Source organism: Setaria viridis, chromosome 9 (genome assembly GCF_005286985.2).
Source record: "Setaria viridis chromosome 9, Setaria_viridis_v4.0, whole genome shotgun sequence".
In the NCBI taxonomy this organism is placed as follows: Eukaryota; Viridiplantae; Streptophyta; class Magnoliopsida; order Poales; family Poaceae; genus Setaria; species Setaria viridis.
In genome coordinates, this window is record NC_048271.2 from 44,981,705 (window position 1) to 45,051,286 (window position 69,582).

Sequence of the window (69,582 nt, forward strand, 5' to 3'; positions counted from 1 at the left end):
TGGGTAGTATGTTCCTGCACCCGCTTACTCGATGGGTAGATGACATTGCCCATTAGCAAGGGTAAAGATACGTTTCCATACCCGCCTTCTTATCGGGTAAAACTCCTCGGTTTCCCATTGCTATCTCTATGCATGGAAGATCTACATAATTTTTCAATGGCTGATAGGCATGGAGAGAATTATCTCTATTATCTATGAACGTGTTCTAAAACAAATTGTATCTGACAAGAAGATAGTTGGTATACACATTATAAATTTTGGTTATACGGTTTTTGGGTGGTGTGTGTGTGGGGGGGGGGCATATGCCCTAACCTTGCAAATTTGCGCATAAATCTATTCTTATAGTGTTTGAGGTACAATGACATGGTGTAATAAAATAAGTCAAACGCTACATTTTTCTCACATTTAGGTTGCACGAAAGATCTTAAGCATAGTTTGGTGACACATTGCACTATGTAGTAAATTCGGAATTAGCTAGCAATATAAAATACAAAAGCAATTTATTTCAAATAATATTTAATATAAAAGCATGCTAGGCTGGTATTACAATGCATTCGCAAGCCAGGTATTTGATAGTCCTACCATGAGATTATTATTATGGTAAATCGACTAATTTGTTGGATTCGGTAAAGTTTACTTGTACGTATTTCCATACAAACTCTTCGTACAAGCAAGTTTGAGATGTTTATTAAAACTTGAGACAATCTTATTTACATAATTTCATCAAATTAAACCCAAAAATTAAATTTTCATTGACTATAAATCCAACATTGTGGTTAGAATACTAATGGTTGAATGCCATGTTAGTAGGTTCAAAATGAAGAGCCGAGAAAAGATTATAATGAACTATATTGACCCCATATTATAAACTAAGAGGTATACAGATGGATCATATGGACTAAGTCTACTTTAGAACATCCTTCATCGCATCATGTGAATCCTTCAAATGCTATATTTTTCAATATATTTTTTTTATTCTAGATCTAGTTAATTCGCTCCCACAAAAAGTCGAACCTAGACCTATTGGATGCTACTCAGGTGCTCTAACCACTAGACTAGAGACCCTTTCACATTCAAATGCTACATTATCATATCTTATTCTTGAAATAATACTTTATATATTATGTAATGTCTTTAAAAGGAACAAGATACTTCATCTAGCCCTACGAAATGTCATTGTAGCCTTACTCAATGGTTGGTAAAACCCGTGTTTGGGATTTTAGGTGGAGTTTGGACTATTTTGCCGCTTGATTAATATGCATGCAGTTCAAATCCCAAAGCAGTAATAATTGGCATGCATCCTTTGTTTGTCTCATCTCACGCCTCTCTTCAGTGAACAAATGTTAGACGAGTTTGCCAAAACAAACTTCTCACTGATGTTGCATGCATTTCGTGTCTAGCACGTAATGAAGGAAAACTCTAATACACGGCCAAAAAAAAATACAAGACTTATGAATCATGGCTAGGATTTGACCTTGAAAGCTCAAATTCCTAACTTAAAAGTTAGGGAACTAACCATCCTAAACTATTGTATTTCATGACAAGGATAGAGCTCCCATGCATCTAATAAGGATAGAAAGAATATTATAATAATTCATTAATAGGAGATATAAAATATAGGTAGTCAAATATGACATAGTAAGTTTATTTGTGTTTTAATCAACCAACTAGGATTTGGGCTATCTTTCATAACAATAGTTTTCTTTGATTTTAGTTGTACAATTTACTTGTCATTATACATAAGAGTTTATTTTTCGAATAATGTACTAATAAGTTTAATTGGTCTAAAACTAATATTTGTCAAGTTAGGTATACACTATAAGAAAGGGAAAACAACAATTTCCATATGGATGTATACCTCTAACATTGTAGGGTGATTTTCACACATAATGAAGTGAACATTGATATCACTATCTTAGATTGCAAGGGGCATATGCCCCCTTGCCACTGTTGCAATTAATACGGGTATGGTAATGAGGGATATGGATACCCATAGGTCCCTACCGACCAGGATACTTGCCGAACCTGATAAGTGGGCCCGCTCGACCAGGACGTGCGGGCCGAGGACATGAATATACTTGGAGTACACGCCAAGGCAATTAGACAGTTCAAATCTACCCGGATATAGTGGAACACGTATTGTGGTCCGACTCAGATTACCTTCCATGTAACTACCGAGTAGATTAGATTCAAACCGACTTATAACTCTAGGTCGTCAGCCTATATAAGGCAGCCAAGGGCACCCCCGAGGGTAACCCGAGCAATCAAACCTCATACCAGCAATACAATCCACGCACACAGGACATAGGGTATTACTCTCCGGAGGCCCGAACTTGTCTAAAACCCTCATGTCCCCTTTGTGTTCTCGCGATCACCTTCGAGTTCTTGGTTTCAATCGCCCTCATCTACAAATCAACCACTTGGCTAACCCCTGGTGGACTGCCGGGCTAGTAAATCCAACAGGTAACACTTGGTGACATCTTATACTAAACCATGCAAATTTGTTGATAAGAAGACCACCACCTGACATGCCCATGTGATCGACTCTAGAGTTAGGAGTAGTGGATGGTGATAAGTATCCAATGAAATATTTAACATGGTTGATGTCAACTTACACAGAGAAACAACGTGGAACTTGTCTTGGTAAGATGATGTCATCCATAGATGTAAATAACCTATTTCCTTCTATTGTCTTAACCATAACGATCTGGGCCATTTTATCTATGGTTGCTACAGAGCTGATGTGTTGGTCATGAACTGAAATAAGCTAGCGAGAGCTAGGTTCCCTTTAATTTGAGTTTGAGGAAAGGTAAGTAACAGATCCAAACTTGAACATTTATGGATGCAATATAGGAAACACCTTTGCTACAATTCTAGAGTGTCTTATTAGGAACAACATAAAGTCTAACTTACTTATTCATGCTTATTTGTTGGACTCAAGCTTTATGCCCCCCCTTTATTTGGTGATTGCATTACCTTGTTTTAGAGTCACATTAGCCACAACCCTAATGAGAAGATGATGTGTGAATCGGATAATCTTGCTTAAGTCAACTTGTTTGCGCCTCTCCAATGCAAATCGATCTAGTCAAAGCCAGTTAGACTCCAGTGGTAATGTGTCAATGCATGGTGGAATTATTGAAGGCGATGTTGTGCTGATGCTATCCCCGCTACATGTGGATTCCAATGAAAAAGGAATCCATTCATTTTGTTTGACTGATAAGGCATTAGGAGTGCTGATAAGAGATCTCTCGAGCTGTTTGCAGCGAGAGAATACATCTTGTTGATGCTAAGGCTAGTCCCAGTGCAAGGTTTCATTGCACTATTTCCAAGGATGCCACATCATCCCATGAGGTGTATTCTCATGAATAAAACAGGGAGTCCCAGTGCACAGTTTTATCTCACGATTTCATAGGATGCCCATAACATTTAATTGTGAGGCATGTGATTGGCTATGGTTAGATGAAATGAAACTCTATAGCCCCCAATGCAAGTTTCAATAGGTTTCATATTCTTGGAAACAGTGTATACACAGTTTCATCCTGATGAAACTCCTTCCCTCTCTCACTTCATAACTACCATGCCATGTCATCACATATGCTGATGTGTCACCGTATTTAATGTGCATGAAACCTCTATGAAACTCCCACTGGGATTAGCCTAACAGCAGCCGCAGCATATAATCCAGGGGTGGTGCTAGGGAATGACACGTGGTACAGTTGCAAAACTTTTGGTTCCTCTTAAATGTAGAGCCACACAATCCTATCTAAAATGTGGATCCCATAGATAATAAAAAATTCCTCAAATAACTTTCATCTTTCTCCTTTCTCTCACTGACTTTCATACCCCACCACCCACTAATTTGTAGCACTTGGTGCAAAGTGTAGCATCCTAGCTAAGGGGTTGCTCGGGAGCACCCTCCTCCTCAGCGTGAAGTGTCCTAGGAATCTTTTTATCTCCCCTCAGAGCACCCTTTGAGTTAGACTCAAAGAGTTGTTCTCACTTGTCTTTCTAATCATCCGCCGGTGGGATATAGGTATTCCTAATATCAAATTAAATGAGGCCAATTCTGACTGTCAAACTACACAAGTTCTTTAGGGAAAATGGGTACAAGATGAGCTGATAGTAGCAGACCCAACATATAATGAATGTTGCTTGTGGATAAAGAAACTCTTTTGGGTTTTTTTTTGGAAAAATAAACTCTTTTGTGATCGGCGAGGAAGTGTAACACACGACCCATACCACCGAGGTCGTGCATTGGGCCGAGCCCATAATCCTACAAATGCTCCGCAAAGGACTAATGTATTCCCCATGGCCAATTGACTTCTACATAGCACAACATTTCAACGCTTACCTATTTCTGCTCCCAGAATAAATTTGAGTTTGCAACATCGAACAACGTTCGTGCATTTTAATATTTGGTTCCTATGCCGCTAGGGCAAAACACGATTAGTTCGTGTTCTACCTCGGTGACCACCTCACCGCCGACCAAATAAAACCTCTCACAACCCACCCAAACAAAAACAAAAGAAACAGGAAACATGCATGCCGAAAGATAACATCGCCAGATCCTTTTGTCCCCCATAATTTCGGGGATAACTCTTATTGCTAATGCTATACACACGGCTACCAGAAGGTTCACATTTTTCTCCTTGCCTAGGTTCCATAGCTAAGGATGGTCCAACTCAATAGACTTACGCATCATTAGTAATATCCAACACACGGACGGTACCAATTTTGACCAAGCAAGAGTGTTGAACAGCTATAATCTGAATACTGCAGCTGATGTCTTAACTATCTTGCAGTTTGCGACGCTTCTCTAGGGAGATCTTAGGTCCACCATCTGCAGCTGCTTCGGGATCAGAGTCGATTTCAGAAATTTTCTGTTTGACACCTAATTTGGTCGACCGTTCTCCCAGTTCAGCAGTTCCAGGCCTGTCTCCTATTCTGTTTCGGTCCATGGCTGCACTACTATCCTTGTTTGCAGAGTGGCTCGGATCAGATGATGGATTTGCTGATGTATCACCTGAGGATGGATCCTGGACCACCTCCGTGGTGGATTTACACTGCTTTTCAAACATCATCTGCAAATACTTTCCTTGTTCTTCAATCCGCAACTGCAATTTTCTCTGAATCTGCAACAGGAATATGTGGTGTTAGGATTTAGTGAATTTCATTCACATTAATGTTGAGCACATACTCCATCATGTTAACAGCAAAGCAAGTATGGGGGCTCGAATAATCCCATGCAGTTACAGCTGCAACTCCCAGTATGCAACAAAGAGCACATGCATGTTCCAATTTTTTTTAAACTCCAAGAGTGTAAAAAGTGTGGCATGCCATGCTTTCAAGGGCAGCATTTGGCGTAAAACCAATGGTCGACTATATTTATAACGAGTACCTCAAGCTGTTCATGAAGACGCTTCTGGACTTCCATCTGAAGGCGCAGCGCTTCAGTAAGATCCATGCTCCTATATAAGAAAACCAGCATCATGCAAGAATATTAATCATGAAGTGATCCACAAAGAAAGATGATGCACTCTCATATAGTAAAACCTCAAAATTAGAATTTATGCTTCAAAAGAAGTGAACGCACAATGGACTCAATATGCATAATGACAATTCCAGCACAAGGAGTTGGCAGTATATTTAGAGTATGATCTACACTCTTGAGTATTAACAACCCTTTTTCTTATCGATTGTTAGGTATGACAGATCATGATTGTAATAGTACTCTATCCATCCCAAATTGTAGGTCGTTTTGGCTTTTCTTAAGTAGAGATTTTGCTATGAATGTAGATGTACGCTATGTCTAGGTACATAGTAAAAACTATGTACATACAAAAGCAAAAGACCTATAATTTGGACTGAGAGAGTATTTCTTTTGGGTACACACATAAGCAAGGTTTCCAGAATAGATTTGAAACAGCTCGTAGGCAATTCTAGCCCTCAGAGTCCTTTACTGCATGGGACAGTACGCAAATTAATGGATGCAAATGTTATGGATCCATTCTGGTGGCAGTAAAACTTGAATGCCCAGACACACTTAATTATCATTATGGACAAAGGGCAAAAGCAAATTCCACAAATAACAATTGTCCAATTACACATGTATAAATTGGCCAGTTGATCTAAACAGTGCTATTGGCAAAGGATACTTTTTAATACTCTGCTATCTGTTAATGTACATAGAACAATCTTTTATATTCCATATTTCAGTGCTTCTTTACTTAGTGACAATCCTTTAGATTCCACAGTAAAAAATGCCTATAAGTGAATCCCAAACATATAGACAAAATCTTTTTCTAAGGCAATTGTGATTGTTAGTCAACACGACAAACTATGGTCCCAATTGTGAATAAACTCCTGATCTCAGCTTTGATGCATGTTGAATCACAGTAACATAATACCAGTTAACACCAAAGGAGACAAATAGTGCACCATACAGTGAAAACAAGGGGATATAGCGTTAGTATCGTTATTCACTGACGTTTTCAGGTCCAGGGACAGCTCTTCAGTGGTGGTCCTTTTTTCAGATGTACCTGCATAACGAGTTATGGAAATGTTACATTAATGATAATAATTCACACTGATTTTAATACAGTTACATGTATGCCTGCTATTTGCAACATAGTTCCTCACGACATGGTTATCATGCCACAAAAAAGATGAATGTTTCACAGCCCCTAAGACATCACCATGCGTCGTGTGAATGTACTCAACAACACAAAGGCAATTGGGAAGAGTCCAAGTGAGATAAACCTTCAGACAGGTCAGGTTTATAGCGGGCCGTGCGGTACTTCTGCAACACAAAGCAGTTAGAGTTAAAAAAAAGTGAGAATGTTTCCTTTGGGCAAGGATACTACTGATAAAGCTAAATAGCAAACCTGCAGATGACTTTTGACATGATATATTGTCAAACCATCAACTTTCATAAGCTTGAGCACACCCTTAGGAGTAGCTTCTGAATAGGCATAAGACAAGATAAATAAACACATGCACTAAATGATGTAATATAGGGCTTATAACTTAATCATTTGAGGGAATTTGGCAGCGGAACAGACATACTTTCGCTACCGCCAAGCTGATTTACAGCATCTACAAAACATTCATGAAGTTCTGGGGTCCATCTCATCCGTTGTTTAGCTGCAGAAGCATTACTGCTATTGGGAGGACTAGCAACAGGACAAATCTCCCCACTATGAGATGAAGCTGACTGGTTCACTGCAAGCAGTGATGCAATTGAGTTGGAAGGTTGCATCATGGCCTATAAAATAAGGAAAAATAACGATGAAAGAAACATAAGTCATTAGGACAAGTGTCACATATATGGGTCTACAACCATCTTAAAAGAACCTGGACCATGAAAGTCTATTTTGTACCAAAGAGGAGATGCAACAACATCAATTTGAACTTCCAGCAGTACATTTAGCATTAATAACACAAACAGTCCTTACGGTTCTAAAATGGTTACACAAGTGGTTAATCTGTAAAGATTCTAACATGGTAGCTCAAGTAGTCAATCTAACATGTATAGCACTATACAAAACAAGATACAGGGAATCATTCTGTTCTCTTTACCATCACTTCAACAAGATACCATAACAATTATAAACTGAAGAGTTAGACCTAATTACTAGCACAACCTTAAGTTCTCAACTTCTCATAAGGAAAGGGCAAGGGAACCCCCATTAACTGATGCATGTCACAGCAGTATCTACAATGTGAAAACAATCATTAAAATACATAATACATTCACACAGACATTTGCTGCCAGAAGGACTTAATATGTTATAGTAAAGATAGAGTATTTCTAAACTACCAGAACAGAAGATGGAGCTACAACTTCACTCATTATGGTATTGAAATTTGCGTACCTTTGACTGGGAATCAGTAGCAGTTGCATCTAAAATATCTTTCCAATCATCATTCATTATCTCTGCCCACCAATCATTTTGTTTAGCAACCTCGTCAGATGTCATAGCAGAACTGCCACTCTGGATCTGATTATCAGAAGCAGCAATATTATCTGTGTAAACTGGTAAAACATCCATAGAAGATGGGAACCAGGTTGCTTCAGCATGGGCTCCTGGGGTATTATCAGATAGAGACTGGAAAACGTCAACATTGGATGGCTGACAAATAAAGGGAGAAACCATAGACTGCGCCTCATGGTTAGAAACAGAATCAAGTGGATTAGCAGAGTAGCCTGAATATGATGCTCCGATAACACCAGTTCTGGGTTGCAAAGTATCAGATTGAGGTGTGCCATTATGCAAGGGCATAGAATCATCAGGCAACTGCCTTGACATTGGAATGTGCTGGGGGGTACAAGGCCTTGGGAAGCTCTCTTTCAAAGAATTTGGCAAAATAGGTAAAGAGGATGACATTGCTCCCAAAACTCTGCTGTTCTGAGACTGCCTTAGATTAAAATTCCTCATTTAGAACAGTGCACAAACTTTGTTTCTTTCCCATAAGCTGCTTTTGGTAACTTTCACCTCACTAAAAGCATTAGTCCATTACTCTGCAGGCAGAAAAAAAGAGAAGTTAAATTAAATAAGGGTAAAATAGTGAGAGGTCATGTGAAAATAAGGTAATAGCAACAAACATAGCTTAGGGTGCGTTTGGCAGAGCTCCCAGAGCTGATTCTCTAGCTGAATCCAGCAGGAGCTCTGCCAAACAGTTTTTCAGAGAGAAGTGATTCTCTGCTGATTCCGTGAAGTGATTCTCTGAAATGAACTACGAGGCTGGGAGCTGAAAAAAGTAGCTTCCCCTGATTCTGTGAAGTAATTCTCTATCCTGATTTTAAGTGTTTATGCTAGAGAATCAAAGAGAATCACTTTCAGCCACATAATCACTTCTCTCAGAGAATCAACTCCCATAGAGAATCAGAATTAGATGGAGCTCTACCAAACAGGCCCTTATAATCCGCAATTGAACTAGTGAGTAGTGACATGTGGGTCAAATATCCAGATAACAAGAAACGGTACAATTATGAATTGAATTAGCAACAGTCACAAAGTTGCAAGCTCTTTCACATGGGTAGTCAGCAATATACAATAGATCACTCCTTCAGCTCTCCTTTTCAGTTTTTCTTTAAACAAAATAAAATATGAAAATTGCCCACTCTGATGTAAATGGTAGAATACCATAAAATCGAATGGAATGGAATTGAGAAAAGTAGAAAACCATGGCATTGGTGATTGGTCACATGCAAGGCATAATTTGATCAATGCAGATTCAACAGCATTTCAATACTTTCTTCAAAGCTAGAAACTATCATCTTTTTTCACATGGCACACCCACATGCACAATCCTACTGTGATCATGATGCCATAATGGTGTACTGACGTTGTCGCACCAAACCCAACTCTCTTCCTACTAACAAGGCAAAGAAGGCAATAACATAACTTTTTTTTCCATCCAATTCTTATCCTCACAATCCCAAATTAAGGAGAAGGATGTTATTTAATACTATTATAGTATTATGTACAGACAATCTGTAAGACATTAGTAATACAGAGCAAGGAATGAAATTCCAATATGCATGTGCAATCACTTCACAGGACTAGCACATCTTGAGCTCTACAAGGGCATGATTGCTGGATTAAGACTAAATCCTTGGGGGCAAGCAAGTTGTTCCAAGGGGGTAGGACACGATATGGCGGATGATTGCAGCAGCTATCACAGTGCCTACCTAATAATTGCGCTGAAATGACGCCCCCCAGCGTAATCCTACCCCACCAGGTCTTACTCACATCGTTTTCTGTACGGCAATCACGCATTCACACTATCACAATCCACGAGCACGTGCACCAAAGCTGCTCCCCACCAAACTCGCACGCACGGAGCTTAAGCCCCGCGTCCCCTATCGCGATCAAAAACCCTAAGTAACCCCTCCGGCCTCCAGTCATGTTCCATCCGGCCGGCCGGAGTCCCGCGAATCCGGTCGGAATCGCGCCGGCGAGCCCGATCGCGCCGGACACGGGCTTGGCTGCGTCGGGCGATCGAGACGGCGCAGGCTGCACTGGACTGGACGGGGAGAGACGAGCGAATCGGAGGGGTTGGGGATAGGGCTCGTGCGGCGCGTACCTGGGGAGGAGGCGCGGAGCCCGGCAGGCCGCGGCGCGATCGGCGGCGCGATGCTAGGGCCGGCTGGCTTTCCGTTGGGGGAGGAGAGGGGCGCGTGGGATGGGGGAAAAATCTGGGTGGGGGGCGATCGCCTTTTGCCGTCGATCGCGGTGGGGGAGGAGAGAGAAGCTGCGGGGAGTGGGGGGAGGCGAGAACCTGGTGCGCAAAGAGGACGACGACGCCCACCAGTTGCTCGGCTCAAGGGGAGGCGCACCCAGCCCAGCCAGGACCATGGTGGGGTGGAGTTTTTTTTATAGGCCATGTAGTCTCGCCGTAGATGTACAGGGTATCGTCATCTCAAGACGACTTAACAGTCAATCCATATAATAGATTGTTTTATAAATTATTTGATAAAACTATATAATTCCTTAATTTGTGTATATGAAAAAGAAAAATATTATAAGTTGCATAGCAACAATAACTCGTACAATGGTTGTTGAGTTGTCTCGTAATCCTACAATTTAGCTCATGAGTCAATTGTTTCGCGAAACAACAATCTCTTTCTCTCTCCTCGCTCTCTCTCCTCCACGTCATCAAAAATTCTACGTGGCACTGCATGAGACAACCTATGAGACTGCTGACGTGTGGCAATGTACTTGCTCTTATGTGAAGATACATTCAGCTATATATGGAAAAAATAATCCATATTTGTACCAAATACTTGTTCTTCGACGAATGACGAACGAGTACCGAGGAGTTGAAAAAAACTTAAATCCCTGCGCTAAGTAAAGGTAGCCATGGTTTCCGTCTTATAATTGGCTTCTCTATATGCAAAGGCAATTTAGTTGTTTGCAAACTTTCTTGTTTTAACAAACATTTTTATGGTATCTTACAAATATTTATAGCAATATAATAAATATACGATAGCTATCTTATTAACCTATAAAAAAATTATAGCGCATGCACGATACAAAGAAATCAATTTGGAAATACATGAAATGAATAGAGAGGACTACTTATGTTTCCACCATTATAATAAAATCGAAGTTAACAAAAAGTTGGCATGTAAAATCTCGCATATTCCATGAATAGCCTATGAAAAATACAATTATCCATTTTTGTCAGTTTTATAACATAAGGTTTTATGAATTTTAGACAATCAATGCACAAATTAAATTGACATAGAAAATAATTTATCCAAAGAAAAAACAAAAGTTCAACTAAAATATTTTAGCTAGTAAACTTGACATAAAAAATAATTTTAAATAATTTAATATAGAAGTTATCCAATCTTGAAGCACAAATAACTTTGAGTAATGAAATTGAATAGCAACATGAGTATATCATAAATACACGCAACCTCCGATTATAAATAGATGACATCTTAGCTAAGAAAAGCAAGTCAACTTAGTTAATTTTATTTAGTTATATTGGCAGCATGCTACTGCGTTTTTCGAAACACTACACTTTTCTTGCATGCGGTAAGCCGATAACACACTCTATTCTTTTACGAGTTGAATGTACAAGTCTCAATGATTATCTCTATGTATGTAGTGATATGAAAAGCTGGTGATTCTCTGACATTGCAAATATATTCCACAACAACTAAACACTAAGAGTGATACGTAGATGCTAGTATTTTCCAGAGTGGCATTACACATTTGAATAATTGGTATAGTCATATCAATTTAGTAATTGGTATAAACATTCCACGCCGGAACAATGGATAGACATATTAATATTTTTTATTTTATTCAGAAAATTGTCTATTGTCTCTGATGTCCATATTATCATAATTACTCTAATATTCATTTTACCATCATCTTTCAGAAATCGGTCAATATCAAATTTCTTCTCATATTCTTTACTTGTTCAACGCGATATCTACCAATATATACAATTGAAGAGCCTAAGATTTATAGACAGGTAGACTATATAATTTTTTTTCAAAAGAATTTGAAGTTTAAATTTCTTTTTAAGCAGTCTTCCAAAGTCTCACTTGCAGATGGTTTTGCCAACATGGTTCGACTCGACGGCCAAACTAGAGCTAAGGAGAAAAAAACACCCGGACCAAACCAATTCCGAGATCCACAGAGACCAGAGAAGGTTGCCAATGGCGAAGCCGAAGAAACCCCGCGCGTCCGCCCCAGATCCGCCCGCAGCTGCTGCCCGCCTCCCATGGCACCCCCCAGCGCCGCCGGTCCCCACGGCCCTCCTCATCTCCCTCGCCGCCCTCCTCGTCCGCGTGCTCGTCTCCATGGGCCCCTACTCTGGCCAGGGCGCAGCGCCCAAGTTCGGCGACTACGAGGCGCAGCGGCACTGGATGGAGCTCACCCTCCACCTCCCGCCCTCCGACTGGTACCGCAACACCTCCGACAACGACCTTGCCTACTGGGGCCTCGACTACCCGCCCCTCTCTGCCTACCAGAGCCTCCTCCACGGCCGAATCATCAACGCCTCACTGCCCGACGCCGTCGCGCTCCGCTCCTCCCGCGGCTACGAGTCCCCGGAATCGTACGCATCCGCTTCAGTAGATTGTTTGCTGCTTCTTGCGTGCAGAACCTTGTGTTGTTAGCACCTGCTGTTCTTTTGGTTACAATAGGAAGTTGCTGATGCGGTGGACGGTGCTGTCGTCGGATCTTCTGGTGTTCTTTCCCGCAGCATTGTGGTTCGTGTGGGCGTACATCAAAGGTGGAATTGGTACTAGCGGGGAGGAGAAGCGGGAAGGGTGGTTGTGGCTGCTGGCCATGGTCCTGATCAGCCCCTGTTTGGTATTGATCGATCACGGCCATTTTCAGGTGAGTTGTTGTTGTACTAATGATCTGTGTGATTGAGGTGGGCAGTGGCGTAGACTGTTTTCCATTGTTCGTTTATTGATACCTAGCTGCGTTTTATTTCAGTATAACTGCATCAGCCTTGGACTTACGCTTGGAGCAATTGCTGGTGTTTTGTCAAGGAATGAACTTATTGCTGCAGCTCTCTTCACTCTTGCAATCAATCACAAGCAGGTCAGGCTCTGTCTAGAGAATCATATTCATTCGACCATTCATAAGCTCTGTTACCAACTTACCATGCATGTAAGGTCAACTTTCTAGAGAACACTTTATGTTTGCAAGCCCACGCCTTTAGGACAAGGTGGCATTGCATAACGGTAGTCTACTTAGCCCGAGAGGTTCTCAATTGTCATTGTAAATACAAAGCAGACCTTATAATCTAACTAAAAATTGTGTAAACAAACCAGTAAAATTGTTAGTTTTATTGTTTGCCTTGGGATGCTTGGATCCCAGTGAACAGTTATGAGACCTTAATTTATCCCTGTTAATACACTTGTTGGTCATACTTTCAAGTTATGATATCCCATTGTCTTCCTATGTATCTTACAAGATGATATGCTGCAGATGAGTCTGTACTTTGCACCAGCTTTTTTCAGCCATCTTCTGGGCAAGTGCCTCAAACGAAAATATCCTATTGTCGAAGTCATGAAACTTGCTTTTGTGGTCTTGGGAACTTTTGCTCTTGTCTGGTGGCCATTTTTGCGTTCTTTTGAAGCTGCCCTACAGGTGATGGCCAATCATACCCTCCTAGTTGCTTTGTGTTCAAAGTAAACCATGTTCTATTGCTGAATTACATCAATAAAATCTGTACATTTTTTTTGTTAAGCTGTACGTCATGTCCTTTGCGTGATACTTGTTTTATATTTTTATATGTATAGACCTAGTACACTGCTTGTCAGTCGATACTGAGCTTGTGACGTCTGTATTATCAGGTGATCTCTCGATTAGCTCCATTTGAGAGAGGTATATATGAGGATTATGTTGCAAATTTCTGGTGCAGCACTTCGGTTATTATCAAGTGGAAGATATTGTTTGCGATTAAACCACTGAAACTTATGAGTCTCTCTGCTACCGTACTGGCTTTCTTGCCTTCATTTGTTCAGCAAGTCAAGTCTCCAAGTAATCTTGGCTTCCTTTATTCTTTGATGAACAGCTCATTCTCTTTCTACCTGTTCTCATACCAAGGTATGTTTTACTGTTAAATTGGTAAGTTATCTTTTTGGTTGTAAGTATATAGTGCCTAATTAATTTCATGTCCCCACTTGTTTTCTATCTGCAGTTCATGAGAAATCAATTTTGCTTCCTCTTTTACCTGCAAGTCTTCTAGCACTAAAAGAACCTCAGATGTTCGGATGGTTTGTGTACTTTGCCCTTTTCTCAATGTACCCACTTATCTGCCGTGATCAGCTTCTTCTACAGTATATTGCTGTTCTTGGCCTGTTCTTTCTCATATACTACTCACCTGGTGGAAGCCACGGAAAGAGATTTAAAATCTCATGCGGGGCAAAGGTAGTACTTAGCTTGCCATTTTTATGCTCACTTTTACTTCACATTACCTACCTGCAAATAGAGCCTCCCAAGAGGTATCCCTTCCTCTTTGATGCGCTGATAGTGTTCGTCAGCTTTTCACAATTTGTCATCTTAACTTTGTACACCAATTATAAGCAATGGATGTTGGACACCCATTCTAGATCAGTAGGTGTGAAGAAGGATCTATGATTGGAAATTTTGACAGCTAATTTTACAGAGAAAGCCACTGCACCTCTGTAACCTTGTCTGTATTCCCTTGTAACATTGATTCATTTTTGTTGAATGAAATGGATGAGGTTTTGCTCATTGAGCAAATGTATACATTTCTATATAAAATTTGAGTAAAAATTGCCGTGTACAACTGTGATAGCTGGAAGTCACAATTTATAGGCAATGAAGATGAAGACTCAACACGATAGCTTTGAATTACTGATATCTTTTTAAGTGTCTGTGCCACTGAAATTGCCAATGCTAGTATCTTGTTTGGTGCAAGTGTGGAAACTGGAAACTGTTACCTCCAGTTACCTTGCCCAGATTGCCTCCCTCGCCAAAGCAAGGCAAGTTTCCCTAGGATTGTTTGCTTCACCTGTCCTCTGTTTCCTCCCTCCTACCAAAATGCCAAGACTGAGGCACTCCATTGGATGGAGCCCTGTTTGATTAGGGCAAGGGAAAGGGGTTGGCTCAGATGGTGAGTTGAGGTGCTCAGTTTGGGCGGAAAGGAGTCTGATTTCATAGGTCGAGCTCAATTTGGGTGGTGAGGTGCTTAATCTTTTCAGTCGCCATTTAGGTTGTCCCAGTATTGAAGCTCTGGAGCAGCAAACCTCAAGTAGCGAGAGCAACCAGATCAAGGCCACATTGCCATGCAGGAGTCAATCGGCCCTCCTGAACGAGCGAGGAAATTGCTGAGCAAAGCAGACTACCAATTAGTCAGTTATCAAATGCTAACCTTGTCGAACTTGGCGAGGTGAGGCCAACTGTCACCCAGGAACCAAACACACCTATGTTATGTTTTTGATGTCATCTTTGTTCTGTTACTGCTCTATTCCATAACCAACAGTTAGTAGCACTTAAGAGACAGATAGATTTGCTCTTGATGTTTCTTCTAATCATACATTAGAACAACACCATACAAAATCACTAGTCCCCAAAAGTATTAAAGTACAATAGAAAAAATTCTCCGTATCTCTACATATTCGTCAAGCCACTTGCTGGGGGATGAAGAAAAAGGGTCGTGCCAAGAGAACCCGAATCCAGAAAAATCAGCTACTGTGGTTCGACCCTGGACTGGAAAGAATACCCCCCACTGTAGTCAAACGAGTCGGTGCTCACGTCCTTGTCCTTCTTTGGGAGAGGATCATTGTAAGGATGGCGAGGAGCCCCCTTGGTGACGTCGAATTCGGTCGCGGACGTCGAGGCGGACGTGGAGGAGCTGCTGAGCCCCTCGCTCTGCAGCATCACCTCGATCTCCTTGACGACCTCGCTCATGGACGGCCGGGCCGTGGCCACCTCGTCGACGCACCGGAGTGCCAGCTGGAGGAACTTGCTGAACGCGGCGAGGTGGTTGGTGTTCATGATCCTGGCGTCGATCATGTCCTTGAGCCCGCAGAACTCGGCGTCGGAGGCGTCGAACATCCTCTTGGCCTCGCGGACGATGTACTTGCCCTTCTCGATCGGCTGCTTCGCGACGATGAGCTCGAGCATGACGACGCCGAAGCTGTACACGTCGCTCTTCTCGGTCAGCTGCTGGGACATGTAGTACTCAGGGTCCAGGTACCCCTGCAGGTGAAGCAATCAGTGCAAGGTCAGGATCACCGGAAGATCAGAGTCGTCCTCGTTGGCAGTAGCGGGTGCAGTGACAGAGCCTGATGAAAGAGTCGTCGGCTCGGCGTACCAGTGTGCCTTTCACTTGGGTGCTGACGTGCCCCCTCTCGCTGTCGGAGACCAGCTTGGAGAGGCCGAAGTCGGCGACCTTGGCCGTGAGGTGCTCGTCCATGAGGATGTTGCTGGACTTGACGTCCCGGTGGATGATGGGCGGGTCGGCGAGCTCGTGGAGGTAGGCCAGCCCGCGCGCCGCGCCCAGCGCCACCCGGAGCCGCTTCTTCCAGTCGAGGTGCAGGCCGCTCTTGCCGGAGAGGCTGTCGCGCAGCGTGCCGCCGGACATGAACTCATAGACGAGCATCTGCTCCCCCTGCTCGAAGCAGAAGCCGACGAGGCCGACGAGGTTCTTGTGGTGCACGCGGGAGAGCAGCTCGATCTCGGTCTTGAACTCGTGCCCGCCCTGCATCGACCCCTGCTGCGCCCTCTTGATGGCGATGAACTGCCCCGTCGGCAGCATGCCCCTGTACACCTTGCCGTAGCCCCCGTACCCGAGCTCGTTCGCCTCGGCGAAGTTGTTGGTGCTCCGCTTGAGCTCCTCGTAGGAGAACCACCTCGCGCCCTTGAGCCGCGGCGCGCCGCCCCTCTCCTCGCTCCGAGCCCACGACGCTGCCGCAGAGGAGATGACACGGCTCATTCTCAGTGTGGGCGCGGCATTGCCAGACGGACATGGCCAAGAAGGAACGAGTACGTACCGAAAGGGCCGCCGAGCTCCTCCTTGGCCTTCTGCACTCGCCGCCTCTGCACGAACGCGTAGACGGCCGCCGCGGCGAGAGCCACGAACAGGACGCCGCAGCCGACCGCTATCCCGATGATCACGCCCTTGCTCTTCGACGACGAGCCGCCCTCTGCGATCAATGTGGAATCCGTGTCAGTGTGTCGTAACAAAATTAATCCCATCAGTCTGCAAACAGCATGAACGATCGGCTGAACTTGACCTGGGAACGGGTACGGCGAGGCGATGAAGTAGTAGGGGCCGAACTCCTTGGGCGGCTTGAACGTCTGGTTGCTGAGGTCGAAGCCGATGCGCATGACCTCGGAGCGGTTGAAGTAGGCGCCGCTGCCGGAAGGGAAGAGCTTCACCTGCACCTCCATGTAGGAGTCGCTGTTGAAGAAGGGGTCCTGCAGGGAGACGGAGCCCGGGGTGAGGGCCAGCTTCGTCCACAGCATGCTCTCCAGCGCCTGGAACGCCGTGCCGTTGGTCACGTCGTGGAAGAAGGGCGCCCGGAAGTACATGATCCCCTGGTACGGGTACGCGCACGAGCAGCTCTGCGGGCTCAGGCTCTGCCCCGCCGGGCACGTCCCCGAGAAGCACTTCACCAGGCTCGTCGAGTAGGGCACCGACAGCCCTTTCTGCGTCCCGTTGCAGTAGTTGGGCAGGTGCTCGCACACCGGGTTCCCGGCCAGCCTGAATGGAAATTGGAAACCCAAATGGATCAGCCACAGGATCCAGAAGCTTCTGCGTTGCGTAGGAGGGTGGGCACTCACGCGAGGGTGCCATTGTAGCTGGAGGTCACCGTGACGGAGGAGAACTCATTGTTCTTGAAGCTCACGAGGCTCAGCTCGCCGCTGATGCTCCTGCCCAGGTCCAGGGTGCCGTTGAGCGCGTTGTCGTCGAGGATCCTGCAAAGCAAAGTCCCAACCAACCCGTTCCAAGTTCGTCAGTTTATTTCACAGATACATTAAGTTCCATTGGAGTTTGATTTTATTCCGAAGGTTGGTGAGTGAGCTCTTACACTTGATTCAACTGCTGGTCGCTGAACAGCCTTGGAGACACGGGGCCGTAGAGCCTCCCGGACTGTATGATCCTTGATGATCATCCCAAGATCATGTCAGTTTAGGCATATGTTGTGCGAATCTGCAAGGTTTGAGGGAGAAACTTACAGAGCTGAGAGCTGTGGCAGCCTCCAAAACCACGCTGGGCACGGGGAAGGATCAAATGTGTTGTTGCTCAGATCACTGAGGTGTAATTAGACCAAAACAATTTCAGATTCCTTGACCAGTGGTAGGTTTAAATAGCATAATATATCTTCATGATTCTGATTGCTTACACGTAATTGAGAAGATCCATCCCAGATAGATCTGGCAATGTTCCAGTGAGCTGGTTGTTTGCTAAGTTGCTGAAACATACCAATACTGTGTTTAGTATGAGTGTATATGTCTTCTCATGCAGACAACTTCACTGGAACAAAGTATATGATATTGTGCAACTCATGAACAACTTACAGCTCATTTACTTTGGTGAGGTTCTTCAGATTTGAAGGAACTGGACCAGAGAGGGAGTTTCTGTCCAGGCGTCTGTTCGATCAACATGCAGAGCAGAGGAATGCCTGTCAATTTCATATATTGATACAAAATCATATGCATAGGTTTATCTGAACCATTTCTTTTAGCGAAAGGGAACTTACACAACTTCAAGTGTACTAACATATCCAAGAGAGTCTGGGATACTCCCGGTGAATTTATTTCCGTCAAAGAGCCTGCCACGAATATATTAAGGTGTCAGTAAATTTCGTCGAACTGCAAAATCGTCCTGAAGCAGGAGTTTCAGGAGCTCACAGATGGATCAGCGTCATCTCCGGGCTGAAGAGAGCGTCAGGGATTGGACCAGACAATTGGTTCTTGTTGAAGTGACTACAAACAAACATTCAGAAGAACAAACAAGGGTGCTTCGGTTAGCGATATATTCCATCTTTTTCAGACTGGTGACTGAGAGAGGGAACAGCAGTAAACAAAATTATTTGGACCTACAAGTGTTTGGTTTTAAAAAGCTTGTCTAGGCCCATTCCACCGCTTGTCGAAATCGGCAGGGGTCCGCTCAGTTGATTGTCAGCGATATCGAACCAGTAGAGGTTGGAGAGATTGCCCAGCGAAGCCGGTATTTTTCCAGAGAACTGATTTGAGTTCAATGCCCTGGAAGAGAGAGATGTCAAGCTTCATCGGAAAACAGTGAAATTCAGAAGCATAAAAAGGACAGTATCATCTGAACTGACTCCTGCACCTACTACAAGTGATCCTTACATGTAGGACAGCTTCGGCAGACTCCCTAGCTCATCCGGGATGGTGCCATGGAAACTGCAACCGGCCAGAATCCTGCGAGACAAGCAGTGCATATTAACATCTCAGAAGGGAGAAGACAGAGGTTAACACGAAAGAGAAGAACACCGAACACGTCAAGAACTTACAAGGTGGTGAGCTGCTTCAAGTTTCCGATGGTCGGAGTGAGCACGCCGCCGAGGTCCTTGTTGAATGACAGGTCCCTGCATGCACATAATTTGTCAATGATTCTCCACTGGAAGTTGCAAGAACATAAAGATTTAGCCGAACAGAGTGGTGCTACTTACAGGGATTGCAGGCCAGAGAGTTGCCCTATGTCAGCAGCTAGAACTCCTTTGATGCCCATGGTGGACAATTTTCTGAAAGAGGTGAGGGCAGTGGCAAGGAGCCTCAGTAGAGTGAGTGTGCAACGGAATTTTTGCTCTCGAGTTCTTGGTACACCTACATGGAGATCACTTTGTCGTTGGCGCACGTCACTCCCTCCCATGGCGAATCGCCGCAGGGGTCGTCGGACTGCCCCCACGTCGGCGGCGCGTTCTGCCACTGATCCATCAACGCCCTGAGCACAGAGGCTGCAACCAAACTCCGATCAATTCCATTTCTTACTCGAACCAACAGAATTGCTATTGCTGTTGCTTGATTATCGACAAGGAAATAGTAAAGCCAGAGTAGAGCAGAGCAAACTCGCTACGCATGAGAAAGCAGTATCCGAGAGCAAGCGAGCATGGCCGAGAGAGCCATGCAAGTGAAATAGCTACTCACTGTCCTGGCTGTCCGTCATGCCATGGCACGCCCGGGGGACGCACGCCGCGAGCACGACGGCCACGGCGAGGACGACGAGCCCCATCGTCGTCCTCCTCCCACCGCACCCGACCGCTGCTGCCTCCATGCGCGAACAACAACAACCCCCAACCACGCCGAGGTCGCGGTGCGAGGTGCGGTTTTAGGTCGCCCGGTTCTCAGCAAAAGCTCGCTCGGGGGCGCAGCGCAGAACAACCACCGGCACCACAACCGAAGGGCATGATGCGCCTCATGATGGGATGTGCACCCAAACGGGGCCAAATCGGCAAGACCCGTCGTTGGGGCCGGGCCAGGGAGAGGTGGGAGGTGGCGACGACTTGACTTGAAAGCGAAGCCAAGCTCCCCCGATGGCATGGAGCAGTGGAGCACCACTGCACTAGGTCGCTAGCTCTCTCGGCTAGTCCAGGCACGCCCGGCCAGCCGGCCGGCCCAACCGGCTCGTCGCGTCGTGTCGTGGCGTCGCGCTCTCGCTGTCTGCACAGGAAAAGTCATCAGCACGCGCGCGGGCGTAACCCTTGTTCTACGGCAAGTCCGACCTGAGGCCTGAGGATGCAGCGACAGACAGTGCTGTGGCGCCGTACTGCGCTAGCAGTGCTTGTTCTCGTGTGATGGTGCCTGGAAAGTTTTGTTTCCATGGGGATTAAAGGTGGTGATGGCCGAAGGTTAGTGATGATGAGGGGTGTGATTCAAGGGACGTAAAGAGGATAGGCAACATTAGGTGGGGACTAAAAAACTACATTAGTGCCCATCATTGGCATGTTCCGATCTGCAAGGATCTCTTGCTATGAATTTTTTTAAAAAAAAATGCTACCAAACAGGAGGAATTTCATCAGAACGAAAAGATTGCTCTAGGTGACAGTATGTAGAGCATGAGGCATGTAGAAAATCATACTTCTGTTAGAAGCAAGCTTAGTGAAAAAGGCCGGATGAAATACTGTAGAGCGACCTGTCATTCATGGCACCCGCGCGAGGAGAGACTTTTCTGAACCAGAACGCAACGAGAGATTGGTCCGGCGGCAGGAAGCCATTTGCAAGACAGTCACGGTCGTTGGAGTGTGACCAGCTGATATTGGACTGATAGTCCTTGTGCCGACAGTGAAGTCAAAAACGATGCTGCTTGAAGGTGTAGCGAAATGCCAGGTACCACGACAACTAGGTTTTTCCGATAAGGGAAATTTCATTAATCTTAGATAGTTACATCAAGGTGATACAAAACCACAACAACTAGTTGGACCTGACAAGGTTTTCTCTGATTTTTCTCGCAGCATGGAAAAGAGCTGGCTGCATGACTTCAACTCTGCTGTTTCGGATATATATCTCTGATCTTTTATCACGAATCACCGTGACCTTCTGCTGCTTTTCCTTTTAGAATAGAGACACACACGTGTCCACACACTGCTATTTTCTTCATACTTTTCAAATTGTTTTCAACTCGTGTGTTCTTATGGATGCTGTGAGAACTGTAAAGCTAAGGGTTTCTGTTTGTTTCTACCCTCCTAAAACCTTACCTCCTAAAAAGTGACTAAAAACTGCTTAAAGTGCTAAACACTTCTCCTAAAAAGTGACTAAAATCTTTTAGGAGGTCCAAATCTTTTAGGCCCTCACCCCCCTCCTAAAACCGACTAAAATCGGTTCTGGACCCTCCCTACCCCCGCACCCCCCGCACCGCACGTCAGATCCCGCACCCACCCGCCTACCCTCCCTCTCTCCCGCCCGACTCCCGCCGCCCGCCGCCGCCGCCCATCTCCTGCCGCCAGCTCCTGCCGCCCATCTCCCGCCGCCCGCCGCCGCCGCCCAGCTCCCGCCACCCATCCCCCCGCACCCACCCGCACCGAGACCCCACCTCCCCTCCCTCTCTCCCGCCGCCCGCCGCCGCCGCCCATCTCCCGCCGCTGGGCTGCGGGGCCCCGGGCGCCAGGCGACCGATGCGGGACTTCTTCGCCGCCTGGCTGGCCACCCTCCGCTCGCCGTTCCTCCCGCTGCTCCGCCGCGCGCTCTCCTCCTCGACCGGCTCCTGGGATGACCCGCTCTCCTCCGCTGCCGCGGTCGTTGAGGCCCACTTCCAGGCGCACTGGTCCGCGCTCGTCGCCGCCGCGCGCCAGGACCCCGCGCGGGTCGTCACCTCGGGGGACTGGCGCTCCTCGCTCGAGCTCCCCTTCCTGTGGCTCGGTGACGTCCACCCATCCCTCCTCACCTCGCTCCTCCGCACGCTCTCGCCCTCGCCGCCGCCGACCGCGTCGACCGCCGGATCCGCGCCGCCGTCCCCGCCGTCTCCGACCGCCTCCGCCGGGCCCAGAAGGCCTTCGTGTTTTGGCGCCAGGGGCATGGTGGGAGGTAGTGGGAGGGCACTAGGGTCATTTTACCACTTCATTCAATGCCTTTAGTCACTTTTAGGAGGTGGAACCAAACATACTTTAGGAGGGTGCCTAAAAACTGCCTAAAAAATTTTAGGAGCTAAAACTTTAGGAGGATGGAAACAAACAGGCCCTAAACATAGAGATCTTCTCTTTACCACTGGTTGTTCATGCGTTTAACAGCATGATGGCGATTTGTGATGATGGAATGCTGTAAAATTGCATTGGCAGATAGCTGCCTGAAGAGTGATTTCGCGGCATGGCTAGGACGCTTTTGCAAGAATGCTTAGGCTATTTTTTAAAAAGAAAGAGCAACATAGTTTGTGCTATTTTTTTTAAAAAAGAAATAGTAACATAGTTTGTGATTATTTTAAAAAAGAAGAAGAAGAAACGATCATGTTAATTATCTGCTGAGACTGAATGTGCCTGGAAGAACAATACCACAAGCTATTTTTGAAAAGCACGCTCCATTCTGTTACCTGCTTGTCTGAGTGTGTACAGAAGAAACAATCACCATCAAGAGGGTTGCACAGCAAGTCTCGTGCCTTTGATGGCATGATGCCAGTGTTGAAAACAACCTAATTGTCATAGCCTTTTCTTTGGAACCTTTTATGCCGGAAGGGAGAAAGAAAAACAATAAGCAAGTTATGCAACAGGTTTCATGAAAGAAACCTCGACATAAGGAGTAGAAACACACTGTAAATGGGACCTTATCGTTCCTAATTTTGGGTTCCACATATACGGCACGTCATCATATTGCTCCAGAAAATTTGGAGGATTTAGGCTTAATCACTACAAGATTAGCAACTTAGTTTTTGAAACGTTAGCAACCTTTCCCAGCAATTTGTTTGCAATTGTCCAATAATTTATAGGTTTTTTAGTTAAGTTTACATCGTAATTGTGGGCAATAAGTTTATTGTTTTTTTTTGTTTTTTTGCGAGTGAAGTTTATTGGCAATTATGGTCGTAATTTGGTAGAACCGTCGCCGCCGCTCAGAAGAGAAAGAAATACTAAAGAAGTAAGGAGCACTAAAATTTAGCCACTAATAAGAAAAAATGTTGGAAAACATTGAATATCTTGCAGTAAATGGCTAAGAATGTACTAAGAAATACTGGGTCTGTAGCCTGCTTGCTTCTGTTGGGGGCATATTCCCCATATTCAAAGGGTCTACCATAAAAATTTGGATAGAAGCTACTCCCTCTGTCCCATATTACTATTCGTTTTGGTTTTTTTTACATATATAACTTTTGCTATATATTTATTCATAATAATTTAGGTGCATACCAAAAGCTACTTATCTAGAAAAGTCAAAACGAGTAGTAATTTGGAATGGAGGGAGTATATGTTAAAATAATTTGGATTGTTATAGGGTTTAGAGTTGGTTGTGTCTATAATTTCAACATAGCTTGGTGGAAAGATATAATGGCATTATAAGAATCCTGTGGTTGGATTATACACCATAATTCAAGCTGTTTGGATAGGCTACATATTTTTTAATTCATTTTTTAAAACAAATATAACTGATCCAGACACTCCATAAATGTAGACATCTTAGGATCGGTTAAACTTTTAACTTGGTCCAGCAATACGTAGAAATATACATATATTGACAACATATGGCTGATTCATCATGAAAAATACTTTCCATAATATTTAGTTTTCTTTATTTAAAAGAATATGCTTTAAATAGTGCAAGTCAAAGCGTCGTATTCGGCAGTGTGTCCATATCTTAAATGACTTACATTGGAAGGGACTGTTTGCGGCTCAAGAGCATCAAGCTTGCTCTACCAAATTCTGCGGCTTTAACTAAATTGGGTTATCTTTTAATTTGGTTCATGATAACTTTTTTTAAAAAAAACAAAGTATAGATGTAAACACTTATATACATGCGTATACACTCAAGTACTCAACAACATGACATACACACTCTATTTTCATGAGCACTTCACAGAGACTGATGAAAATGGGCACATCTCCTATACCGCTAAAACAATAGCGCTGTTAACTCCTCAAATAAATTTAAGAAAATTCAAACATTCGTGCCAGATCAGATCTTGAACTTGGTACTTCAGTAGCCGGGTCGAATGCAAACATTTGGTGAGACAAATATCTTCCTCAAGCTCCGTCTCTGATACGAACCATAATAGATCTGATGCAAGAGATTCAACATAACATGGGGGAGAAAAATTGCGAGCTCTTTTTTTCTTTGGAAGCTCTTTGCATGAGGCATGGGTGGGGCCCGTCCCGGCAAGCTCCTACTGTACTGCGGACTCGGAGCTATGGGCAGTTCCCATTGCAAGAGGATTTTGCTCGGAAAAAAAGAGCAACTGCAAGAGGATCAGAAACGCACGCTGAAGTTTCTGACTGAGCGTGCAGAGGGCTTCTATCATTGTAGTCGAGCGGGCCCTGCCGTTATAAATTCCTCGCTCCATGGTCTTTATGGATATGGTCGGAGAGCTTATCAGAGGACTTGGTCAGACTTGATGTTCTCATGTAGCCGAGGAGGATTTCAATGCCGATTGCGATGGATATCTAAGGGCAGTCCCAATGGGACATTGATGATAGTTTCTATCCCTCTTGATTGTCATGCCAACTAAGCAATTTGTTGATGTGGCAATAGATTTATTATGGAGAGAGAGAAACCATTTCTTAGAGAGGAAACCAAGTCCTCACGCGCACCAATAAGCCAAGAAACTAGCGAATCTGCATTGGGGAGACCCAAGTAGTTTCTTCTTACTTATTGCCGGATCCTTTGCGCTTGCACCGCTGCTACCCATCACTCGAGCTCCTTTACATGATGCACAGAGGATCTGATACTAGAAGAGAGAATGATTGGTTGGATTTTTGTTTAGACTCTAGATAAAAAAAAGTTGCATTGTGAAGGATGATTTCTTGATACAATATTCTAGACTATAGAAACTAGGTTGGTTTCCCATTAGGACTGTACTAAGACACCAAATCTCCGTCGATTCTCTGGCAGAACGATAGACGCGCGTTGATCAGGACATCACATCTTTTTTGAGGGTTAAGGCAGGCCAGGGCCCAGGGGGACATCTTTTTTGGGGGCCTTTTACTGCCTGAAATACACGGCCTGGTTGGACCAGGCTGGATTATGTATGGGCTCTTGGGAAGAAGTTGGGATGCATGCCGTAGCAGACTAGCAGCCCGTCAAGTTTGAATTTTTGCCACTCCGACATGCGACCGCTGCTGCTGTTCTCACCTTAGGCCATCATCAACGCGAGCAGCCATGGTGGTTGGCTAATGACTGGTGGCTCACTCTCATTAGGATTCATGCTCTGGCGGTGGATATTCTCAGTGATGACCACGCAGACGAACTAATGATAACGGGAGGCTGGCGGACCACCATGTCGGTGTGTTCACGGTGGCGGTGAAGGTAACAACGACGGCAACGGATGTTGATGCAGATGTTGGCGCTGATGGTTGGTGGCTCACGTCTGTCTATGGACCACAAGCGGACGATGAGAAGGTTCTATTCCTAGAGTAACTGCAGGCTATTCGGAATGAATGCGATGGTCTTTGCCTCTTTGGGTTGTCGCGGGCGATTTCAATCTGATCCTCGACTCGGCGGATAAAAACAATGGCAGAGCTAACCGGAGGAACATAGCGAGATTTCGCGGAGTGGTGGACGAACTCGAACTCCGGGACATTCATCTGCATGGGCGGCTGTACACTTGGAGCAACGAACGGACGAATCCAACAATGGTTAAATTGGATCGGGTGCTCACCTCCGTGGACTGGGAGGAGCGATTTCCATTCTGCTTCCTCAGGCTCTATCCACAGAAGGATTCGACCACAGCCCACTATTATTACAGTCGAACGCGGCACTCTCGCCTAAGCCAAGATTTCGGTTTGAAGCTTTCTGGCCAAAATTGGAGGGCTATCTGGAGGCAGTTTCACGAGGTTGGCGCTGCACTGATGACACGGCGGACCCATTCCGACGCCTGGACAGCATGCTTAGGAATGTGGCTCGTCAACTGCAGAGTTGGGCGGACAAGAAAGTTGGCAACGTCAGACTTCAGCTCATCCTCGCTCGGGAACTCATCCTACGGTTTGATTGTGCGCAGGAAAGAAGGGCACTATCTGAGGAAGAGACAGAATTTCGCAAACAACTCAAGGTTCTGTGCTTGAGCCTGGCGTCTCTGGAACGAACCATCGCCCGGCAGCGTTCGCGGATCCTCCAGCTGCAAGAGGGCGATGCATGCACCAAGTTCTTCCATCTGCATGCCAGTTACAGACAGCGCAAGAACTACATCGTCAGCCTGCACGAGGACGAGACGGATGCCACGGTTTATTCTCAGGAAGAAAAATCAGAACTGCTGTATGTGTACTTTGAGAACCTGTTGGGAACTGAGCACGCTCGCGCAGCAACACTACACCTGGCTAATTTGGGGGTTGAGCGTCGGGAGATGCCGGAGCTGGAGCTACCATTCACTGAAGAGGAAGTTTGGGGCGTGATTCGTGAACTACAAGGCGCCTGGGCCTGATGGGTTCACGGCCGCCTTGTATCAGACGGCATGGCAGATCATCAAGCCGGACGTCATGCGCCATCAACGCTTTCTACACGGTGGATCGACGACAGCTCAGGTGTGTGAATGGTGCTCTCCTCGTTCTGATTCCAAAGATCTTGGACCCAAAGAAACCAAAGGATTACCGGCCGATCAGTCTCATACACAGTTTCCCCAAACTCATCTCCAAGATGTTGTCCAAACGTCTGGCGGTGCGACTCGGTGACATGATTACCGGCAATCAAACGGCGTTCATGAAGGGGCGATACATACTGGACAGTTTCAAATATGTACTGAGGGCGGCGGTACTGCTGAAAAAGAGGAAGATACCCAAGATGCTAATGAAATTGGACATCTCAAAGGCATTTGACACAGTGGCCTGGCCTTTCCTTCTAGAAGTACTTGAAGCTTGGGGTTTCGGACAGCGTTGGAGAGATTGGATCGCTTTGCTACTCTCGACAACCTCAACTAGAGTTCTACTCAATGGCGAGCCAGGGCATCCAATCACACACTGCAGAGGGCTTCGGCAAGGAGATCCACTGTCGCCGATGATTTTCATACTGGTTATGGACGCGCTGAACCGCCTGTTCGCCAAGGCTAGCTTGGAGGGCCTCCTTCAGCCAATGGGGCACAGATCGATCAAGTATCAGTGCAGCTTCTATGCGGACGACGTGATCCTCTTCGCGGTTGATGAGATGCGCTGCATTGTCGCTATTCTGGAGATCTTTGGGACAGCGTCTGGGCTCAGCACCAACCTAAGCCAGTGCTCCCTTACGCCAATACATGGCTGTGAACACACGTTGGAGGTAATACAAGAGATTTTCCCATGTCAGATTCTACCACTCCCTATCAAATATCCTGAGGAGGCTGCGCGTGGCGAGGCACGTGTATAGGGTGGCAACATCCTGAGGAGATGCCCGACGACTGGTGAGGCGGTGCAGCGGTGGCCGCGTCCAAGGAGCAGAGGTCGAGTGGTGGTGCATCTGAACGGCGAGCGCAGCGGAGGTGGAGGTACGGTGGTGTGGTGCGTGGAGGCACAGCGGTGGTACCATCCTGGATGGGCTGCCGTGATTGTGGTTCGGAGTGTCAAGCCGTGAGCGTGCAACGAGGGGTTGGGATACTTCGGGCGAAAGCCCTCGCCAGCGTTCTTGCTGGTGGAGATGACGGCGGCGCCCTAGGGCATCATTTTCCCTATTGGAGCATCATGTCTAAGCTACAACCCTGCTACACGGGTCCTCTAGGTGAAAACCCTGTCCAAATCTTGGACGAGTGACAACGGTGCCATTGGTGTCATGCCCTCCTTAGAGGTGTCGTCTCTAGAGACCCATCTCATTTTGTGGCATTGCTGGTCCATCGGTCATGGGCGGCTGCAGCTGGTCGCAGCAATTCCGCCGCGTGGCAAGCTGGACAGGTGTTGCCGAGGCCATATGGAGGCGATCGCAGTTATGGTGGCGGCTAGGGGTTGTCGCATGGTTGTCGATTTTGGCTGCTTGCAGCAGACTGCGGCGGCTGGCGTTGCTTGGCAACGGTCAGTGTGGTGTAGGATTGTGTCAGAGGATGGTGCTTGCGGCAATGACATCATGGGACGACTAGGCTTGCAGCGGACCGCGGCAGGTTGCTAAGCTTGGCTGGGCTATTCGGTGTGGTACATTGTTGGAAGACGGCCCAAATAACTTCTCTGGCTTGTTGACACGGCGGCGGAGGCTATTTGCGCGGATGAAGCAACGAGGCAAAGTTGACCTGCGACGGCGGCTTGGCTGATCGATGGAGATCTTGTGGAGCGGGGCAATATTGCTCACCACTCTGTCCGTGATAAAAGAAACGGATCCATGACGTGGAGTACTGTGGCGGGTGTCGCGAGGCCCCCGCACGCGGTGTTTCTTCGAGGTGACGAGAGCGAGGTGGAGTCCAACGGCGGATGTGGCGAGGCCCCCGCGCGTTATGTTATCGCGGTGGCGACTACGAGGCAGCCTACGAGAGGTCCGGATTCGGTGGTACCACTCTTCAAGTGGAGTGTGGTGTTGCAGCAGCACTACAATGGAGGGTCCCGTATGGCGATGGCCTTCTTGGTGCGGTGCAGTCTGCTTCTATCGGTTCCCTGTCAACGCAGGGCCACGCCTGGAGGCATGCCTGGAGGTTTCGGCGACTACATGAGCGTGAATGTTGGTGGGTGGCGCGGAAAAGCTTCAGCTCTACTGCCGTTGTCGGGCGGAGTTAAATCTGCTTGAGATGTGTTGAGTTCGGCGCGTGTTGATGTCCCAATCCAACCGACCGATGTGTTATTAAGTTGAGTTAAGTGCAATGGCGTGATGCGGTATGTGTTGATGATCCAATCCAACCTGCCGGTGTTTGTGTTGTTTTTTCATTTGTTGTTTTTGCCTAGTCTGAGCTTCATCTTCTTTTTAATATAATCGGCAACTCTTCCGCCTAGTTCGTTTAAAAAAGCAATTGGATTGAGGTATCATCGGTGGCTCAGTTAGCCTCTACTCTGTATGAGGCGGTACCACGAAGGATAAGGCGTAAGCAAACAGTCGAGCAAGACCTGCTGAATCGACGCTGGATACGTGCAATTCAGGAATCCCCGTCCGTCCAGTCAATAGTTGAATACCTTGGGCTATGGGAGCGGATTTCTGATCTACACTTAGCAGATGAAGAAGATGTCTTCATTTGGAAATGGACTGCTAACGGGCAATTCTCATCAAAATCTGCCTATGAGGCTTTACACCAGGGAAGTGTCGAGCGAGACGTATCTGGAAATCATGAGCTCCTCCAAAGGTAAAATTTTTCATTTGGCTGGCTTCAAGGCGGCGGTTATGGACGACGGATAGGCAGCGTCGTCACGACCTCGATGCAACGGATGAATGTTGGTTTTGCGATCAAGAGAAGGAGATAGCTGACCACATTCTGGTAAACTGTTACTTTGCGAAAGAAATCTAGTGGGGAGTCCTCAACTCATACCGTTGTGTCTGTTCCTTTCCAAGAGCCATACATATGCAGGAATGATGGAGCTTCATGCGTCATCGATACCAGCAGAATAGGAAAAGAGGATTCGATTCCTCGCTCATGCTCAAGACCAGACACATATGGAAAGGAGAAATGCAAGGTTGTTCAAAGATGAAAGCAAAACAACAAAGGGTGGTGCTGTAGGAAGCCGCATTGGGAGCCTCTCGCATTGGTAGTCTGATACGCGAGTAATCATCATAAGTGTTTGCGCTCTTTCTTGTTTTGATTGTCACCTGATTTTATGTAATAGTCTCTTTTAGAACTCTAATTTCAGGCGTTTGCATCCCGTGTAACACGTTGTAATCCATACTTATAACATAAACTCTCTTCTGCTTAATACCAAGATGCGTAGAGTTCTTGCATGTTCAAGAAAAAATGATAACGGGAGGATGAGCCGGAGAGCATATAGGCAACGGAGGTTGTAATATAAGCCGGCTGAAAAATTGAAATGGCTGATTTGTTGTAAGAAAAAAATAATGTTCGGTAGCTGATAAGTCGGCGGATAACCTGAGCTGAACATAGTGTGACAATGTAGCGGCGAGCCGGCGGCAGACGCGCAAAGCAACAGCAAGGAACCTTCGACTTTGGTGGAGTCCCCCGTCACGGCGTCACGTGAAGACCACCACTCCACCAGCAATAAACCAGCCGAGGGCCCGAGCCCCTCGCTCGGCGCGCCTTCAAAGCTCGGGCTCCGTGGCCCGTGACGCCGCCCCGCGGTTCCCGCCCTAGCACTTCGCTTGGCGCGCCGCCGCCCCGCTGCCTGTCTCCAGCTGTCGTCCGAAGCGCAGCTCTTCACGCAAGCCTGCCGGGCCATGGGTTTCCTGCGGCCAACGGCAAACCGGGGTCGTTTCGTGTGTTCTGCGCTGCCCGTCGCGCCCACCGGCAACTGAACTGACAGCTCCCAAAATGTCCTCCGATGATTAGTTGCTTTCACGACGTTCCAGCTTTGTTATCGTGAGAAATCAGTAGTTGTTCGACCATTGCCGATCCCGTAGCTCGCACTAGAGGTCGAAATACCATCGGCCGGCTTGGACCACGGAGTACGCTCGCGTTCCTCTACCGGACCAGCAGGTGAGGCTGCTCGCGGTATCATCCATCGTGCTACGACGCACTGGGCTGCTGCGACAGCTACACGGACGAACGAGAGCAACACTTCATCGTTGTGTTGGAAAGCAGCAAAAGACAGGCGCTACGAATAAACAACGCCCGACTAAAATAACTTCAGCAGCAAGGTTTTCACGACTGCTCGCCACGCCAAATCGGCGCTGCACGGGCACGAAGCCAGTGGCCACGAAAGTAGAAACGGGAAAGTGCCCGCTTTCGGCAAAGCCCGGATGGATCATGGATGGATGAATGGCGGTTCAGTCGCGTCGCCCTCCCGTTTGCTCCTCCGCGCCGTTTGCCTTGCCTTGCAAGAGAGCCGTCTCATCCCCAATCACGACTCCTCGTGATATCCTCTCATCTTTTCACGAACAGACTAGTCTAACGGTCTGATTGCCCGCTAAACTAAACTTACTGTGCAAGGAGAATGGCTCGTGCGTGGTCTCCATCGCTTTTTGTTAGCTGCGCTCCGTCCCTTTCCAGCGCAGTTACACCTAACCGAATCCAGGAGCTTCCGGATCATGCGTTGATCCGCGAGCAATGGCCAAGTGCTGGATGCCGGGAGGAACAAGGTATCACTGCAGGCGGGTGCCAAGCACGGCTCACCGAACCCACTCCACTTGCGTTGCGTGCAGGGGTACACTCCTCGACATGAACAGTACCGGATGCAACAGTTGGAACTGCTGGGTCGTACAAGTGTGCAACACGATCTAGCGGGACAACGACCTTGATAATGAAGCACCAACAGAACTACAGAAGCACTTTGGGTCACTGAGAAAATAGAAAAACATTATCTTTTATTATAAAAAGGAAAAAATAATGTACTGAATCAGCAGGAAGCCAACAACTCAGATTCGCAAAACATTCTAGAGGAATCAGTTTATAAAAAACAATTAAAGGTAACGCTGAACCTGAAACAGTTAAACCTCTGCCGAAAGCCCGAAGCCCCCTGTTAACAGCAATAAAACAAAGACCCAGCACCAAACAGGTGAGCACGAAGCACGCGTGGACGAGGAAGACCGGGGAGTCCACGGTCATTACTACTGAGGCAGCAAGAAAACAAATCTGCTTATCCCGTAAGCAATATCAGCAGCAAGCATCCGCCGCCGTCCCCACACCCAACTCCACACTACTCCAAACGCGCTCCGTTGCCCAACCCGCCGGCAGCCAAAGTACAGCAGGCATGCGTCCCTACCCCTGATATCCCACCCCCACCACCACTCCGGCCGCCTCTCCCCCAGCAAACCCCAGTATCCCACTGCCCCATAGCCCACAGCTCTTCCCCAGTTCCCTTTCCATCCATCGCCCTTGCGTCGCCGGAAGAACGCCGGAAAATCGCCCCGCGGCCGCCGTGCCAGAGGCGTCAATCGGCGCGGCGGCATTTGTTGCTAGCTAGTAGGCGGGGAGGGGGGCAGGATGAGCATGTACGGGAGGGACCCGTGGGGCGGGCCGCTGGAGATATGCCCCGACTCGGCCACGGACGACGACCGCAGCCGGAACCTGGACATCGACCGGGGCGCGCTGTCGCGGACGCTCGACGAGACGCAGCAGAGCTGGCTGCTGGCGGGGCCCGGGGACCAGGGCCGCAAAAAGAAGAAGTACGTCGACATCGGCTGCCTCGTCGTCAGCCGCAAGCTCTTCGTCTGGACGCTCGGGGTGCTCCTCGCCGCCGCCGTCTTCGCGGGGGTCGTGGCGGGGATCGCCAAGGCCATCCCAAGGAGGCACCGCCCGCCGCCGCCGCCAGACGACTACACCGTCGCGCTGCACAAGGCGCTCATGTTCTTCAACGCGCAGAGATGTGAGTTGCTGCTCTTTTCCTGCACTTCTGTTTCGTTTGGGGTTTCGCGTTTTCTTGTGGGAAATGCTTGTGTTTTTTCTTTCTTTTTTGTGTCCGCAGCCATTACTCTGGTGATTCGAGAAATTTAGGGCCTGGTTTGGGAAATTTTGGTATAAAAAATGGCTGATTTTTTAGACAGCGGACTGTTTTTTACTCGGTAGTAGAATTGTAGAATAATGATAGATTAAATTTTTAGTGGTGGTTTTGACGATGCTTTGCATCGCCTGTTGGAAAGCTGGACTTTTTAGTCGTTTTAGCTAGTTATATTCTCGATTCATTACCTGAAATGGGAGAGAGGACGAGCGCTCCTGGTTCTCTTATCTTTCAGATCTGTCCTTAAAAATGCCTAAACTGCATTTTGAAGATTGATTTTCAAATGTGAAATGCGCATTTCATTCATGTCCGCGTTCTTCAAATTTGCTGCAGCTGGCAAGCTTCCGAAGCACAACAATGTACCATGGCGTGGTAACTCTTGCATGAAGGATGGGCTCTCGGACCCGGCAGTACGGAGAAGCCTGGTCGGCGGGTACTACGACGCTGGCAATGCCGTCAAGTTCAACTTCCCAGCTGCCTTCTCCATGACCCTCCTCAGCTGGAGTGTCATTGAGTACAGTGCTAAGTACGAGGCTGTTGGAGAACTTGGCCATGTCCGTGACATTATCAAGTGGGGAGCAGACTACTTCTTGAAGACCTTTAACTCCTCAGCCGATAGCATTGATCGTGTCATTGCGCAGGTAAAAATAAATCACCACAAATAGAGATGCGCTGGGTGTTATGTTCTTGTCCCACCAGGCCATGCTAATCTAAAAAATTATGGGGAGGGTGCAGGTGGGAAGTGCTGCAACGTCACCTGGTTCTACACAGCCCAATGATCATTATTGTTGGATGAGGCCAGAGGACATCGACTACCCACGTCCAGTGGTCGAGTGCCACGCCTGTTCGGATCTTGCTGCTGAAATGGCTGCAGCATTAGCTGCAGCTTCTATTGTATTCAGGGACAATAAGGCTTACTCACAGAAGCTTGTACATGGTGCTACCACTCTCTTCCAATTTGCACGGGATCGGCGTGGCAGGTATAGTGCAGGTGGTTCAGATGCTGCAAAGTTCTACAATTCAACCAGCTACTGGGATGAGTTTGTGTGGGGTAGTTCATGGATGTACCTTGCGACTGGCAATTCGTCATACTTGACTCTGGCCACACACCCCAAGCTTGCAAAGCATGCTGGTGCTTTCTGGGGTGGTCCGGATTATGGTGTGTTCAGCTGGGATAATAAGCTCACTGGTGCACAGGTAAATGTCTTAATTTTATCTTGCCTAATTAAATGTTGAGACATTCCTTACATGACCCGCTGGCATTTAGTTTGGTTGATGGTTTATACATGGTACTGGAGTAGTACATTTCGTTATAACATCTGCCCTATATGTTGAATCATTATTTTTCTACAAGTATACATCAACTTGCTCAGCTGTGGTAGTAATTTAGTGCCAGGTCAACCTCCTGTCATATTTAAGGTACTAACTATTGTTAAACAATAGGATGATTCCAATTATAGAGCATGTGAGTCAGGGTTTTGTTGATATATTAAGGGTGATGTGGGCACATCTTCATTGTTGTCCTGTCTAGGCCTGTGCATGCATAGCACCCTTTCCCTTTACCCATAGGTGTTAATTAGATCCGGACCAATAGGTACAACATGCTAGTGTTCATCATTTAAACAGGCAATGTTGTACTAATAGCTGGGGTGTCACACTCTTTCAATCTCCATGCAGCATTCTACTATAACACAACACTCTTTATAACTTCTTTTTTTTAAGAAAAAAACTCATGTGGTCATGTGGTAATCGAGCCCTTTTTCTAAATAGGAAAAGGTAGCATTTTTTGTTTGCTGTTGAACGAATAATGGCTTTTGACATGCTTGTCTTACCTTTTTATTTATCTTCAATTCCAGGTTCTTCTAAGCCGGTTAAGGCTTTTCTTGAGCCCTGGATATCCGTATGAAGAGATGTTGAGGACATTCCACAACCAAACTAGCATTATCATGTGTTCCTACCTTCCCATCTTTAAGTCTTTCAACAGAACAAAAGGTCTTATAGCCATCAACTCAGTGTATTACACTATCACTACTGCTTTTTAGAATAGTTTACTGAAAATTTTCATTACAGGTGGTTTGATTCAGTTAAATCACGGGAAGCCACAGCCTCTTCAATATGTGGCCAACGCTGCATTCCTTGCTTCTGTGTTCAGTGACTATCTTGAGGCTGCAGATACCCCTGGGTGGTATTGCGGCCCCCATTTCTACTCTATTGAGGTTCTTCGCGGTTTTGCAAGGACTCAGGTAAGCTGGTAGCATTTTATACTACAATCTTGTTCCAGCAGTTTTTAACCCCTGATGCTAATTTGTTCCTTCTATCAGATTGAGTACATCTTAGGAAAGAATCCTTTGAAGATGAGCTATGTGGTAGGGTTCGGAAAACATTACCCCAAGCATGTTCACCACCAGGGTGCTTCGATCCCCAAAAACGGTGTTCACTATGGCTGCAAAGGAGGGTGGAAGTGGAGGGACACCAAGAAGCCAAACCCGAACATCATAGTTGGAGCTATGGTCGCTGGCCCCGATCGCCATGATGGATTCAAAGATGCCCGCAAGAACTACAACTACACTGAAGCAACGCTGGCGGGCAATGCTGGTCTAGTCGCAGCATTGGTAGCTTTGTCCGGTGAAAGCCATGGGGTGGACAAGAACACGATGTTCTCTGCAGTGCCGCCCATGTTCCCATCACCTCCACCGCCATCAGCACCATGGAAACCATAATGGCTGCGAGTATCTGATTCTTTTGTATACTACGTATTTTAGACTAGAGTTTTCTTTGTTGTAACACTACTGTGGAGATCTAACAAGTGAAGATGTAGCCATTGCCTTGTTTTGGTTTCTTTTTCAGTGTTGTATAATCGCCGTGCTGTGTGCTATGGACTAAGTTGTGTATGAATCTCTATGTTCTACTAATTCAGTGACAGATTCCAAGGCAATTTGTGGGAACTCTTGCATCAGTTGAGTTCGAAAAAGCAGCAATTGATTCTCCGGGGATCTGCGGGAACTCAACGTGGTTGTGTTTCCTGGACACTTGGATTTTTCGAAACTCCTGAACAAGTATTGCGATGGTTTTGCCGGTTTCCGGCAAGGAGTATCCCCAGGTGCGTCTTCACCTTCCCACCTCTTCACTCTGCAATTCCACTCCCTCCCGAGACTCGATCTCAGGAAGTCAGGATGCCCGTTCAATTCGATTCATGCCGTATCCCCTCCGCGGCGTGTAATTCTCCCATCTCGTGCTGTATCTTGACCATATGGAGCTGTTGGAAAGAGTGAAACCCCCTCCTCTCCAATCTCCATCACTAGTTCACTACCCCAAACTCCGGTGAGCTCAGAGACCTCCTAGTCCGATCCTCATCCTCTCCACGATGAGTAGTAGCGGCGCAGCAGCAGAAGAAGATGCGGCTGAAGCTGTCGGTGAAGGACGACGACGAAGTCGCCGCGAACGTCGTGCCGCCGGTGACCGTGGTCCTGGACGGGCATCTGCCACCGAGACCACCTCAACCGGCATGCCGGGTACCGCAGCCTCGCGGGCGCGCTCCGCTGCCTGTTCGTTGACGCGGACGAAGGCCAGGGGGAGGACGGCCTCGACCGAGCCAATGCCATCCCGGGCCACGTAGTGGCGTACGAAGACATGGAGGACGACCTCCTCCTCGCCGGCCATCTCAAGTGGAAGATACAGCACGGGATGGCCGCCGCCGCCCGCCCGCCCGCTCTGGGCGGAGAAAAGGAGTAGAGGAGGGCGCGGAGCATGGAGTAGGCGGAGGAGAGGAGGAAGGTTGAGACGAGCATGAGTACGGACACGGCGACGAGAAGGCGCGACTGGACACTCCGAATGTGTCACCGGGCACAGCTTGCCAGCCAATCTATCTCGTCGGCGGCGAACGGGAAGGAGAGCGCTGCGTCGCCGTGGTAAGAGAAGAACAGAACTACGAAAGGACTAGTTTGTAAAATATAGGGAAACAAATAGGGGTTTTATGAAAATAATTGGATCGCGATTCGATCCAATTTAGGAGGTTTTATGTAAATAATCGGTCGCGGTTATTACACAGGATCCGTTTTAGGGGGGTTTGTTTAAATAATCGGATCACGATTAGTAATCGCGATTTAGTTTAGGGAACTTTACGTAAATAAACGGATCGCGGAGAACAATCACGATCCCAATGAGAATTTAATTTGCAAATTTTGTGACCGCCGTCCACTCTGCGATGCGACCTGCCCCGCCGGCGGACGCCCGGCGTCTCCAGCAAGCCCGCGGGAGCCGCATTGGCTTCCGGATGGATAACCCGTTCGACGCGAAGGTGCTCCAGGTGCCGTCGTCGGCAGAGGACGGCAGCTGGTGGCAGCGACGGGAGGCTACGCAGGACGGACCGTCCGACGGTGGTAGTCGGCATCCGAAGGGGAGAGTATGCATACGATCTGGTAACGCCCGCCTCCTCCCCTTGCCATCAGTGCCGTCTATTTGGTTCTTTCCACATGTTCAGTCATGATGTTCATTTTTTTTAAATGATGATGAACTTCGTCAAGGGGAAGTCTTTCACCCCTGATATGTTGGTAGGCATAGTTCGAGCAATCAGTTGCTGTTTATGTTTTAATAGTTTGAGACTAATATTTAGGCTCATATATAGCCAAATCATTTGAATTCTGGTCTTATGCTGCACAAAAATAGGGAATAGGGAAATTTTCAAGTGTCAGCAGTTACTGACTGAAGTAGTGAAACTAGTTAGGTTCAGCAACCTAATATCTGATGATCATGGTGGTTTGTAGTACTAACGATGGTTTTATGGCATATAATTAAACCTTTCCTGTTGAAGTTTCAACTCATACAGGCTTTTCAGACTTTCAGCTTCTCAAGCTATATCAAACTCCAGAAGAAAGACAGCTAGATGAGTTTTCAGCGTTATGGTTATCTTTTCTAACATCATGTATTTTAAATCACTGTGTATATGAATATACGATCATTATTTTGCCATCTTCCTAATTGCTACCCCACTGTGGTCCACCTCAGAGCATAAAGCTTATTGTAATTAATAAAAGAATTAAAGCAAACTTGGGTGAAAAGTAAGGCCTGTTTGGAAAGGGGTGTTAAACTTTAACACCCCCACTTTTAACACCTTTTTAACACATTGGCTCCCAAGCAGGAGTGTTAAAAGGTTGTGTTAAAGTTTAACACTCCCAATTTCATAAACATATCAATGGGGTGTTAAAACTTGATAAACTTGTTAAAAGTGGTACCCCTCTCTACTCTTTCCCTAATTGCCCCCCTTTCTCTCTCCTCCTCTCTCTCCTCCCTGCCGCCTGCGCATCCTCCCCTCCCGCATCGCATCCTCCCCGCTCGCCGCCATCTCCTCCCGCCGGCAGTCCATCCCGCTCGCAGGTCCTCCTCTCTCTCCTCTCCCTCTTTCTCACATCCTCTCTCTCCTCTCGGAGGCAGCGGCGGGCGGCCGAGAGCAGCAGTGTGGCAGCAACGTCTGGGGGGGAGCAGCGGGCACAACAGCGGTCGGGGAGGAGTAGCGCGGCAGCAGCGGCCAGGCAGGCGTGGCTTCGGTGGCGAGGCAGGCTTCGGCGGTGCGGCTTCGGGGCAGGTGGCGGCTTCGGCGACGGGCGCGGGAGGCAGGAGCAGCGGGAGTGGGCACGGGCGCGGAGGGCGGCTCTGAGCGGCGCCGACGAGTGGCCGCGCGGGAGAGCCGGCGAGCGACTTCTCCTCCACCACCGTCGGCCCCTAAGTGCGGTCCCTCCGTCCCCAATCCTCTCCTCTGCCGTCGGGCCCCACGCAAGATCTCTTCCGGCGCAACTCCTCCCGGAACGGCCCCCGCGGGACCTCCTCCGTCCTCCTCCCTCTGGCTCACCTCCTCCCGGACCGGCCCCTGCAGGACCTCCTCTGGCCTCCTCCCTCCGGCGCACCTCCTCCCTCCGGCGCACCTCCTCTGGAGCACCTCCTCCCTCGAGCACCGGCCGGGTGCCCCAGGAGCACGGCCGCTACCTCACAACGCCGTCGGGTGGCCCAGGAGTAATGAGGGGCAATATTGTCAATTTCAACCTAAGATGTTAAAGTTTAACAGATCATCCAAACACCCCAATTTGTTAAACTTTAACACTCCATTTGAGGATAGTATCCAAATAGGCCCTAACAATACTTGTGGCAGATGAAAAACAAGATAAATCTTTTGACTGCAGTAGTTTATCTTGTTTTGGTATTTGAAAGTACGGAAGGCAGGCTTGCCACTACAGATCGTTTCATACAATTCTTGCACATTTGCATACTTACTCCATCTGGTCCAAAATGTAGGTCGTTTTGGCTTTTCTTGATACATAGATATTGCTATGCACTTAAATATAGGGTTATGTCTAGATTAGAAAAGTCAAAACGACCTACATTTTGAAATAGATGGAGTATTTTCTTTTTAATATGCATATATGAACACTTACTACAAGAACATACAGCTAGCCACATACTAACCCAATTTGACCATAAACAGATTGGTGGGTCCTTGTCATGTTGCTACTTGTGATAGTACCAATCTATTGAAATCTTTGTGCATCTTTTCTCTATTGAAACCTTTGTCTCAAAACTAGATTACTACATGGTGAGACTGTCAATCTGTCATCCTGGGTGGGCTGATGTACTTCCCCCTTTAGCTCTTAAATATTCCATGCACAGTTTTAAAAAGAAAACCTACATTTGGCACCCCTTAGTATTTAATGTTTGCTATTGTCCCCTAAGGAATGATTTTTTGGTTGTCCCTGTTAATTACTATTTCTAACTGTGGAATGCAAGGTACAATAGAATATACAGGTGATGGATCTGTTTGTATCTTTGGGCATCCGGCTTCGAAAACACACAGAGGAAACTGGAAGAGTTGCTCTTTAAACTTAGGCAAGTATTGAAATAATCTCTCGAATCAGCCTTTGTTTTTGAAGACCGTAGTTGGACATGCAATGGTCAAATTGTGTTGAATTTAGTTTATATTTTTTGAGTTTTTTATTAAATAGAGATCCAATACAAAACGAATATATTATTGCTGTCTGTTTATTCTGCTGGTATCTGGCCTATTCTTCTTCAATTGTAAAAAACCTAGTCAGCTATCTCACAAAAGTCTTACATGAAACAAATGGTGTCGCTGCAAGAAATGTTTCAACTTGGCGCGGTACCAGCTATCTTGCACCTCTGGTTGGAGCCTTCTTAGCTGATTCGTATCTGGGGAAGTACTGGTAACCCTAATCTCACAATCTTTGTTCTTGCTATGTGCTAAATTTGACCTGTACTGTAATTACTGTAAGTGGTAACATTTATGTCAGTACACTATCCTCAAGAAGAGTGAACTCAGACCCTTATCGAAAGTTTGAAACAAATAATTTAAGAGATCATAACTATATTTGAAGAGTAGTAATTTTATGTCAGTCACATAATATAATAGTATTGTGGCATTAATATAGACAATATAAGAGTTAGTTTGGATTAACCATTCCCATGTGGGTTGGAGGGGATTGAGGGGGAATGAACTAATATTCCCCTCAATCCCCCCGGTCCCCTCCAATCCACATGTGGAATAGGACATCCAAGAAGCCTCTGGTTTCTCGGAGTACAATTTTCAATCACACTTACCTGCTTGTAGCTTAGCGGTTGCACTTACCTCAGTAGCACCTCAGGTCCCGAGTTTGAATCCCCGTGGGAGCGAATTTCAGACTGGGTAAAAAAAAACATCACTCGTTGGTCTCCCTAGTCGGCATGGGTGAGACCGACATATGGTTGGCGGGCCCTCATGTACTGGTCAAGACCCGAACCACAAGGGCTGAATTATCCATGTATGAGGGGTGCCAGTACCTTTCTCAACTAGGCTCCGGTTGAGCTCTTCTTGGAGAAATATCGTGGAGCGGTCTTTCCCCCACGGGCCAGGTTTGTTAGTATTAGATGTGCATTCAACATCCGAGATCGAATTTCTTACCGTGTTATCTTCTGTTGCCCCTATCCTGTTTATTTAGGGAATGGGGATGTTGATTCTGTCAGCAGCACTCTCTACTGGTCCCCATATTCTGTTTTCTTGGACAGATATAGTATCATATCAGTTCATCATAGTTTGTTGGCTTGTACATGGTTGTTATAGGTTATGGTGCACTGAACCCTTGTATTACGTCCTTTGGTGCTGATCAATTTGATCATAATAATGAAGAGGAAAGAAACAGAAAGAGCTCTTTCTTCAGTTGGCACTATTTTGCACTCAGTGCTGGCTCGTGTGGGTACAAGAACATGAAGGCTGGCTCTGGGGTTTTACCATCACGGCACTGTTTGTGGCTCTAGGTCCAAGTATTTTTCTCTTGGGCTTTCCTGTACATAGATTTCAGAGAATTGGAGCAAGCCCTATGACAGGAGTATCACAGGTTGTTTTTGCAGCTATCCGCAACTTCAATAAAGATTTACCCCAAGCGATTTTTCACTTCTTTATGAGCTTCCTGAGCAAGGTTCATCGATTGAAGGAAGCAAGAAATAAAAGCATACAGCCGGACTTAAGTAACATTCTATTATGATATTTCATTCCATACACTTGCATTGACTTGAGTTTGCATTTCCATATAAGTTTACTTAGAAATTTTTAAATATATATGACCATTTGAGATTATTCTAAACCTATATTTGAAACCATGAAAGGAAAAGGATTTCTTGTACTTGGTAGTACCGTATTCTAGAGTCTACAGTCCATGTGTTGAAACTATAGGAATGTATTTGATTCTGCTTTGATTTGCCTGTACCATATGACACGGTATGCATTTGTTATGCTTCTACAGTTCAAACTTATGTCAATACAAAGGCCACAAGAAGATACCCAATCAACCTAAAGGGGTGTTTGGATAACCCCCGTTAAACTTTAGCACCTGTCACATCGGATGTTTGGATATTAATTAGGAGTATTAAACATAGTCTAATTACAAAACTAATTGCACAGATAGAGTCTAATTCACGAGATGAATCTATTAAGACTATTAGTCCATGATTTGACAATGTGGTGCTACAGTAACCATTTGCTAATGATGGATTAATTAGCCTTAATAGATTCATCTCGCGAATTAGACTCCATTTGTGCAATTAGTTTTGTAATTAGCTTATGTTTAGTCTTTTTAATTAGCATCCGAACATCCGATATGACCCTGATAAAGTTTAGCACCTCGTATCCAAACACCCCTTAAGTATTTCCACAGATTAAAAAAGAAAATTCATAGCGCAACCAAGTGTATTTCTCAATTCCAAGCAGTGATCCTCTTTTTCCTCTTGCAGATTTTTTGATAAAGCTGCAGTTGTGGTATCATCTGATTGTGATTCTGTTGGCCTGCTTGAATCATGGATAATGTGTGTACTGTGAGTCAAGTGGAAGAGCATAAGATTCTGATTAGAATGCTGCCTACCTGAGCCACAATGATATTCTTTTGTACAGTCCTGGAACAGATGTCTTCGACCTTTATAGAACAAGGTATGGTAATGGACAAACACATCGGCTCTTTTGAAATACCTGCAGCATCCTTCCAATCTGTGGATATCAGATCTGTCCTTGTTCTCGTTCCAGTCCATGAAAGAATCCTTGTTCCGGCATTTAGAAGATTTGCTGGCATTTCAAATGGCATTACGAATCTTTAGCGGAGGGGGGGGGGGCGCTTACAGATTGCATATGCCAAAGGTTAACGTTGACATCGCTTTTTACCAGAGTCAACCAATGAGATAAGGTTCTGACAGCCGACGGACTTGCAGAAGAAAGTCTGTTGGTGCTCCTGTGATGACCAAGGACAGATGACCAGTTCTAGACGTCGATAGAAGCCGAGGAGAAGCCGATCCGGTGGAGAATCAATTTTACCAAATAAGGGAACGTGTGAAGGTTTATCTTTAGTAGTTTTAGATGCGTTTGTAACGGTCCATGTCTTAACCAACTAGGATTTTAGTTTACTCTAGGGTATAAATATAAACCCATAAGCCTTGTATCGAATAAAATCATTAATCAATCAATACAACCTTTCGGCGCCACGTCGCTAAAACCTTAGGTTTAGGAGTAGAGTCTGCACCGGCTTCGATCTCAGGCGAGCTTGTAAGTACCGTCACCCGGTCATTACGTTATCTGTATCAGAACTTTCCAGGCATCATCCACTATTCTAATCTCTTATCGTGTGGCTAGTTATCGAGTTGCTTCGATTGCAAGTACAACCTTTTAGGCTTTGTCCAAAATTCTATTTGACTTCGATGTTGCTCATAATTATCGAGTTGTTTGGTTTGATTAAGTTGTATCGTATCGATCTCTTAGTTTTATCAACGCTCATAGTTATCAAACGACTTAAATCTGATTAGTTCGTTCTTATCGGCTTCCTAGTCTTGTTTAAACGTTCACCAATTATCGGATCGTATCAGCTCGTTAGATCTTACATGCTTTACTTGTTTTACATATGCTAGGTTCGATAGATCTTTACCCTTGCCCCTCACATTGCTAGCCGTCGGATCCTTAACATCAACATGCTACCATTGAGAGCCGATGCATCGGTTGGGTATCATACATATCTCTTAGAAATGTGACAACGTTATGGAGCCTTTAGCTGTGCATACGAGGCCTTGCTACCGCAAGCTAGTATGTTACGTTGGTGGGTCGAAGTTAATGCCCTCTCAGTCATAATACCTTGGTTATCCAATCTATGTCTCATGATATTAATTAGATCCGTTAGCTTAATCGGCTTCTAAGTGGTAGGCAAGAGATCTTTGCTACCGTGCTTTAAGCTTTTAGATTAATAGATTGAAGTTAATACCCTCCCAGTCTCGGCCGTACTGTTTTAGTTAAGTCCAATCTACGTCTCATGACACTAATTAAATCTGTTAGTTTATCTGACATGTGTATAATTAGCACGAGCTCCTTTTATGGCTGTTGTTTTACATTGCATCTATTTTAGCCCGTCAGCTCATATAGCCGATGGCACATGTCATTAATGTTCCTATTTTATTTGCACCATATGATTACATTTGAAACCTGACTGTTATGGTGTTTATTCAGAGTAACGCTTATTAATGAGCTCGAAGACTTAGCCACCTATCGGGTCAGGAATTTAATGTTTCCCTTGTCAATTTCAGATCAAATTGACTGGCACGTCTTGCACCTTCGTGAGTCGATTTGGAACCTACACTGGAATTAAGCAAATCTTCTAGATCCTCCGTGTTGTTCAACACAGAAGCATGAAGTTCAGATTTTACGTTAACAATTATGTGTACCGTGAGATGATTTTCTCTCGTACCGGTGTTCATCGCCGGAGGGGGCAATCGAGAGTGGATCCCTGATAACTTGAACGAAGCGCATTTGATCGGTTTTACTGGGTTATGGCTGGGCTCAGTTTCCTAATTCTGGTAGCCTTTATGTTATGTGCAATAAGGTACAAGAACCAAAGGGCTTCCTGAAGTCCGTTAATGTGTCAATATTATAATGGCAAACAGCAATCTTTGGTTTGGTTTACATGTATGCCACACTGTCAACATCAAAACTAAGGGGGGTGTTTGGGAGGAGGGGACTAAATTTTAGTTCTCGTCACATCGAATGTTTGGACACTAATTAGGAGTATTAAACCTAAACTAATTACAAAAATAATTACACAACCTCTACGCTAAATCGCGAGACGAATCTATTAAGCCTAATTAGTCCATGATTTGACAATGTGGTGCTACAGTAACCATTCGCTAATGATGGATTGATTAGGCTTAATAGATTCGTCTCGCGATTTAGCCTAGGGGTTCTGCAATTAATTTTGTAATTAGCTTATGTTTAGTTCTCCTAATTAGTATCCGAACATTGACAGGGCTAAAGTTTAGCCCCTGCTATCCAAACGTCCCTTACACTTGTAATTTCGGTGATGCATGTGATCTTCGTCATCCGTTTACCCTCACTTCTCAGTTATCATATCTTTTGCTACAGATGTGAGAAATGCACTCGCGATTCGTCCTCTCTTCCAATTTCAGTATACCACTCGCAATCGGAATAGGTGCTTTGCATTTTCTAGGTATTACCCCGATGGTTTAATATTTTCCATGAGTCTGTTTGAGCTGACTAGTTATAGCTCTTCTTTATAGGAAGTTTGTGCTAACAAGAGTAACAACCAAAAAGACTCGGGCCTACTAACGACAGAGGAATTTTTTTATTTTTATATTTAATTTTTACGATTTTGCAAAAATAATGTTGGATAAAAATTGCAGATATAGACTTATACAGCCGGTAGACGTTTCAAACGGCAGTCACTAACCCAAAAAATAATTAAAATTGTTAACGCCATTTGAACCGACGGTAGCTTACATGTCACGTGATGTGGCAGGGGGCCCAGAGCTTACCGCCTGATGAAACGGCTATAGCAGTTTGAAACGGCGGTAAGTGCCCATCCCCTTCTTCACCGCCACGCCGCCGCCGGCACCCCTTCTTCACCGGCCATGCCGCCAGTGTCGACAGTTTGGAGGCTAGCTGTCGGCGTAGCCATTTCAAACGGCTATAACTTCGTGTAATTTTTTTATTTCATGATATTTTTCCTTAGTTATAAAAATATATAAAGTTAGATTGGAAACACTAAATATTCGAATATATCATTATTGGTTTGAATATGAAATTACAAATTTTAGAGAGAGAGCGCTTCGAGAAAATATTGGAAATTGAACTACTTCCGGGCCATGGAATATATAGTTGTTTCCAGCGAAATTACAACACATGAAAATAAAATTCGTGCAAAACATACGAACATCGATAACTCTAAACTAAACAATAGATTGCAGCGGCATGTGCGGCACGGATGGCTATCCTAAACATGTGCCGTTGCTAAACCAAACACGCCTTAGGTAATTGAAATAGTCGGGGATAGAGCCATCTCTACTTATAGTAGAACTGGCTTTGCGAGAGCTGGGAGGGCCCAGCCTCATAGTATCCAGCACTCCGAGAGAAATGCAGTGACAGTGGGTGATCCTTGTTGTGGTGTAGGGATACTCGCACCATGGATCGGTACAAATCGGGTCACGTGCAATGTTAACCGCCCAAGGATTTGCATAAACTTCAGCTTGAAGATCTTTCACCCTATGCTCGAGGTCAAAGATCTTGCACTTGAAGTAGTGGATGTACTCTTAGGTTGGCTCAGGAAGTGAAGGATCGACCCACTTCGCATACCGGCAGTTTCCTTCATCGAGATAAGACTGATCATGATGTTAGTTTGTAGCATGAAAAGTTTAGCAAGAGTAAGGAAGTAATAACCTGACTCACCAAGCCATACGGGCATCGAAAGAAACGCCGGCTTCCATCACCGTAGTCATCAAACAGCTGCATGATGCAAGTCACGCCATGGTGACACATTGGCCACGCATCACGACAGTCGTCATAAGACCTAAGGCAGTTTGGAGGGACGGAGTTAGCCCTATCATATAGAAGGAAGTCGTCGAGGGGTTCCTCATACTCGGTTGGGCCAAAAGAACCTAGCTAAGTGATGGTGGGAATAAGAGCATCCCCTCCTCTTTCCCTCCTGCCACGACCTCTCCCTCTTGTGGATGCCATTGTTCTTCCTCCTGCTCAGTGGTATGGAAAGATACGGGAGAGTGAGGTCCATATAAGGAGTGTTGAGATGGACATGCACTATGCCCCCATTTGTTTAGTACCCCATCGTGTTCAATCATCCTGAAAAAGCTTAGATATAAGCTTTGCAGGAGCAGGGATGCAGGGCTCAGTATGGAGTCCCATCTTCCTAAAAAAGCTCCTTTAGGATCCTTACAGTCTATTGTGTAGGCTTTTCAGTGACGGTTCATGTCAATAGTGGATTAGCATTATTTGAGTACTGTACTAGCAGCAGAACAGCATAATAGCAATAGGGTGGAATTTGAGTACTTGAAGCATCGAGACGAAATGTTATCACAGTACAAACAATAGTACAATGGCATGTGAGGCGCCCAACATGACAAACCTAAAGAGCACCTTGCCTAGGATAAAATGCCTAAGGTAATATAAATTGGTGGATCACAACTAATATTTTACTGGGTGAACCGGGGAAGTTTCCCTATCCTCACTTTTTTGGAGGAACATTCTCCATCCTGCTTCTTCATGTTCTTCTGTCGCTCTTCTTCCTAGAGGAGTTGCGCCTGATGAACTTCGAATTCTTCCTCCTACCGTTTCAGTGTTGCCTCTCGAGCACCTAACTGCTCGCGCCACCTCTGCAGTTCATCCTCCTTGTCCTTCAAACAGATTTGTTGTTGGTAGATGTGTCGCTCTTGCTCAAGCCGAGCAAGACATGCCGCCTCTCGAGCCTCTGTATGCCTAGCATAGTACTGTCCTTTGGTCTCTAGCTCCACTGGGATTATGCGCACCTCCCCTACAGGCCTAGTGTCAATCCATTCCATAAATGTGCAAGTCTGCATGTTGATTCATGATTAGTTCTAGGTACCGGTACAAAGAAAATATATTTAAAATATTTATGAATAGACAGATCTTAAAATTATCGTCAATGTCGGAACACTTGAAGTATCTACACCCCTTCTTTCCCTGAGGTAATCGATCCTCCCATACTTGCGACCACGCACGGAAGCCGCAGTGGCATTTGGGGTGCTCATTCCATAGTGGAATCCCATTTTAGTCACCCTCCACGACGCCATTTTTTAGAGGGACAAACAACCTCACTACAAGCGTTGCATTCGGGTTCGACAATGGTAGTAGTGCGTCTAAACATTGCCTGGATGTCTGTTATATAGAACGCTAGTGACATGGTCCGTCCATCATGGTAAAGGAAAAGAACATGCATGGACATTATAGTTTGCACCGGCCTACCTACCAAAGTCTCTGCACTAGCCTACATAACATAGTCTGCAAATGAGCACACATTATAGTCTACAGCATCGTACACACCATAGCCTGCACCGGCCTGCAAAAGATAAAGAAGGCCCTATGGACTAAATGTGTCCTTGCTTGTGACGCACAGCACCAGAACCACGTCTCGCGACCCGTTGCGCTGCTCTGGTCTGCAGCTGGTCGTACGTAAAGGGCTCCGGAGGGGCAACCTCGCGACCCGGACGTCCTCTACAACTGGTGTCGCAAACTCCTGGGTGGAGCCCTGTGTCGGAGGCACTGGCGCTTCACCCAACTGCGAAGGACCTATCTCCTCAGTGTTGTAGCTGAAAAAGGACTTCACCCAGTTTGTACTCATCCTCTGCATATCATCTTCTACGGACTCGTCATTGGTCCCTCCGTATCCTATGTACGTTGTGATCGAACCAAGAAGTGTTATTGTCAATTTTGATCCGTATTAGTAATGGAATAGAATGCATGTATTGATGACGCACCTACATTGTCCACACAGAGTCCACATGAAGATGGTCCTCTTGCACTAAGTCTTCCGAAGTGTTGCGGCATTGTGTCATGAAATTATAAGTTAGTACGACCAATTAGAGTAGAATTGGTGAATGGAAAATGAGAAAGTAAGGACCACATACTTGTGGGGGTGTGAAAGACTATGGACCCGATGCATAAGTGGAAGGACCTGGTTGAGCTGCTGCCCAAGACAGTGCACGTGGAGGAGTACACGCCCCGGGGGAGGTTGCATGTGCTTGTACTGCAGAAGATGATGCGTGGTACGCTGATCGTGTGGGTGCAGCAGAAGAGGAACTGGGGTGCTGCGTAGGTGGTGTTGAAGATGAACTGGTGTAGGTAGCCCGTGGTGGAAGTAGAATGTTGGCGTCACCACCACGGTAGCTGACAGCCCGCTGAAACCTAGCACACACGGTCATGATCCTCCTGTATATCGACTCGTGCTCGTGCGGGTTCATGTGCATGTAATTCTCCATGTCGGTCCACGCTGTCGCCTCAACTGCTGCAATAACATCGTACTGATGACAATTACATAGTTCAAGTTGGGCACAAAATAATCCTACAAAGTGCAACATAACCCAATATAGTATGAGTAGCAAATGATGGAGAAGCGTACCGCGATGTCGGAGTAGCTTCCTGGATTCCTCTAGCATATGGTGTGCAACAAAGCAGGGAGGTTATCATATGATGCTTCTTATTTACCCCACTTCATCTCTAACGCCTTCTGCTTGGCTCGGTAAGCGTTACTGTAGCTAATTTTGTACTTGAACTTCTCCTCTATGGCACAAATAGTTGACTTGGGCTCATAGCTAGGATTCTCGACTATCTGAGGATACATGTATTGAGCAACAAAATCAGCTGTGAGGTTGCGGTATTGTGCTTCCAATTCATCCAGCACGCATTCGTGCTCCACCTATCTAGTCACCTCCCAATAATCCTTCCACTTGACACACGTCATATATTGTCGGGCTGCTCTTCACCACCTTGAACTGTCGTTGCAAATATAAAGTCGATCATCGCTTTATAGCTGCCTTCACCTCATCCCCACTAGGGTACAAAGCACCGACACAAACCTCATTTTGCCTGTACTCCCAAAGGATATTTTCCCCTTCATTGACTGTTAGGTTCGAATGGCCATAACTTGACCAGTTCTACGGGATAGGATTAGCATCATTCTCATCCAACGAGTCATCATCCATGGCACGAAGGTGCTCTTCTCCTTCCCTCTCTACCTGCTCAACTAACCTAGGGATGTGTTCCCCCTCATCGGCCTCGCCATTTGGCTCACAGGGTGCCTCTTCGTCCTCTGCATCTCCTTCTTCTACCCCTTGTTATCTTCTTCAGTTTGCCAATCGGTAATATCTAGACCTTCCTCGCCTCTAACTTCCCCACCACCAACTTATTCTTGCAACTGACTGCTAGACCCAATCTTTTGGAACACTTCAACAAACAATATCAACGGTAAAACCACGCTCAATAATAGCATTTTACATAGACCCTCCAGTTCTGGGTTCCTTCAAGCGGCATCAACTCCCAAAATATTATGTCAGTTCGAAACCTCACTACAGTTCTAACAGATAGCTCAACTTGATCTCTATCAAGCTTGAAAGTCTTAAATAGTCAGTTGCATATTGATGCCCAAGTCCTCTCTCTTGCTCTTGGTACTTATTTCCAGAACGACTTAAATTCAGATAAATCTACCCCTTTTGAACCATATCTAAGCTCCTTGGGACTATAGAACACTTGAAAAAATAAACTATCCGACATGCCTGTCAATATACACGACATGAACAGATATTATTACTAAATGTTATTAATTTTAACTAACTCGAACAACACCTACGTTTAGAAAACTATATAAAATTATAACTCATGCATTGCTAATAATATTAATTTTAGAGTTATCTAATATATCAACAAATTAATTTTACCTTACCCTGTCAATATACACAACGTCAAGAAAGATCATTACTAAATGTTACTAAATTTAACTAACCCTAATCACACCTACATTCCGAAAAACTATATAAAGTTATACACGACACTAACAAACATTATTACTAAATGTTATTATTACTAAATGTTATTAATTCAACTAACCCCAAAACACCTACATTGTTAATAACTATATAAAATTATAACTTGTGCGTTGCTAATAATATTAATTTTAAAGTTATCTAAATATATAAACAAATTAATTTTACTTTACCCTGTCAATATACACGACATCAAGAGAGATCATTACTAAATATTAATAAATTTAACTAACCCTAATCACACCTGTATTTCGAAAAACTATATAAAGTTATACATGACATGAACAGACATTATTACTAATTGTTATTAATTTGAACTAACCTCAAAAATACCTACATTCTGAATAACTATATAAAATTATAACTCGTGCATTGCCAATAATATTAAGCTTAAAGTTATCTAAATAAATCAACAAACTAAATTTACTTTAACCAAAATAACTAAGCTAAATCCACTATACCGGCAAACTAATATTTATCTATATCTCATATGTACACCTAGATTTGATCTAATACTTAACACTACACCATTTATAAATCATATCGACTACTACATCTATTAACTATGAGTTAAGATAAACTGCGAGATTTCAAATAATAGCTGAAGTGAAGTGCAGATCCGGCAAAGCTTCGCTTCAATCTCCACCCTCCTCCTCTCCCTCTCTTCCCCCCTCCTCTCCTCTCCTCTCCTCCCTCGCTTTCTCTTCTCTTCTCCCCAAATGAACCAGCGCACTTCTGGCCCGACCTCGGCCGTTCTTCGCGTTTTAAAGGGTGGGGTAGCCTACCGCCGACTGATTCGGTGGGATCTTCCCGCTCCTGCCGTTTGAATCGGCGGAAGGCTGTTACCGTCGCTTCATCCGGCGGTAACCAGCTACCGCCGTTTCATCCAGCGGTAAGTCTGTGGGTCCCTCGATCGCCAGGACTCCGTATGCTGCCTGCCGTTTCAGACGCCGGCAAGCGGTTCGCCCCGCTGCCTCCTGACTTGGCACCACGGTGTCGCAGGGTTGCTGACGTGGCGTCCCGTTTCCGATTTTTTTATTCGTTGCACAGGTACCGCCGGCTGAAACGGCAGTCTTACCGCCGGTTGAAATGGCGGTACATCCCGCGGCATACGTCTATATTTGCTTTTTTTCCTCTGCTATTTATTTCTGCAAAATTAAAAAATATATATAAAAATAAAAAACATCAACGATAGAGACACAGAGTTAAGCGTTGGGCCGAGGCTTTTCAATCCTTCAATTTTGTAGCCAGATGGGCCTACTACTTTGCCTAGCCCATCTCATTGTCGTTGTCGTCGGTTGGACTTTGGTGATGACATAATAGCCCATGACGTCCTCGGTGGCGGCACAGCCGCTGCTAGTGCCGGCAACGCGCGTCGGCCTCCGTTCCCAGACGACACGAGGGCGCGCGCATCGACTCGTGTCGTCCGTCGTGGAACCCGGAAACGTGCATGTGCGTGGATCGAAGCGCACCGGGCGGAGCGGGGAGGAGGAGGGATGACGGGTGACGACAGGCATCGCAACCGTGTGCTCGGCGGCAGCAGGTGCTAGCACTAGCCCGAGCACTAGCACTAGGCACTAGCACGCCTCCCCCAGCACCGGTGGCCGCGCCGAGACGGCAAGGGCACCGCCGCTGCCGCAGCGGGACGCCGCGCTCGAGGAGAACAGAACCAAACCGTACAGGCTGCGCCGCAACCGCCGTGCCGCGGAAGGGAATCCGTCAGCCGGCCCGGCCGCGGAAGCAGGCGCGCGCGCACACGGTCTCCCACGCGCGGTTTGAACCCATCTTCGCCCGCCTCGGAGCCCGCGACCTGACGAGAGAGGTGGCAGGTTGGTGGATAGACCTTGTTTGTTTAGTCCTCTTTTTTCCAACTTTAATATTACACATCAAACTTGTAGTATGTGCATGAAGTATTAAATGTAGACGAAATTAAAAATTAATTGTACAGTTTTATTGTACTTTGCGAGACGAATCTTTTGAGTCTAATTAGTCAATATTTGAACAATAATTCATAAATACAAATGAAATACTACAATTGCGCATTTATGGCAAAATGCAAATTTTGTTACTCCCAATTTGAGACTAAACAACAAGGCCTTAGGCTCGTTTGGATCGTTTAGATTAGGAATAGTGATTATAATAATCTGAATTTTACATAATAATAATTTAATATATTTGAATTCTAAGATTATGATATGTGTGGATAGGGGATGGGGTTTGGAGTTGTCGTATAATTGTAATTCCAATTTATAATCTCCAAATAACTAAAAATAAATCTCAACGCGTCTTAAATTTATTGTAGAGCTTAAAAAAAAAGAGAAAGACTTCCAAATACATGCGGATCCTTTTTAATGACCTGCCGATAACAAGAAACCCACTTCAACTAAATCCTCAATCATCCAATCATGTCAACTCGGGAATAAATGAGCAATTGTTCAAATACTCCCTCCGTGTAGGAAAAGGAAGTCGTTTTGGACAGCGACACGATCTCCAAAGCATTACTTTGACTTCTTATTTTTATAAAAACATTTATCCAGAAGTGATATATGTATATTTTTATGAAAGTATTTTTCAAGACAAATCTATTTATATGGCTTTCACATTTCCAAACTCAACAACTTAAAAATTATTCATGATTTATATTCCCAATGTTTGATCTAAACCTTGTCCAAAACGACTTCATTTTCCTATACGGAGGGAGTATGTCTAGAGAGTATTATATTTGATGATAAATTTTGAATAGTTAGACATATTATATCTCACGACAAAAGGGAGTGATTGACTTAGATCCCCACTATTTTTTTTATTTAAGTTTTGATACAACTTAAATATGAATAAGTCGATTTTATTAAATTACTCCGAAACATTCAGAAGTATCTTTGGAAGTTATCCATGGCCAACAGCAAAGGTACTGCTGTCACTCGTACATAAATCATTGAAAAGTTACAATCTACTCCCTCTTGCTACAGTTACAAATGTACGTCCGTTTCCAAAATAACAATTTGACTTCCAGTTTTTTTATAAAAGAATATGATTTTCGGAATGTAAGTCCATGACCAGCACCAAATGCCAAGGCCCCCCTAAGCCATGTAAATTTCCAGTAAAAATTTTAAATTTTGATACTTTAACACTACTGCCCCATAACAAAGTAAAATTCGAAATTCTAACTCCACCTTTGGTTACTTGTTGGGATCAAGTAAAAAGAAGTTTAACCGGCTAAAATCCTAAAATTACCTACATTTGGAGTCGGCCTAGAGACCAAAAGTGACATACGGCAGATTATTTTCCTATTAATATGACAATCCGTGGATCAAAATAGAAACATGAGTACAAGCAAAGCAAGTTGCAGACCGAAATGAGAAGAAAAGAAGCGCACCAACCCTTTAGTTGTATTGTACTGTACTGTACAGTATAAGCACATAGCAGTAGAAGTATACCCTGCGTTCGAGCGCGTCCGATCGCTTTCGATCGACGACGACCAGCTCACTGATCGAAGACCACCGCCGCGCGACAAGGGTGCGTGCGGGTCACTCCGTGGATATACCCTACAGTTGCATAATGCGTCATGGTGTTTAGCTGTTACTACTGTTACTCGCGTACGTATGCGACTGTGGTCTGTGGATGGCCGCCCACTGTTCCGGGTCGCCATGGTGACACCGGCTCCACAATCCGGGCGCCCAGCACATGCCTCGGTGAATCAGTGAGTCCCCCATGCTGCATGCATGCATGAACGACGATGATCCATCGATCAGCAGTTCATCACTCGGAGCGGAGGTCGGCGCAAGTGTGCCGTACCACCGCGTACGCGCGCCGAAGAGGCAACGCAATCGACTCCCTGACGCGAGTGCGCGCTTCTACCGCGCTGCCGGCAGACGGCACCGTGGAACACCAATCTGTCCAAAAGAGCATCAGCTGTTTCCTCAACGAAAGGGGGAGATCAGCCCGCTACAAAATTGGTGTTCCAGTCGAGGGACCAGGCTAGCCGATGGCGCCGAACTCAAACTCCGTAGGGCGGGGAGAGTAGGTGACGTTTGATGCCCAACAGCCCAAAGCTTGTTAGAAAAACAAAAACAAAAGGTGCGCATTGTTGACACTTGACAGGACCAAGATCGGGGGGGAAAAAACAGGACGAAATCAGATCGCATCACGCTTTGACAAAGCTTTTGCTGACGAGAGATAGAAACGCACGAATACTGTATCACCTAACCTATCACTAACCTAGATGGACACGAACGGATATCTGTACGTGCGCTGGCGCGGCGCGCTGGGATCGCGGAACAGATCTCGGGTCACAGATTGCAGCAGCACCAAGTGGTGTTAGCGATCGGAACAAGACGAGGCTCCTCTCCGCAGGATCACCCCCAATCTTAAACCCACATGCAGGTCAGGTGCCCCCGCGCGATCCGCATCCGCGCCACGGCCACGGGTGGCGACTGGCGAATCCGGAGGGGGACAGGCGAGCCCAAGGGACAACCGGGGGCCGCCGCACATGCCGGCACATGCGCACGCACAGAACTAGCCGCGGCACGGCTGCCGGGCCGAGCTGCCGAGCCAAGCACCGCCTCCTCCTTGCTCACGAACACGTCTCGTCTCACTTCTTCAGTCCTGTCCTCCTCATGCGGTCCTGCCCTGTGCCCTACCACGCTGCGCGCGTACGTGTACGCAGTCGCATGGGCTCCGCTGCGCTCGCACGCGCGCCCCGGCCCGGCCCGGGAGAGCAGAACAGAGGACAGGAGTGAGGAGCCGGAGGCCGGAGCCCCCAGCGGCAGCGGCCGCCTTGCTCAGCGGCGTGCCTGGCAGGCAAAGGCGCAAAGCCGTGGGTGGGTGCGGTGCGGGGGCGCCGGGCGACACGCGGGGTCCCGGGATGTGATCGCCGGGCCCCGGCGCGCGTGGCGCCTAGCGCCCGACTTGTCCCGCTCACAGCGCGCCTGCTTGTCCTGAGCCCCTGAGCGCGGGCACCCGCATATGGCCCGCCGGGGCGGTGGGGGCGCGCTGCTATTTGCTCGGCAGCCACAGCCCACAGCAGAGGCGCAGAGCTACTCCTACTAGTGCAGTGGGATGCAGATGCTACAACAAGGATTAGCCCCGGGCCGCGGCCACCGCTGCACTAATGACCCCGATTTGGTCGCGGCGTCGGGTTTGACCGGGGGTGTTTTGCGCCGAGGGCCCTGTGTTTTAGCGGATTGTTTTCCCGCGCCGGGGGGTAGGTACCTGCACTACTAGTCTAGTAGCAAGTGTTGTTTTGTGGATTGTATTCTTTGTGGATTCGTGCGCGGCCTTGGCGTCCGCGCCCTGCTTTAATTTTGTCGTGTCTCGCCACCTGTCCGGACCTGTTCATTGGGTAACGATTGCCGGCTGTGTGCATGTGCAGGGGGGATTCAGAGGGCTTTACAGGCTTTAATAAGTTTACTGCGATGCGATGAGCCTACGACACTCTAACAGTGCGAGGGGCTTTGACAGGAAAGACTTTGGAACGACCCCTCGACTTTTCAAAAGCGACCTTTGCGCAAAATTTGCCTGCTGATTACGAGCCGTCATCGGCACCCTTGCAAGCCAAGCCAGAGCTTGAGCCAGCTCCATCAAATCAAATCCACAGCTTGAAGGGAATGCATCGTGCTCACAAGTTAAACAGCAGGCCATGACACAAGAACGCCAAACAGACCAAAACAGATGCATCAGCAATGGTTTCAGATTTTTGTTTTTGGAGCTGGAGAGACGGTTTCAAATTTTGAAACGGGTCAAGAACTGTACCATGCCATGACACAATGACGCCATGCATGTGTGCAGGCGCAGGCAGGGAGGGCCCCGCGAGAAACCGGTACGTGCCGGGGGTGCAGACGCAGCGGACCACCAGGGGCAGAGCAGACCAGGGCTACGGCGCGTACCGTGCGGTTGATGGGCTTGATAAAAGCTGGGGGCACACTGCGCAGGCCACATGGGCGTGACTCGGCCCTGCCACCGTGGGGACGCCCCCCACCTTTTTCACCCGGCCGCCCGGGTGTACGCGTACGTGCTGAGTGAGATGTGGCCGCGCGCGTGAAACATACGGACACGGGAGACACTGGTCAACTCCAGTGCGCGTGTGTACTGCGGTGCCGGTACAGGACGCCGGGGTCGTGCGTGACAGCAGCCACGACCAGGTACTCACTCCATCAATGGATTGAGACACAGATCTTTAGTCGCGGTAATTTAGCATGAAATGTCCGCGGTAACGAATCCACACGATGTTTTGCGGGAGAGACACAGATCGTCTATGTGAGCGTAGTGGGGCTCGTGAGAGTCAGTGACATGTGAGCTCTGTGCTACGCTTGCTGCTTCACGGCAGGAGGCCCCCGACCTGGCTTTCGTCGGAAGCGCTACGAAACATTTGGCAAAGCCGAAACTTTCCTGTAGCGAACGGGACCAACACATTGGCGGGCGGAAATGGCTAACGAAACCAGCAGAAAATCGGGACGGATCACAAAATCTAACGCCTTTTCTAAGGTTTGGCGTGAACAGACATTTGCTTTGGGTGGTTGGGGCTTGGGAGCATATATATAAATCCTACAAGTCAGTAGTAGTTCACTACTGCATTGTTAGCGGGATCATTAGTTGCGAGATAACCATCTTTGGACAAACAACACTGTCCCAGATGCAAAGTTCAGGGTCGCAGTCAAGGTTATCAAAATGGCAACCCAGATAGTGGCGTTACGATCACAAGTTCACAACTCATAACACTTGTGATAATAAGAATTACGAGTCTTATCGCCGTAGAAACAGCTGAGGTCGATGGAGATCCTGAGATCCATCTCGGTATCTCACAACACCAGCAACATCAGAACACAGTTGATAGTCCCTATTGATGGAGACCCAGAAAAAAGGAGGCAGCAAAGCACATACAAATTTCCTTTCTCACTTTACTTTGATTCTTTCTGTAGAGGTGTCAACTACACTGGGATCCACTCAACTAGATGATAACAAAAGCAAAATAATCACATATTTTGTGGCCCCCTGCCTCTGCTAATCAGGGGATGGTACTAAAGTCTCTTAAGAGACATTAACAGAGCAGCTACTGAAGATGATAAACATATGAGATCTCACACAGCTCTTGTAATATACATTAAGCCCATAGGAATGGCTTGGGATCTTGCAGTTAAAATACCTCACAGACCACTGCCATGGCCATGTGCTCCTTCTCCAGTCCCTGGCCCGGCCCCTGTATACAATATCTGCAGCTTGCAGCAGGCTGTAGCTGTACTGGTGTTACATGTGACCTGTGTGCTGTGGCTGGTACCAGCATTGTGGATTAACCTCACATTTAGTAAACCTAGTGGAGGTGGCTGTAGTTGCAGAGTACATCAAGGATCTTGATACAGTAACATCATTTGTGCTGATGGCATCAAACTACTGGTAAATACTAAGGACAACTAGTAGTATATATGTCTTCTAATAACTAGGGGTAACACTGGATTACTTGTCTATATATATATTATATATCCGGCAATACTGCATATGCCGCCGTTTTCTTAATCAAGGCTAATGGCATCTTCTCTTGTGGTTTAGTAGAGCTATCCACTAACACGGGGGACTAAAATGAACAAAAGAAAGGGAGCTAACACTATGCTGACACTTCACTCCTTTTTCCCTATATTCCACCATCGCTTTTCTTGGCTTCTCGTATTCCTGTCACAAACACACAAACAGCGAAAGGACAAAGAAAACAAAAAAAGATAAGAGAGAAAGGGCAGCATAATTAGTAAAGCCAAAAGGTTGTTATTTGAGAACGGTAGTCGGAATAAAGAGAGGCGATAGTGCTTACTATGATTAGGCTGGGGTATCACTCGCCTCCAATGGTGAACTTTACATCCCCATCGCTCCGTGATCGGAGGACAGCCTGCTCATTGCATTCCGCAAAAAATTTCATTTCATCGGTGGATGACAGAATGTTCATCAAAATAATCAGCAGGCCAGAGAAAGTAGAGGTTTATCGCACCTGTGCATGGGAAAGAAGTACGGCCTCGGCGAAGGAATGTCCAACGTGGGAGGACGGAGATGGTTACCACCGCCGTCGGTGTTGTTGCCGGACTCCACACCGATACGGGATACAGCGCTCTCAGTCTCGGTGGCGGCGAAGCTGTCGTGAGCAAACACAGCAGACTTGGTCGGGGAAGCGAATGGGCTGTCCGGCAAATTGTGCTCCCCACTGCAGATTTCATGGAACAAGCAACGATCAAGCTTTGACACACTCAAATGCAGTTTAACTCTTCCGAGTTGAATGTCTATCAGATCATGATTCATGAAAGCTAAGTGTTGGAATAATAAGCAAGCAGAATGATGGTGATGTGCTGTCTGGTATAGTTAAATCCACCTTTGGTCGCTATCGGCAGCGTTCGGGCTCCCCTCGCCAGCAGATTCCTCCTTATCACCACCGTTGACCTTCCTCTCCGCAGCAAAGCCGCTGCTCAACTTGAGCTGCTCCCCTGTCAACGGCCAAGGAATCACAACGATCAGTAACATTTGAAACAATTTGGATTACTGGAGGGACCAATGTGCTCTCGCGGCTATACGTACCCGACTCTGGTGGCGACTCGACTGCGGTGGTGCTCGCCGGTGGCCCGGAGGTGAAGGCATTGGCAGTTGGCGTGGGCTGCGGTGATGACGCTGCCGCAGTTGCAGCTGTGCGTGCCTTGAGGTCAAGCAGCTGAAGGCCCATGAGGCGGCGGCTCTGGAGCTCTATGGCCTGCTGCTGCTCCTCCAGCTTCCGCCGCAGCAGAAGCTCGTTGGCGCTGTTCGAGTGTTGCAGCATCCTTGCACCTGACAAACAAACAATCAAATGAACGATCAGCCCAAATGTGAGCACCACACCAAAGATGGCAAATACCATAAGTAAAGTGACTTTGACCAAGCTAAAGTTCGAATCTTTTACCGAGTTGGTGGAGATCAAACGGGTCCCTGGTGTCTAGCCCGGTGGGCGTCGTGCAGCCGGAGAAGTCGCCTTGCTGCTGCTTCCTGTGAAGCGACGAACAGCAAATCAGATAACCCGATCAACTGCATGCATCATGCACGGCCGCCATTGCCGTGGTCGGAAGCAAAGGATTAATTTGCAATGCGTGCCTGTACTTGTCGGGGACCTTGCCCTTCTCCTTGTAGGGCTTGACGAGCACGCGTGCGTCGCAGATGAAGTGCGGGTTGCCCTTGGCCAGGATGAGCTTCACCGTCTCTGGGTACACGAAGGTGACGAACCCGAACATGCGTTTCTGCTGGTAGGGGATGCGCACGTCGTGGACCGGCCCGTAGATGCTGCACCGCATTGCCAAGAAGCGCAAGGGTCACAGCCCTCGGTCAGATCGCGTTCGATCGAAGAAAGAAGCAGCCTGGGAGCAAGATTGCAGCATCACATTAGCATGTGTGCATGGATACCTGAAGTAGTTGGAGACGTCCTCCTCGCGGAACGTGCTGTCGGCCGGGAAGGTCAGGTAAATCTGGCGCGAGCCGGGGTTCATCATGCTTGCGAAGTCAGCACGGTCCAGGCGCGGCCGGCCCATGAACTTGGGCGCATCGTCGCCGCCGCCAAGCATCAGCGCCGCGGCCGCCGCGGCTCTGCACGCGCACAGGCGAAAAAGGCTGGAGCTTTGGTGCGAATGATTCGAGTTTGGGGTCAGAACTTGTAAAGGCGGCGGCTCTACCTGTCGTGCTGCTGCTGCTGCTGCTGTTGCTGCAGCAGGAAGCTGAGGCACTTGCTGGCGGCGGAGGGCGAGCCTGGGAGGGAGCCGGTGGGGGAGTAGGGGAAGGCGGCGGGGCCGAGGCGCTGGCTCTTGGAGCGGAGGAGGAAGTCCTGGCACTGCTGCTGCTGGTCGGCGGCGGCTTCCATCTTGGTGGCGGCGAGCGCGGCTGCATCGTCGGGGAGACCGCCGTGCACGAACCGGCAGCTGCTGCCGTTCTTGCAGAACCCGCGCGCGTAGTAGAGGCAGGGCTTCCACCCGAATCCGTCGCCGCCCCCGCCCCCGCCGAGGCAGAGCTCGTTCACCGACACGCTCCGGCGGTGCACGGGGCCGCCGTTGGGCCACCCGAGGCCGAACGGGAGCAACCCACCGCCATCGCCCGGGCCGGGGCTCCAGCACTCCCCGCCGTCGAGCCCCGTGAGCTGGTGCGCCGGGTTCGCGCCGCCCTCGTTGAGGAAGGCGAGCTGCTCCTGCAGCTGCAGATCGTCCAGGAGCGCGTCACCGCCCTGGGGAAAGAAGGGCGCCGCTCCTCCGTTCACGGGGCTAGGCAGCTCGTCGCCAGCCCCCGGTGCCGCCTCGTCCGCGGTGCCATTACTCGTGCTGTTGCTCCTCGAGAACACCGGCGCCTGCGCCCACGACGAGGGCGAGGACACCGAGAGCGGCGACGGCGCGCCGGCGCGGCCGGAGTTCTGGCGCGGGAGCTGGAGGAACGGCGCGTGGCCCGCGGCGGCGACGGAGGTGGGCGAGGCCGGGAGGAGCAGGCCGAGGTCCTTGCGCGCCTTGGCCATGACGGCGTGGAGCAACGACTCCGGGCCGAAGGCGAGGCGGATCATCTCCTTCTCGCCGTGGTCCTGGATGAGGAGGAGGCCCATGATCTTGGCGGCGTGGTCCGGGTCCAGCGCCTGGATCCGGGAGAACACCACCTTGGTGGCCTCGTAGGCGTCCATGGCCGCGCCAGGAGAAGGGGGCCGGACGAGACGAAACCCTTGCACCGCCCCGCACCGCAGCAGCAGCTATCACGGGCTTCTCGCTTCTCCCTCACACGCCTTTACCTGGCTCGGCTCGGCTCGGCTGGCCTAGTGCTGCTTGGTCTTACCGCCTTCACGGCCTTTTGTACACACGCTGCGCTGCTGTGCTCGGCAGCGCGATCGGATCGATGGATGTCAGTGTAGTGTAGGGTAGCACCGAGCTGCTAGTCGTAAGCGCAGAGCTAATGGGTAATGGCTGGCTAGTGCTCCTCTCTGGCTGCTCGCGAGCCTCCGCTTCCCCAAGCTCCCGCTGCGCCACTGAGCAGCTCCATTTCCCCAAGGTTTGGTGCTTAGCCGCGGCCTATCAAAGACCAAACTCCATTACTCTATCTCTCCCTCAGCTTTGGCTATATCATAATATCATCGCCTTGGGGGTAGGTTTCTTGGGCTCGGGACTCTCTGCTCGGGGGAGCGAGCGTGCGGAGTGGGGTATGCAGACTGGCAGAGGAAGGAGGCAGTGTGCAAACTTTTGAGGGATCAATGGCCGTGTGCGCATACCAGTTTGGTTTACTAGTCACTGTTGCTCAGGAGGACCCAGAAAAAACAATGGGTGTTCAATTCAAAGCTGCGTGGCCTGTGCATGGATCTTGATCTCCCCAATTCGCCATTTTCAAAACCTGATTATGGGCATGGATTCCGTCCTGAATTGAGCCTTGTCCGGATCTTCGGTTCTCGCGTTCTCCCTCCAGCACCCTGCCGTTGCAGCAGAAACCCCGCCTACTTGCGCTAGTTCTGGCAGGAAATGGTTGCTGCTTTTCTCAACATCTTTTGCGACTACAGAAATCTGGTGCTCGTTTGGCAGAAAAATGGCCTAGGGGCCTCTCCATGCCGATCAAGAGGGTGATGAATATCGTCGCATTTCTGAAGAGAAGGATATCTCGACGGCGATGGGATAAACTAAAGTGGTAATCTCAATGCAGAACGGCGTCGCTTTCCTTTTCATATTCAAATCATCGATGGTGCCTGATAACCAATTCCAAGTCGATTGGCATGTTGGGGTAGCATGAGCAGCACTGCAGCAGTGAGATTGTTATGGTCGGATCCAGAAATGCCTCTCGTACCCTTCCATTACTTCTGGATGCCCAGCCCGAGCCCGGCTTGAGCCCCTGGCCTTTATAGGGCCGGGCGTGGTGCCCATTTTGCTGGCTCGAAAAAACCGAGCGGACTAAGCCTGATCCGATTATTATTTTTATTTATTTTTCAACTAAAAAGATCAACTAAAAAGATCGGGAGGTCCAACCCGGTCCGAAAAAAGTTCGTGGGTGGGCTGTAATTTTTTTTCCCCGGAATCATTCCAGACTTTTTCAGGCACGGCCCGCACTTTTGCCAGGTATAGTTCTACACCACTGTCACGTAAAATTGGATGCATAGCTGAAGGGTGTTTGATGCAGCGGCGAGTATAGTGGCTAATAGATTACTGGGATTGTTAAATGTCCAGAATGCTCTTGGCATTTTAACGTTTGCAACCAAACATGAAATGGTCAATTCCTTACACGCCACTAAAAATGTTTACAATTCCATATCTACCATTAGAAAACTTCTCGCGTCTTGGGAGCCAGTAGTTCAAGTCTTTGTTTCCCTCTGTACCATGAAACGGTCTATTTATGAAATGCCAAAACAAGAGTATATGGTAAAAATAGTCTCATATGCTAGTTCAGGATGGTAAAAATTAACTTAAATAAAAGAGCAATATCATTTCACTAAATATGGAAACGAAGGGAGAATCCTAATATATTTGTCAGTTAGCAGGGTCAATTGGTAATGAAGTTATTTTGGGTCTGACCTTTTTCAAGGGAGAACATTGTCTCTGTAAAAGGCCGTAGAGACATCTCGGTTCTAAACATGATATCGACGAGAACAAACATCTTCCGCTTCATTTCTGGTAAACTTATTTTCACGCTCTTCTTCTTGGTTTGCATTGAGGAGGAGAGCGAGAGGTATCTTGAAACCCTTATTATAAATAATTTTTTGAAGTCATTGACGTCATAGGATTTTCATGAGGGATGACAATAAGGTTTCTTTATTGCGCAACTACGTGACCTCTCGAAAGCTAATCATTCGGTGCTGCCTCATCGGCTCATCCTCAATCCAGCTGATCGCCCAGTGCTATCTCATCCTCGATCTATACTGCGCCTGAGTCCAGGGCTATGAGTCTACACGAGGAGTGATCATCCTTTTTTAGGTCCTGTTTATTTCCACCTTCCTAAAATTTTAGATGCTAAAAGTAAGACTAAAGAGCCAAACACTCCTCCTAAAAACATCTAAAAAGTAAGACTAAAGAGCCAAACACTCCTCCTAAAAAGTGACTAAAATATTTTAGGAGGCTCAAAACTTTTAGTCCCTCCACCCCCTCCTAAAACCTCCTAAAACTAGTGCTGGACTCCCACTACCCCTTCTTTATTGCCTCTGCCCCCGCACCATCCCCAACCCCACCACTGCTCCCTTCCTCCTCCACGCTGGCGCCTACGGCCTCTCACCGGCGGCCGCGCCATCCCCCACCGGATCTGTTGCCCCTGCTCCCTCGCGCCGCTGCACGGGCCGGCCGTGGCGCTCCCGCTCCTCCTCGACGCCTGTGAGAGGAGCGTGAGGCGGGGCCGGAGGCCGAGGCGCTGGTGGCGGGCACCCGCAGCAGCAGCCGTCCGCACCCTCCCCACGTCCGCGGCCGCGCCTTCCCACGCCAGCAGCAGCTCGCTTCCCTCCTTGACGCCGCCACCGGTACCGCCCATCTTTACCTTCGGCACCATCGCCAAGCCGCTCCCCTCCTCCTGCTCTGTGACTCGTCGGATGGCTTGGGGAGAGGCACCGGCCGCGGACGGCATGGAGCTAGGCCACCGCTGCTGGAGCTGAGGAGGTTGAAGTGAGGTTGGGCCCCACCGGCTTCCCCTCCCTCTCAAACGCCACGAGGCAGCCGTGTCCGAGGATCTGTCCATGAGGGCCGAAGGGGAAGGCGCTGCCAAACATGAGTTCGAGGTCGGGGACGCGAACCATGGCGCGCGTGACCTCGCCCACGGCACGCCATGGGCGGAGGTCCTCGTGGATGAAGCGGAAGTAGGATGGGCACGAGTGGTTGGAGGGATGGGAGGCGGCGAGGTCGGGCGGTGGTGGAGGGCTGGGGGAGGAGGGGCAGATGGAGGAAGAGAATAGCGCCAAACAAAGAAAGAGCGAGGGCATGGGGAAAGGCATCATGGTCATTTTACCGCAACATTAATTGCCTTTAGTCAGTTTTAGGAGATGGAACCAAACTGACTTTTAGGAGGTGACTAAAAACTGCCTAAAATTTTTTTAGGAGCTAAAATTTTAGAAGGGTGGACTAAGTCCACCGATTCGAGATAACATCTCAGCTACCGTTTGTTTACTTGGTTGTTATCACTGCATATGTCTGTAGCAGGAGTAGTTTAGCGCTTTTCCTCACAATTAGCAATGGTATGTATAAGCCCTGGAACTACGTATTTAAGAAAATGTTCTACGCTCTACACCAGTGCAAGAAGGTTGTGAGATTTTAGGTAAGAGCTGTAATGGTTGGAGTAAAGGGAGGGCCGTTCCCTAAAAACAAAGCATGAGCAATGAAGAAAATCAATAGCACCAGCGTCGGCAGGCACTAAAAGGCCCTGCACTCAGAACTTTTGCCGTCAACATGCCTTGATGCCATTTACGATTGCCATCAAGGAATGTCTACTCTGCTGTTCGGTGACCAGGATTCAGGGGGTTGGCAGTTACGATATCCTTCGCTGGTGTACGTTGCAGACTTGCATCTAGTATCTTCGGTTGACTTGCTGTTCTCGTGGGAGGAAGCAGATCCTTTGCAGCCCCCATGTGTCAGTGACTTTAATACTAGCAGAAGTACTGAGAGGAGTCTTGTCGTTGGGAGATTGGTCGATAAATGATTAATGCGCAGGCGAGTGCAATGGAAAAGGCGCTGTATTGACCATTGTTCTGGGAAGCCCAAGGACAGTACAGGCGAACTCATCACCGCTGTACCGTCGCTGGATCCGTATGTCTGCAACTAGCCGGCTGGGCAGCTTCGGTGGCAGAGGAAGAAGCAATGCCATACCTAGAATTTTGTAGATGGCGGTGAGAAAATTGTTCGGCCGCCGGCTGCCATGTGCCAATGTGCATCTGAAACATATATACAACAACCCTGCGTACATGAGCATCCTTGGCTCTGTGTCAGTAGAAAAAAAAACTGTCCTGCAGCAAGATGATATGCACAGCCTCCGAACTACCGAGACATCCCATGCGAGACACTACAGACCGTACGGATAAAGAATGACAAAGGAAGAATATGCTATGAAAAATTGGTTCGTAATCAAATTGGTATACAAAGTGTCAAAGTGATTCATCTCTGTAATGCCAGCCCCAAGTCCCAGTCTTAATAAAATGTCACTTTATCATGCCATCTGTCTCAATTTACCCACACAATTTGCTTGTGTATCCAGAGAGTTCAAATGGTTGCTATAAAAAGAAGAGAAATAAATACAAGAGGAGGATAATGACTATTATCCTACTACCTTACTGAGATATTGTACCACGCGTGCATGACCCAAATATATTTTTTTTTTGCCGTCTCAGGCTTTGGGCCATGGCAAAAGGTTGGTCGATCAGCAGGTGGCTAAAAAATGGCACGGTCCAATTGGTGTTCGGATACCATGTGCTAAAATTTAGAGAGTGTTTGGCTTTCCTAGGCTAAATTTTAGCCCCTATCACATCGGATGTTTGACACTAATTAGGAGTATTAAATGTAGATTAATTACAAAACTAATTGCACAACCCCTAGGCTAAATCACGAGATGAATCTATTAAGCCTAATTAGTTCATGATTTGACAATGTGGTGCTACAGTAACCATTCACTAATGATGGATTAATTAGGCTTAATAGATTCGTCTCGCGATTTAGCCTAGGGGTTCTGCAATTAGTTTTATAATTACCTCATGTTTAGTCCTCTTAATTAACATCCGAACATCCGATGTGATAGCTGGTATCCAAACACCCCCTTAGCAGTGTCATGTCGGATATTCGAATGCTAATTAGGAGGACTAAACATGAGCTAATTATAAAACTAATTGCAGAACCCCTGTGCTAATTCGCGAGATGAATCTATTAAGCCTAGTTAATCCATCATTAGCAAATGGTTACTGTAGCACCACATTGTCAAATCATGGACTAATTAGGCTTAATAGATTCGTCTCGCGAATTAGACTCCATCTGTGCAATTAGTTTTGTAATTAGCCTATGTTTAATACTCCTAATTAGCATCTAAACATCTGATGTGACAGGTGCTAAACTTTAATATGGGGTATCCAAACACCCCTAAGTGATGTTTGAGGTTGTCTGAAGTCAACAATTCCAACTTTGACCGCTACTTTATTTAATATATCTATCTATTACGGGAAGGATACAGCAATCCATGTTCACTGAGAGGTTCTAGAAATTCCCACGTTAATTAGAAAAAGAGAAGGATATATGTCGTTGAATTTTATGATGATCTAGCTGTCTATGGGGGCGTTTGGTTCCCTTTGCTTATTTTTAGCACGTGTCACATCGAATGTTTAGATACTAATTAGGAATATTAAACATAGACTATTTACAAAACTCATTACATAAGTGGAGGCTAAACGGCGAGACGAATCTATTAAGCCTAATTAATCCATCATTAGCAAATGTTTACTGTAGCAACACATTGGTCAAATAATGGACTAATTTGGCTTAATAGATTCGTCTCGCCGTTTAGCCTCCACTTATGTAATGGGTTTTGTAAATAGTCTAAGTTTAATACTCCTAATTAGTATCTAAACATTCGATGTGACTGGTGCTAAAAATAAGTGGGTGGAACCAAACACCCCCTATATGTCAATCAAAAAAGAATCCACAACAAGGGCACGCAATAGAACGAGCTTGGAAAGAAACCGGAAAAATATTACTGCCTTCTTTAGGCACTAGGAGTCCTAATCTAATTTAATACCTGACATGTCTTTTTTTAAAGTAAAAAGGAGTCCAAATGTTAGTATTAAAAAAGCTAGAAGCCACGCTATTTGCACGGGCCATCCTTCTACTAGTTGGTAGATATAGCAAAAGGTTTACTTCTCCAAGCCTCACTGCTAATTTCTAAACATTGAAATTAAACACATAAAAATATTATAGTCTTGACTTGATACAATCTAACAACATGACTTATTTATGGCCGTAGGGAGTAATTATTTGTGGCTCCTTGAATAATGGCCTTAACTAGTTACCCAACTTGTTTGACTTTGGTCTAACTATTTCATTGTGGATCTGCTTTCGTCCTTGCGTGTCGCCACACAGATATGTGCTACAAAAGGAGGATGCAAAACTCCAAAAAAGGTGCATTATTGGGTGTTTCAATGAAGGTTTGATTTATCGAGTAGTTCTTTCCCAAATTGTTAATCAACTTTTAAAAAGTCAAATAAGAACATGATGATGTGACACTATTGTACATTGTTTTGGGTTTAACTTCAATTAGGTTAAAACTTAAAAGAACAAGCCACTATTAAGATTGGCTTACACGAACAGATGGGGCCATATGCTAAAAATGGCTAGTCACCTGACATGGAGGGCGCGATCTGTGTACTAGATTATTAAGAGATCCAGAGGTGGTAAACTTTTATTACAATATTGCCACTGGATCACAGATCAAATGCCTAACAACATCCAAGGTCTTCGTCATCCATCCAAAACTAAGAGCCACTTTGGTGGGATTTTTAGAGGCTCCGGCTCCTGTAGCTAGCGGGGTGGCAGAGGAGCCGGGGCTAGCTCCTCCGCTGTTGTGAGAGGGAGAGAGAGGAGAGATAAAAGAAACTCTAGTGAACAGTTATGCTACAATGTTGCTATAGTAATTCATCAGGGGAGCCGGAGCCACGATAAGCACAAAACTTATCCTAATTAACGCCACTCCCCACCATCGCCCTGACTATTCAGACACGAGGAGGAGTTTATCAAACAAATCGCCCTGATAGCGACCCCCTCTGTCTGGAACAGGAGATCCGGCCGACAGCCAATAGTTAACAGACGGTCGACGTATAGCAAGTGCAAAAATAAAACCGAAGTGTCGCTGTTCCAGTGCAAGAGAAGAGAGCGACTGCTGATTGCGATCAACGCTTCAATCATAAGCTTTGGCTTTGCCTCTATTGGTCATCTTGGACTCTAGAGTCCGATTAAATAGGCCTTGTCGTCTCACGTGTACAAAGCCTGTTCCTATCTCAAGGAAAAAAAGGAGGCTGTTCCTGAAAAGGCCGAGGCGTACGGGGGCTTTGATTACTCGGTGACATGCGTGGTTTCAGGGCAAGTGAGACAAGAACCTGAGTAGAGATGCGGATGCCATGCCGTGAAGACGTACGCTACGCGTCGGGGCTCCCTGCTGCCAGAGGTCCACATGAGCCGCCCGGCGACGGTCGCCACCGCTACCATCGGTAGTGGCGGCGCCGAAGCCAGCAGCCACGCACGCCTTCCTCCTTCCCTTCCCTCTCCCTCTACTCCCCTCACCTCCTAAGGTCGCCCGTTGTCGCCTCCCTCCCCCGCCCCAGCTCGCGCCGGTGGCCCTCTCCGCCTCGCCTCATCCCTTCTCCTTCCTTCCCTTCCCCCTTCTCTTGGCGCCCGGGAAACCCTAGATCTGGGTGGGTCCGGGACCACCTCCACCTCCGGTGCCGGCAGGCTACAGTGGGTCCCGCTGGGGTCGGGCTCGGCTACGCCGGCGCTGCCGCCGCCTCCCCAGCCTCCGGCGCTGGCAGGCTGCGGCGGGCGCCGAGGCTTGGCTTGACCGCGCCTGGCCCGGCCATCCCGACGGCCTAGGCCCTCGCCACTGGGTGGGGCCGCCGCCCCCGCGCCCGGCGTCGCCATTGCCTCCAGTGCCTCCATCTCCAGCGAGTCGACGGGCGCCGGTGCCGACCTTGGTTGCTCCGCCATCCTGGGCCGCCGCCCTGTCTCCCGGTGCTCGTGAGGCGGGACGACTGTTGCTGTCGCGTCCGACGTCGCCGCTGTAGGTTGCCGCCGCTTGCTCTCCCCCACCTCTTCGTCGGTGCGGTGGCCATGAGGTGGGCGTCTGCGGGATTTCCAACTGGAGCGGCGCGGGCTCCAAGGTCGCTCTTGTTTCTTTTCCTTCTCCCTTTACCCTGGTCGTGCTCCAGTCGCTCCTGCTGATGGTTGTCGCTCGTGAGGCCATGCCTCCTCCAGTCGTCTTCTTCGCTGGCGGGGTTGGGAGGATGAGTCTTCATCCTCCCCATGGTGCTTCGGGTCGCCGCCATCCCTCGGCGGCGGCTGCTACCACGGGTCGTCCCGTTCGTCGCCATCAAGTGTTGCTGGGAGGACGGAGGGCTCTGGCTACCCCCTCTCCTCCCGTGGTGGTCTTTTGGTTGTTGCGGTTGCTACTGGTCGTCTGTGGGTCGTCGTGATGGCGAT

General features: G+C 47.3%; 5 protein-coding genes and 2 pseudogenes across 6 annotated transcripts; 4 read left to right on the forward strand and 3 right to left on the reverse strand.

The window, feature by feature from the left end:
* Positions 1-4,539: 4,539 nt before the first annotated feature.
* On the reverse strand, positions 4,540-10,395 carry LOC117838783 (protein PHOSPHATE STARVATION RESPONSE 1). 2 transcript variants are annotated; one of them, XM_034718942.2, is made up of 8 exons: positions 10,285-10,395; positions 7,875-8,521; positions 7,066-7,264; positions 6,885-6,961; positions 6,760-6,799; positions 6,488-6,539; positions 5,399-5,468; positions 4,540-5,132 (listed from the first exon to the last, which is right to left on the reverse strand). In XM_034718942.2, exons 2-8 carry the CDS (start codon positions 8,436-8,438, stop codon positions 4,788-4,790), a joined length of 1,347 nt encoding a protein of 448 aa, XP_034574833.1. In that variant the 5' UTR covers positions 8,439-8,521; positions 10,285-10,395; the 3' UTR covers positions 4,540-4,787. The 2 variants fall into 2 exon arrangements, with proteins under 2 accessions (XP_034574833.1, XP_034574832.1); XM_034718941.2 differs by lacking the exon at positions 10,285-10,395 and adding an exon at positions 10,090-10,260.
* A 1,717-nt stretch (positions 10,396-12,112) lies between these two features.
* On the forward strand, positions 12,113-14,738 carry LOC117838501 (probable dolichyl pyrophosphate Man9GlcNAc2 alpha-1,3-glucosyltransferase). The gene is made up of 6 exons (XM_034718547.2): positions 12,113-12,582; positions 12,671-12,866; positions 12,969-13,076; positions 13,467-13,628; positions 13,835-14,087; positions 14,182-14,738. Exons 1-6 carry the CDS (start codon positions 12,182-12,184, stop codon positions 14,619-14,621), a joined length of 1,560 nt encoding a protein of 519 aa, XP_034574438.1. The 5' UTR covers positions 12,113-12,181; the 3' UTR covers positions 14,622-14,738.
* Positions 14,739-15,493: 755 nt separating this feature from the next.
* LOC117838500 (leucine-rich repeat receptor protein kinase HPCA1) lies at positions 15,494-20,443 on the reverse strand. Its single transcript, XM_034718546.2, has 17 exons — positions 20,127-20,443; positions 19,810-19,936; positions 19,652-19,723; positions 19,493-19,567; positions 19,329-19,400; positions 19,059-19,220; positions 18,867-18,941; positions 18,716-18,787; positions 18,534-18,605; positions 18,359-18,427; positions 18,192-18,266; positions 18,044-18,115; positions 17,796-17,930; positions 17,246-17,715; positions 17,003-17,155; positions 16,324-16,916; positions 15,494-16,208 (listed from the first exon to the last, which is right to left on the reverse strand). The coding sequence occupies exons 1-17, from the start codon at positions 20,251-20,253 to the stop codon at positions 15,696-15,698; spliced, it is 2,934 nt and encodes a 977-aa protein (XP_034574437.1). The 5' UTR covers positions 20,254-20,443; the 3' UTR covers positions 15,494-15,695.
* A 374-nt stretch (positions 20,444-20,817) lies between these two features.
* LOC117835725 (protein INAPERTURATE POLLEN 1 homolog) lies at positions 20,818-22,503 on the forward strand (annotated as a pseudogene).
* Positions 22,504-32,258: 9,755 nt separating this feature from the next.
* On the forward strand, positions 32,259-36,014 carry LOC117840169 (endoglucanase 9). Its single transcript, XM_034720629.2, has 6 exons — positions 32,259-32,947; positions 33,413-33,720; positions 33,815-34,276; positions 34,936-35,071; positions 35,150-35,322; positions 35,401-36,014. Exons 1-6 carry the CDS (start codon positions 32,566-32,568, stop codon positions 35,797-35,799), a joined length of 1,860 nt encoding a protein of 619 aa, XP_034576520.1. The 5' UTR covers positions 32,259-32,565; the 3' UTR covers positions 35,800-36,014.
* Positions 36,015-37,283: 1,269 nt separating this feature from the next.
* LOC117835726 (protein NRT1/ PTR FAMILY 8.1-like) lies at positions 37,284-44,491 on the forward strand (annotated as a pseudogene).
* A 13,004-nt stretch (positions 44,492-57,495) lies between these two features.
* LOC117839088 (zinc finger CCCH domain-containing protein 22) lies at positions 57,496-61,620 on the reverse strand. The gene is made up of 9 exons (XM_034719335.2): positions 60,109-61,620; positions 59,843-60,022; positions 59,537-59,722; positions 59,349-59,431; positions 58,994-59,236; positions 58,791-58,902; positions 58,416-58,625; positions 58,242-58,316; positions 57,496-58,105 (listed from the first exon to the last, which is right to left on the reverse strand). Exons 1-8 carry the CDS (start codon positions 61,089-61,091, stop codon positions 58,283-58,285), a joined length of 2,031 nt encoding a protein of 676 aa, XP_034575226.1. The 5' UTR covers positions 61,092-61,620; the 3' UTR covers positions 57,496-58,105; positions 58,242-58,282.
* Between the last annotated feature and the right edge of the window lie 7,962 nt (positions 61,621-69,582).

Bases quoted from the DNA above. Each gene is read 5' to 3' on its own strand.
- LOC117840169 (XM_034720629.2), top strand. From the start codon at position 32,566: ATGAGCATGTACGGGAGGGACCCGTGGGGCGGGCCGCTGGAGATATGC. The intron at 35,072-35,149 runs GTCTTATAGCCA...TTTTCATTACAG, and splicing joins GTCTTTCAACAGAACAAAAG to GTGGTTTGATTCAGTTAAAT. The intron at 35,323-35,400 runs GTAAGCTGGTAG...TCCTTCTATCAG, and splicing joins GCGGTTTTGCAAGGACTCAG to ATTGAGTACATCTTAGGAAA.
- LOC117838783 (XM_034718942.2), bottom strand. From the start codon at position 8,438: ATGAGGAATTTTAATCTAAGGCAGTCTCAGAACAGCAGAGTTTTGGGA. The intron at 5,469-6,487 runs GTCAGTGAATAA...TTTCTTATATAG, and splicing joins CTGTCCCTGGACCTGAAAAC to GAGCATGGATCTTACTGAAG. The intron at 5,133-5,398 runs GTACTCGTTATA...TTCCTGTTGCAG, and splicing joins GTCTTCATGAACAGCTTGAG to ATTCAGAGAAAATTGCAGTT.
- LOC117838501 (XM_034718547.2), top strand. From the start codon at position 12,182: ATGGCGAAGCCGAAGAAACCCCGCGCGTCCGCCCCAGATCCGCCCGCA. The intron at 12,583-12,670 runs GTACGCATCCGC...TGGTTACAATAG, and splicing joins GGCTACGAGTCCCCGGAATC to GAAGTTGCTGATGCGGTGGA. The intron at 14,088-14,181 runs GTATGTTTTACT...TTCTATCTGCAG, and splicing joins CTACCTGTTCTCATACCAAG to TTCATGAGAAATCAATTTTG.
- LOC117838500 (XM_034718546.2), bottom strand. From the start codon at position 20,253: ATGGAGGCAGCAGCGGTCGGGTGCGGTGGGAGGAGGACGACGATGGGG. The intron at 18,267-18,358 runs GTAAGCAATCAG...ATTACACCTCAG, and splicing joins ATGGATCTTCTCAATTACGT to TGATCTGAGCAACAACACAT. The intron at 18,116-18,191 runs GTAAGTTTCTCC...ATGATCATCAAG, and splicing joins CTGCCACAGCTCTCAGCTCT to GATCATACAGTCCGGGAGGC.
- LOC117839088 (XM_034719335.2), bottom strand. From the start codon at position 61,091: ATGGACGCCTACGAGGCCACCAAGGTGGTGTTCTCCCGGATCCAGGCG. The intron at 59,723-59,842 runs GTATCCATGCAC...AATGCGGTGCAG, and splicing joins GACGTCTCCAACTACTTCAG to CATCTACGGGCCGGTCCACG. The intron at 58,317-58,415 runs GTGCGATAAACC...TGCAATGAGCAG, and splicing joins TACTTCTTTCCCATGCACAG to GCTGTCCTCCGATCACGGAG.